The sequence below is a fragment of the Sorex fumeus genome, unplaced genomic scaffold (genome assembly GCF_029834395.1).
Source record: "Sorex fumeus unplaced genomic scaffold, SorFum_2.1 ptg000050l, whole genome shotgun sequence".
Lineage (NCBI taxonomy): Eukaryota > Metazoa > Chordata > Mammalia > Eulipotyphla > Soricidae > Sorex > Sorex fumeus.
In genome coordinates, this window is record NW_026606107.1 from 6192925 (window position 1) to 6265013 (window position 72089).

Here is a 72089-nt window from a genome sequence, read left to right on the forward strand (position 1 = left end):
TCTCTAAAGGGCAACTATGAGTAACTATGTAAAACACAATGGTTTAATAAAATTAAAACTTTTTAGAAATAAATTGGGGGAAAAGATGAACAGAAATCCCAGAAAAGACATGTAGAGGGCCAAAGACATATATGCAAAAATATTCTGCATCATTATCATTAAGGAAATGCAAATCAAAATAACAATGGAGTGTCATCTCATACAATTGAGGCTGGCACATATCAAAAAGAACAAAAACAACCAGTGTTGACATGGATATAGTGATGAATAAGGAGTATTCATCTACTACAGTGTTCCTTATTTGATAAGTCCAGCATTTTGGAAAGAAATATGAAAACTTCTAAAAAATAGTCATTGAGCTTCTACTGTGACCCAGAAATAAAATCCCTAAAAACTTCATTCAGCAAAGTCTTGTGTATTACTATGTGCATTGCTTTTCTATTCAGAATAGCCAAAAATCTGGAAACAACCTATGTCTAAGAAGAGATGACTGGATAAAACTTAAACTTACGGTATGTATCTAAAGTGGAACATGAAATCATACAATTTACTGCTGCTACATTAATGAATCTGGAGAGTATCATGATGAGTAAAGAAATTCAGAAAAATGTGTTTCAGACATAAAATGATCTAATAGGTAGAATATAAAGGAGCATATAATGTAATAACATCACAAGGAAAGAGAAACTGTAAATTGAGAACTGGTCTTCAGTACAAAGTTTATCCTGTTGTGTGTGGGGCAGAAAATTGGGATGGTTAGAATGGGGATGATCTGGGTCAGTGGTGGAGTGAAGAGGAAATTTGCTAAAGTGCGGAACTGAAAAGATTTATGCTAGAAACCCTAACCAATATTGAAAACTATGGCACCTAAATAAAAGACAATTTGAAAAGCAAAAAAGAAACACACATTACTCTAGAACTCTAGATAGGTGATAACTTCTGTGACAGTCACATATTGGCAGTACTAAAAGAACACACAGAAAAGTGAAAAAATGACATTTTACCTCTCTTCAATACATAATTAGCATATGCATATAAAATTCATTAATCTTCTGTTGGTAAAGGGCATTGTGTTTGGAAGCTGGCCTTTGCTTCTGTTTTCTTTTTCCTCAGATTTCTACCTAGATATCCTTTCTATCTATGACCTTTCCATTGGCACAATTTTGATTTGATTTTCTAACTAGCTCAGTTACCTCATGACTGGTCCCTGGAGCCACACAGTGCCTTCACTTTTCTGCTTTGAGTGCCAAAACCTTCATGCCTCGCTGAAAACCTCCTATCATTAAACACATGCTGCAGATATATGTTCAAATTAAATATGTACCGAAATATCCATTGAGAATCCTCTAAATTACTGAAGCAACAAACCTGCAAATTCAGTCAGCATCAGTAAATTATAATCTGCAGTATACTCTTCTGGATCATAAAAAGTAAAGCATATTTTATTTAAAGTGCTGACAATAACTCCTAAGCAATCAATACCTCTCTTGAAGAAGGAAAATTGTATGGAGACAACTGCTTCTATATATACATTGAAAAGGACAGATAAACCACATAAGTGAACCCTTCAGAAAAGTGCAGGTAAAAAGTGTCTTTAGAAACTAGCAGTCAAATTGGTTTTAACAGTCATTTCTTAAACTGTTTCATATTTAGTAAGCTGCTCTCATTTGACAGCATTTTGTCTTGTAATAACGAGAAATGTCTAAAAATCAAATTTCAACACTTCCCTTATAAAAGTGTGGCTTTCCCCAACTCCCATTTAGAAATACTGACCAAGTTATATATAACAAAAACAGCAGGAAGCTACTATAATCTGGAATACTACATGAACAATGATATATTACTGAAGTGGTACATCCTTTGCTTAGGAGGAAGTTTCTTTAAAAACAGAAATTAGGAAAGAATGCACAGCAGTAGGGTGTTTGCCTTACACGCAGCCAACATGGCCGACCCAAGTTCGATTCCTCTTCCCCTCTCGGAGAGCCCGGCAAGCTGCCGAGAGTATCTAACCCGCAGGGCAAAGCCTGGCAAGCTTCCTGTGATGTATTCGATATGCCAGACACAGTAACAACAAAGTCTCCAATGGAGACGTTACTGGGCCCGCTAGAGCAAATCGATGATCAAGGGAAGGCCTTTACTTTATTTACTTTACTTATGTAATATTATTTTTTGTAATGGAAATCTTATTCTCTGACAGCATATGCTAGAGTATTAGATCTCTACTACTTAGTCAATTTTTGTGTCTTAGAAAATACTCCAAATATAACACTTAAAGTTTTTAATGGGTAAGGAAAGACACACACATCAGCAAAAATTATATAAAGTGTTTCTTATTTAAAGAACAAAAAAATCATAAAGAATGAAATTTTTATAAGATCCTGGTTATATTTCATAAGCTATTAGCAAATTTTCTAATTGTAATCTCAGCATCTTTATTTTAGTTTAAATTGGTTTTTCCCCCAAAAGTTAACCTACTGTTAAGGTTTTCCTGTCACTACAACTTTGAATATTTGCAAACAGTTTTGATTTGGGAAATTTACTTTCCAACTTGAAATGCCTATGTAATTCTAAACAAGACACTTCCATTTATGACATTTGATGGATAGTGTTTCATATGTATATCCTTGAAGGAAGTTTGTCATCTTTCAGTTCTATGGCTGATAACAATCTGTGTTAGGGGCAGAGAGGAAAACAAGAATCAGTATGGTGTTATAAACAAGGAAATCTATTCAAGGAATTAACAAAAATAAATTTTAATTATGTTTCTATCTAAAATTGAAAAGCATGAATCAAGAAATGTCAAATAAGAAAAAGTGTGCCCCTAAATTGCTATTCACTAACTCAAACTGATACAATTTCTCATATTACTTTCTTATTCAGTAAAGGTAGCACTTGCACCAGTCAACTTGTGATACATCTTTTCTTTAATTAATTTATTTTTATTAAATCACCATGAAATATACCATTACAAAATGTTGATGATTGAGTTTCAGTCATACAATATTCCAACACCCATCCCTTCACCAACGCACATTTCCTGACACCAGTGAATACAATTTCCCTCCAGCTTTCAGCCCCCATCATGTCCCAGCAGACTCCAGACCTGAGGTCACAAACTACAGATGCTAGTAATATGGATTCACGGATGCAAGTGACTGAGGCGAGGTGTTATGAACCCTTGATAGGTGTTCTGAATCCTGTTTCGAATACTCCTTGGCTGCACTGTATCCCTATCTGATGTCCCAATGTCAGCAGGTGGTAGTCTAATAAATTTTAAGATTCATCTTCAGACAGGGCTGTTTCATTTTTGAGAAGGCAGAATTGAAGAGAAAGTAATTGTGTATAATAGGTTAGAAGACCACTCAAAGGGAGACAAAACAAATGGAGAAGGCAACTATGAAAGAATTTGAGTTTTGCAGATTTCAACTTTAAAATGAATACAGGAATTAGATGTTCACGCAATTAGAAAACAACTTTAATTTGAAACAATCTGTAGATCTTCAAAATATTTTTCCTAAAATTTTCACAAAGTTTCATTTTATTACAGAATTCAGTAAATTAATGTAATTTATGTAAATTATATCCTCACTTCAATGTTTTCTTCTTGTTAGTGTCTTCTTTTGTAATAGGTAATTTTTGTACTATCAAGTTTTCGTTCATTATTTGTTTCATGTAGTTCTGTTTTTAACAACATTTGAAGATGTGGGGTTTTATCAAAGTTGTTAGCTTGCTGGTTTGGATTTTGTTTTGTTATGACGATATAAATAGATACTCAATGGATTTTCCTTTAACTGTGTGCACACTTTGATCTGGAAAATCCGCAATCGATTGATTGCTCTATGTACAACATAACTTGTTCCTTTTTTCCAAAATCATATATTTACTAAATGATAGAAATAAAATAAGTTATTTGTTAATCATTCAAAATAGCTATAACAATATTAAATGATCCATGAGTTTTTCAAATCGTGCCATATATGATTAGAATGTAAAAATTTGTTATCATGGTACTGCTTCCTAACAATAATTCCACAATGCAGAAATACAAGTTGCATTTTCTGGAGAAATATAGAAATATGTCATGATTCTTTTGTTATAGAGGATAAGGTGTGGGCCATAACTTGAGTCTTAGTGTCCACAGAAAACTAATTCCTGAAAATAAATATGTTCATTTTAAAAAGAGTTTTAATGAGATGAAATGCCATAACATCAGGTTGCTCATTTTCTTTCCAAAATTTACTTAGGAGAAGGAAAATTATATTTTTTAAACACATGGTTGTCTTAACAACAAAAATAATAACATCCACATTATCAATGTGAAACATAATTATAGCATTATAATAAATGAGCACATGGTAATTATTTAGTGAAAATTGTATTTTTTGGTATGAAGGATAATAACTATTGATATATGAATTTTCAAATCTATAAATCCTTACAAATTTTCCTTAGAAAATAGGTTTAAGAAGAATAAGAATCCAAAAATTTACTTGAATGTTATTTTTTACTTTTCTCATATTTCAGTAAGCGAATTCAAAGTTGATTAGATATGTATTCTGTTTATATTATGTTATGTTAAGTTATTTGTTAATCATTCAAAATAGCTATAGCAATATTAAATGATCCATGAGTTTTTCAAATCGTGCCATATAGATATGTATTCTGTATATTTATAGATATATATCACTTACCAGAGATTTCTGAATATTAATAATGTGCCATCTTCAGTGTAAAAGGTTTTAATTTATGTTTTTTAAGTGTTAAACATGCTCTTTATTGTAAAATATCTTAAAGCATTAAAAGAGATAAAATTTTCATATATCAAAATATTTTAGAATATACACTATTATATACTCACTTAAAATATCAAATAGTCTTTATTAAGAGCTATAAAATAGAAAATTTTGTTGTAAAATAGAAGAGTTAGGAAAAGAATGCCATATTTGGTAAGGAACTCTTTGTAGGACTAAGTTTTAAATAAAAAGTTAAGTGTTAATTTGAATTGAGCACCAAATTGCAGATACTACTGTTGTACCATAATGTTTTGTACATTTGGTGGCTTGAATAAATGTACAAATAAATGTAATTTATTAACTACAAATACTATTAGTCAAACGTCTGGTTGGTCTTAAAATATACTGACTCTAGATTTCACAAGGTGAAAATCCAGGTACCTGTTAATTTCAACTTTACATGAAAGGTTCAATGAAGAATCATCTTTCAATTTAATTTTTGCCTGAATTCAACTCTTTGTATTTATATGAGGGGATTTTCTGTTGAATTGCTTCATATGCATTAGAAATTGGTCTTTCTACTAGTGGTAGCACTGTAGTACTGTCCTCCCATTGTTCGCGGATTTGCTCGAGCAGGCACCAGTAATGTTTCCATTGTGAGTCTTGCTGTTACTGTTTTTGGCATATCGAACACGCTACTGGGAGCTTGCCAGGCTCTGCTGTGTGGGTGGGATACTCTCATAGCTTGCCGGGCTCTCTGAAAGGGCTGGAGGAATCGAACCCGGGTCGGCCACATGCAAGGCAAGCAAATGCCCTACCCGATGTGTAATTTTGATTCATTCCAACTTTAAGCCAACAATGCGATACCAAATTCCTCTTGTGATTTGAGTTTCTACTTTCTCTTTCTTTGACCACACGGAGAAAGCTTACTATTTTTTAAAAGGCTTCTTTTATTTGGTGATACCCACCTAATTAATCTCTTATCTCAAAACACCAATTGACTTGGGGTTTGCCAAATCCAATAAAATGTATCTAGACCAAATAATAGACCAAATGTATCAGCCAAATAATTAGGGAAAAGAATTATTTGGTATCTATAATAAAATACTTCCTACTGTACTATGAGACATTAAAAAAGAGATAATTATTATAGAATATCTGGAGTTAATGGGCTCTAATTTATATTTGAAGAAAGTTACAATTTGGACACACGGGGAATTATTAGAAGTGTCATTACAAAGAGGATAAATAGCATAAACCAAATCAGAAAGATTCCTTCAGTTGAAAGATTTTATATACATATATATATACATATATATTATATACATATTTATAGGTAAAGGTAAAGGTAAAGGCCCTCCCGTTGATCATCGATTTGCTCAAGCGGGCCCAGTAACGTCTCCATTGGAGACTTTGTTGTTACTGTGTCTGGCATATCGAATACGTCACGGGGAGCTTGCCAGGCTCTGCTGTGCGGGTGAGATACTCTCGGTAGCTTGCCGGGCTCTCCAAGAGGGGCGGAGGAATCGAACTCGGGTCGGCCATGTTGGCTGCGTGCAAGGCAAACGCCCTACCCGCTGTGCCATCGCTCCAGCGATATATATATATATATATATATATACATACATATATGTATATATATGCATATATGTATATATACATATGTATATCTGGGCTGGAGCTATAGCACAGTGGTAGGGCATTCGCCTTACAAGTGGCCAACATGACCGACCCGAGTTTGATTCCTCTGCCCCTCTCGGAGAGCCCGGCAAGCTACCGAGAGTATCTCGCCCGCATAGCAGAGCCTGGCAAGCTCCCCGTGACGTATTCGGTATGCCAGACACAGTAACAACAAAGTCTCCAATGGAGACATTACTGGACCTGCTCGAGCAAATCGATGATCAACGGGAGGGCCTTTACCTTTATATCTGGTAGGTTCTAGTCATCATCATGTGATAGGGAACTTGAGGAAGTTACTTAGACTTGTTGATCTTAGTTTTATGAACAAGGGTAAGTATAGAATGTAGGTCACTAGATTATTGGAAGGAATTGGAATTTTTGTTAGCTAGGCAGACATACACATATAAATTATTTTTATGACTTCAGAAAATGAATAATCTCATCTACTATCATGTTGTAGTACATTGCTAATTCATATTTTGTTAACAAATTTATGGATATTTGTTGGAGATTTTATTAACAATAAAATGAATTATTCACTTTGTATTTTTAATTTTTAAGTTATGCTTACCTCACAAAATTCTATTTTATCTTTATAATCAGTAAAAACACTCGACTGAACAAAAGTATTTATAGAAGGAAAGAGACATAACCTCTACACCTGATCCCAATTCACACCGTCTGTGTATGAAATGGCTATTAATTGTACATATATGAATATCAGTGTTGAAATTTGTTACTAATTCTTATTAGCAAAAAAAACTATGATGTAGAAGCAAATTCCATCTAGAATATGTCTAAATAAATTAGGTCATTGTTGATATTACAATTTTACTTCTTATAATATTTTCTTGTATATTTTAATTTACTACTCATTTTAATTCAGTGTTGAACACCTATTTTGTGCCAGACAATTTTCTTTAGAATTACAAAAATTAATTAGCAATGTTTTATGATCTAAAATACCATATTAGTGGGGAAATACTTTTAAAAATAATATTTTATTCATTTCTACTTTTTTATTTTTAGACCGTACTGTCAGTGCTCATGGCTTACTTCTAGCTCTGTGCACAGGGATCACTCCTGGCATGGCTCTGGGTAGTGCATGTGGTGCTGGGGAATGAATTTGAGTTGGTTGCATGCAACGAAAGAGTCCTATCTGCTGTAATATCTCTCCAACCTTTTTTTTTCTTGTATTTAATACCTATAATAGTCAGAATCTAGGCTCATTTCTACATAGACTGGTTCTCTAAAACTAGCTAAAATTTAAATTTTTGGTTCCACACGTCTGCCCTTGTATAAGACATCAACATCGAGTTCTAAATTATCCTCCACAGCTGGGTTATTCATCATAAGCTTTAAGTTCAAAGTGTGTTTTCCTTTGGATTAGTATATTTTTAAAACATATTTTATGTTTTGTTTTGTGTGTTTAATGAATACAAGAGATTTTTCTTTTAATTCTCTTGAAAACCTTCAGAAAATATAGAAAATTTAGAGAGTATATTCAATTTTTATCCTAATTTAGAATCTGAGAAAAATGAGGTGTAGAGAAATTAACAACTGAATGAAAATTTATTAGAAACTAAGGGATAGAAGTGATATTTGAACCTGAACCCCAATGAACCCCTCATAATAATTCAAGCCCTAATGTAACACCAACCATCACCTCCTCCCAACCCTAAAGCTAACTATGACACTAATTCTAACCCTAACCCTACATGTTTGATTTCAAAGCCTTTAAAATAAATACTAGACCATTAAAAATAAATAAATAAATAAATAAGTAATCCTCAGTACTCTTGAACAATTAACTATAAATTGGGGTTTGAATTACCTATTCTGCATCCAATAATTCGCAGTAAGTTCTCAAAGAACACAGAAAATAACATTTACAAGTTTACTACAAAACACAAATGGAGAACCAAATGAGGATATGCATAGGGAAAGTTCCAGAATGGTGTTAAGCATAAACTGTTCTTACCCTCTTGAACTGGACTCTAACACACTTCCAGATTAAAATGTTCTAGTAATCCTACCACCTAGAAATCACAAAAGTTTTAGGAGATTTATAACAGAAACCATCAGAGACCGGTATACATATATTGTTCTATTAATTCACAGTGGATATTCACATATACAAGTGTACTCACATATATGTTGGCTCATGCATAAAATTGTCTCAAAAATATTTTTATATTTCATACATAATGCTAGTGCATGTCAATGAAATTTTATCCAGACCAAGCTTTGTGTGCACTTATTCACAGTTCTTATTTCCCAGACTGTATAGCTCACCACCATCATCAAGATGAACAAGTGTTAACTCTTACTAAGCTCACAATACAGTAAATATTTTGCAAAAAATACAGAAGCAACATAGCTGAATTAGGGTTCATCTGTAAAACTGTGTAAACACAAAAGGACAGCAGCAGTCTATCTCTCCCACCACCCACGTTCTGTAGTCTCAGGCCATTTCCCCACTCCAGGGTGGTCAATAGCAATGGGCAGGTGAAGAAAGGAAATGAGGGCCAGGCTGGTTGGTCTCAGTTGCAGTTTTTTCCAATCATCTCTCCATTCACTCCTGTCTCTCCTCTGCCTCTCCCAACCCACTCTTACAGTCTCATTATATCCCATAAAAGAAATTTATGTCATGGAGGGCCCAGGTTCTCTCAGACCTATCACCACTGGTTGTCTCAGTCTTCCCCTCCCCCCTTAGAGAACCCGGAAATCTCCTTATATAGATCATGGTACCTCTAAAGGGCGCAATACAGTGATGTGATCAAAAGAAGTTACAGAAGGAACACTGAGGCAGCAAAACATACATCGTTTCTTTACATCTGCAGGCTAGTAATTTTGACCTCTGGAAAGAAGACACAGAACCAAAACAGAAACCTTTCTTGGGCTACTAGCACTTGGACTTGCATCCCAAAGACTAGTCTTCTAGAGCTTGGAATCTACATCTCAACGATCAGATAGGAAGCCTTCAGATTAAGGGCCCTCAAACTGCATTTGGATATACATGTAGATAGAATGCCATTTGCATTCATGCTCCATTGCCAAGTTGTAGGAATTGAATGAGCCCTTATTTAGCCACATATCTTTTTTTTTTTCCCCCTTTATTTTATTTTAATTTTTTTTAAAGTTGTAGATTTACAATTTTTTGTGCTTTGGTTTCAATTATACAATGATCAGATACCCATCCCTCCACCAGTGCCCATTTTCCACCACCATGGATAATATCCCTCCCACCCCATCCCCCCATCCCCCCGTCTCTGTGGCAGGGCAATCCCCTGTGTCCTCTCTCTCCTTTTGGGTGTTGTGGTCTGCAAAAGAGGCATTGAGTGGCAAACATGTTCAGTCCATAGTCTACTTTCGACATGCATCTCCCCTCCTGGGAGGATCCTCCAAACATCCTTTATTTGGTGCTCCCTTCTCTATCTGAATAGCCCTTTCCTCTAGGATACCCGGCTGGCCTCTAAGTTATGGAGTAATCCTCCTGGTGCTGATCTCAGCTATTCTTGGGTATTAATCTCATACTTTGTTACTTTATATCCCCCAGATGAATGCAATCTTTCTATGTCTATCCCTCTCTTTCTGACTCATTTCGCTTAGCATGATACTTTCCATATTGTACCACTTGTATGTAAATTTCATGACTTCATCTTTTCTAAGAGCTACATAGTACTCCATTGTGTAGATGTACCAAAGTTTCTTTAACCAGTCATCTGTTCTTGGGCATTCAGATTTCTTCCAGTTTCTGGCTATTGTAAAGAGGGCTGCAATGAACAAACAAGTGCAGATGTCACTTCGACTATACATTTTTGCCTCTCTGGGATATATTCCCAGGAGTGGTATTGCTGGGTCAAACGGGAGCTCAATTTCTAATTTTTTGAGAATCGTCCATACTGTTTTCCAGAAGGGCTGAACCAGTGGACATTCCCACCAACAGTGAAGGAGTGTCCCTTTCTCGCCACATCCACGCCAGCATCGGTTGCTTTTGTTCTTTTGAATTTGGGCCAGTCTCTGAGGTGTGAGATGGTATCTCATTGTGGTTTTGATCTGCATCTCCCTGATGATTAATGATGTAGAGCATTTTCTCATGTGCTTTTTTGCCATTCGGATTTCTTCTTTGAGAAAGTTTCTGTTCATTTCATTGCCCCATTTTTGGATGGGGTTGGATGTTTTCTTCTTGTGGAGTTTAACCAGTATTTTGTATATCCTGGATATCAACCCCTTGTCAGATGTGTATTCGGTGAATATCCTTTCCCATTCTGTAGACTGTCTTTGTATTTTGGTCACTGTTTCTTTGGAGGTGCAGAAGCTTCTTAGTTTAAGATAGTCCCATTTATCTATCTCTGTTTTCACTTGCTCGGCCAGTGGCGTGGCATCTTTGAAGATACCATTAGCTTCAATGTCATGGAGGGTTTTGCCAACTTTACCTTCAATGTACCTTATGGTTTCTGGTCTGATGTTGAGGTCTTTAATCCATTTTGATCTTACTTTTGTACATGGTGTTAGGCAGAGTTCTGAGCCTATTTTTTTGCATGTAGCCGTCCAGTGATGCCAACACAATTTATTAAAGAGGCTTTCCTTACTCCACTTCACATTACTTGCACCTTTATCAAAGATTAGATGAGCATATGATTGAGGAGAGATGTCAGTGTATTCAACCCTGTTCCATTGGTCTGCAGTTCTGCCTTTGTTCCAGTACCATGCTGTTTTAATTATTACTGCTTTGTAGTACAGTTTGAAGTTCGGGAGGTTGATTCCTCCCATTTTCTTTTTCCCAAGAATTGCTTTAGCTATTCGTGGGGGCTTATTGTTCCATATAAATTTTAAGAGTGTTTGCTCCATTTCTTTGAAGAATGTCATCAATAGCAACACAATACTAGTGGGAGACTTCAACACTGCTTTGTCACCTCTTGATAGATCAACCAGACTCAAGCTTAGCAAGGACATACTTCATTTGAGGGAAACAATGGAAGAAAGGGACTTAGTAGATATATACAGGACACTTCATCCACAAAAAGCTGAATACACATTCTTCTCAAGCGTACATGGAACATTCTCCAAGATAGACCACATGCTGAGCCACAAAACATGCCTCCATAAAATTAAGAAGGTAGAGATTGTATCAACAATCTTCTCAGACCATAATGCGCTGAAATTAGAAGTAAATCACACACAAAAACAGAAAACTAAATCAAACACCTGGAAATTAAACAGTGCACTATTGAACAACGAGTGGATTAGACAGGAAATCAAAGAGGAAATCAAAAGATTCCTAGAAACGAATGAAAATGAGAACACGAGTTACCAAAACTTATGGGACACAGCAAAGGCTGTGTTAAGAGGAAAGTTTATAGCTCTACAAGCATTCCTCAGGAAGGAGGAGCGAGCACACATAAGTAACCTAACCTCACAGCTTAAGAGCTTGGAGAAGGACCAAGAAAAGGAGCACAACCCGAACAGGAGAAAGGAAATAATAAAACTCAGAGCAGAGATTAACGAGATGGAAACCCAAAAAACAATCCGAAAGATCAATGAAACCAAGAGCTGGTTCTTTGAGAAAATTAACAAGATCGATAAGCCTCTAGCAAAACTCACAAAGAAAGGGAGAGAGAAAACCCTAATAAACCGAATCAGAAATGAAAAGGGGGTCATTACAACAGAAACCACAGAAATTCAGAGGATCCTCAGGGAGTACTTTGAGAAGCTTTATGCCACGGAACATCAAAACCTCGAGGAAATGGATAAATTCCTAGACTCCTACAGACTCCCAAGGCTGAACCAAGAAGACCTGGAATACCTGAACAGACCTATCACCATCAAGGAAATTGAAATGGTAATAAAAAGTCTCCCCAAGCACAAAAGTCCTGGCCCGGATGGATTCACTAGTGAATTCTTCCAAATCTTTAAAGAGGACTTACTCCCAATACTCTTTAAACTTTTCCACGAAATTGAAATATCAAAAACACTTCCAAACAGTTTCTACGAAGCATATATCACACTGATACCAAAAGCAGACAGAGATACCACAAAGAAAGAGAATTACAGGCCGATATCCCTGATGAACACAGATGCAAAGATCCTCAACAAACTACTAGCAAATAGAATCCAACTACTCATCAAAAAGATCATACACCATGACCAAGTAGGATTCATCCCAGGGATGCAAGGATGGTTCAACATTCGGAAATCAATCAACATAATCCACCATATCAACAAAAGAAAAGATAAAAAGCATATGATCATATCAATAGATGCAGAGATAGCCACATATCTTAAGACAGTATTTTTTTTGTACATACCTTCGTTGGGAAATGTTTCTTGTATTCAGGGAACATTTCATCATTTAATACCATTAGAAATACCAATTATCACAGCTGAAACTAGAGATTTTGTTGGTTTGGTTTTGGTCCCATACCTGGCCCTGTTCAGGGGCCACTCCTGGCTCTGTGCTCAGGGGTCATTCTTTGAGTCTTTGCTCAATGATGGAACAACTATACAACTTCCAGGATTTGAAACTATGTTTCCCAGCCACAACTACGTGTTAGACAAGTTTGATAACCTCTCTGACCCCTAGAAAAGATTTTTTATTGGCTTTTTTTAGGTCACACGTGGGGATGCTCAGGACTGACTCCTGGCTCTGCACTCAGGCATTACTCCTTGCAGTGCTGGAGGGACCGTATAGGATGCCGGGATTCAAACCTGGGTCAGCTGCATGCAAGGCAAACACCCTTCCTGATGTACTATCACTTCGGCCCCTATAGAAGATATTTTAAATATGTTTTTTCTTTCAAATTGTCCTCTCTTAACTATCCTCAAAGCTGAATGTGCCAAAAGTAAAGGAAAACCTTGCAATACACAAAGTGGGTGGGCATTTAGACGGCAAATTATATCTTTGACATCATTTAGACAGCAAATTCTAGCTGAGAACTTAGATTGGCTATTTTTGTTTAATTATCTAATGTTTACCACCCACCTTTGCCATTCCAGAACCTCTCTGTGCATCTCAAATGTTTGAATGTCTTCTGAACAATTAAAAAATTTGTTCATGAAGAATTTTGCATACTTTCTCTGATGATATAGGTTATTCTCACCTTCCTTGAAAACTAAGTCAATGTTAGGAAGGAGTTCTTGACTTGAAATTGGATAATAAAGATTATCAAATGTCCTTTCTGCTAGTCTTCAGAGATCTCTGTGCCTGTATGTTTCCCATTATGTTTTGTGTATGGAACTTTTTAATTTTTTTTATTTATTAAATCACCGTGAGAACAGTCACAAAGCCTTTCAATTCAAGTCTCGGTTGGTCATATAATGATCAAACACCTGTCCCTTCACCAGTGCACATTTTCCACTACCAAGAACCCAAAGTATACCCCTCCTTCCCACTCCCCTCCACGTCCTGTGTGGCACATTTCCACTTTACTCTCTCTCTCTAATATTGAATGTTTATCACAAAAGACCCAAAATTGTTACTTGGAATTTGCCGGAAATAATAAAACCTAAGAAGAGAATTGTCTTGTCCTGAGGCAGCCCAAAGGCAACAGGGCACATCTCTTTAGTATGCAAATTCTGAGTTCTTTGGAGAAACTGAAGCACCACCCAGAGTGAAAATTCAAGGCCCCACCCAAGGAAAGGTGGACCCCTCAGAAAAGGGAAGAATCTATGAGATTCTCAAAAGACCATCAATAGTGCTAAGTATGAGTTTTTGAAAAAAACATCAATAGTGCAAGGCTTTCCAGTGTTAAAGCCCAGATTAATTTTAATGTATGCAAAACTACAGAAAAAGAACATTTGGAAAAATTTCATAAAAGTTTCTTCCAAAAGTCATTCAGTGCTTGCTCTTCAGTCTCATGTTCACTCATGTTATTCACAAACCTAAATAAACCTAAATAAAAGAAATTGACGGCAGTGGCGGGGGAGGTTTTGAAAGAGAGTTTTCAGAGTGAAACCTCAGTCTTCCTTCAACAAGTATTTATTGAATTATATTATGTGGAGAGAAGAAAAAACAAAAACAACTTCTCTAGTTTGGTAAATAACAGGTAATATTTAATCTACTAAACTCTGAAAATGTTGCATGGTTGTACTGAATTCACTCGGAAAATATTTTAAAATAACTGTTATGTGCAAGTTATTTCACCAGGAAGAGTATAGGATATATGCTGTGGATCAGACATTTGGGGATCTTTGAAAATAGATGAATTTAATATTATTTCAGATTAGTTTAAATGTCAATTTGGATAATGTTCTTATTTTATCTCAAAGGAGACAGGCTCCAACTCATGGCTGCAAGGAAAGTGCTTTGCTGTTGAGCAACATTCCTGTTCTTCTAATAATATTCTTTTAGTACAATTTTTTAAGTCAGCAAAATGAGTTAATTTTTTAAGACAAAAGATACAAAGAAATTGGGAACATTAGTGGAGGAGAATGGGCACTGGTGGAGGGGGGTGGATAAACGATTAGTGTATGACTGAAATATGAAAGTTTGTAACTATGTAACTGTACCTCATGGTGATTCACTAATAAATTAAAAAAAAAAGGATACAAAAAAAAAGATCAGGCCTGGCTAGCACCTGAGATCTGCATGTCAAAGACCAGCCAGGTTTGTGTGAGAAAAGGGAAATTGCCTCTTACAATATACTGAAATTATTTACTGAAGGCAGTTTGAAAGGGAAAAATGTTCAGCCTCATCCAAACTAGACAGGACACACAGGAAAGCCGCTTCTAGGACAGATTCTCTTTTAGCAGATAAACCCACTCTAGAACAGAATCCCCTGGGTGTGTTTCTCCTCTCCTTTTCCAACAAACATATAAGCATACATAATATAAATCATTTTGTATGGACACAGTAAGAAATACTTTAAGCTTATAGAATTGCTCTCCTAGGGCCATCTTGATCTCAGACTACAGTGCTTAGGCCAGATAGTCTTTCCTATCCCTAGCAGGGTCCTAGTCTCATAGTTACTTTTGCATCATGACAGCATTTATCTATGATCAAACTTCTAACTTATAGTTAAGAATTGTGGCACTTTGGCCTGGCCCATCTCGATGCCAGGGTAGCATGTAGCTTACCCACTTGCCCTGGTTCCATCCAGTCCCTCATTGGGACCCTGCTTTTTGGGGCGCTAGGAAGTGAGGGCAACTGAGGCTTAAGTTGAGAAAGCAGATGCCCAGAAATGAATAATATTCAAAGCCAATTAAATCCTAAGTTACAAAGTATAATATTAATTGTCTTCCTGTATCCATACAAAAAGGACATTGCATTAAAGTAAACTATTCAAAAGACATAAGGAGAGGATAAAGGCAATATTAACTTACAGTACAAGTTCAGTGTCCTAGAAGAATCTGACGTTACAAATTAACAGATTTTGATTAGGGGAAAAGCTGATTAACTGGTTGGGGAAGAGAGCATATAGAAGTGCTTACAGATAAACAAAGGAATGGGAATGACTCGAGAGCACTGTGATGAGTGCAACCTGATAAACCTAAGCTCCTTTTATCAAGGGAGTAAAGGACAAATCAATTGTTATCCTACATAAAACTATTAAAGTGCAAGACTCTCAATATGTGTATCTGAGTAACTAGGCGACATCAACATTAAAATTTCTACATTAAAAAGGAAAACCCAGAAAATTACAACAAATCGTTTATTGACATTATTATATATTAAACTGGATTATGTTTGCTAGTCCTCCTGTGGGTTTATATGGACCTTTCTCTGGTGACTTTTCAAAATATAAGAACCACTAAATAAGTATTCCTTTAAACCCTATTGCTTTTGTGTTTTTTTTTTTCTGATAGAACGTAGGAAGTAAGAAGGATACACAAGATTTGTACTGGAGGTAGGGATACTTCTTTGACAGATCTTACTATCACTATACTTTAGATATTTCTGAGGCCCTGGCACTTAATACATGTGCATACTTATTTTCATTGACTTATCAGTTGTATATCATTTGACTGAATCTAAGAGATTGTTTCACAATTATTTATGTGTGCAATTGTCACCTCTCTCATCATCTATATTTCCATAAAATGCCATTAACAACAGATTTCAGTTCATATCTCTCATACCTCTCTGATTTCCCTTGATGATCTATGTATTATTCATAAAGTCTTAGAGTTAATTCTGCTGTTACTTGCAATCATGCTTTTTTAATATTTCGTATCCCATATATCAGTAAAGCCATTTAATATTTGTCCTTCATTTTCTAACTTTTTACTTTAAGGAATATAATATTAATTTATTTTAACACAAAAGACCAATGGAATCATTTTAATGGGAGTGTAATATTCCACTGAGTATACAACCACAGTTTTTCCAGTCATTGTATTATAGGTATTTATGTCAACTCCCTGTTTTGGTGTTTTTAATAAAGCTGATATCAATATAAGGATGAGCATATCCTTTTAAATGAGTTTTACTTATATCCTTCGTGTAAAAAACTCAGAGAATTATTCCTGGATCAAATATAATGTCTAGTTTTAACTTAAAAGCAATTTGCATCCATTTTACACAGAGCCTACCTCAATTTGTATTATCTTCAACAGTGCTGAGGTCTCTAATTTTCTATATTCTCACTAAAAATTTCTATCTCGAAACTTTTAATATAGTCTATTCACATGGGTATAAGGTAATATCTCACTGTGATTTTGAGTGATGATTCCCAAATAATTAGTAATATTGAGCATTTTTATGTTCATGTTTCCCCTTTATCTTTTCATTGGGGAAGAAATATTTATGTCTTTTGCATATTTCTTCTGTTTGAATTCACACCTAGTGTGCTCAGAACTAACCCTTGGTAGTAATATTTGGGTTCACGTCTGGCAGGGCTCAGGGGACTATGTGGTGTACCATGAATCAAACCCTTCATTTGTTCATCTTTTACCCACTTTAAAATAAGGTTGTATACTTTTTTTAAATCTTATTTATTTATTTTTTATTAGTGAAACACCATGAGGTACAGTTGTAGACTTACAAACTTTCGTGCTTGGGTATCAGTTACACAATGATTGAGTACCCATCCCTCGACTAGTGCTCATTTTCCACCACCAAAGATCCTAGTAGCCCTCCCTCCACACCCCATTTCCCCCACCACACCCCACCTCTGTGGCCAGGAATTCACTTTTGCTCACTTTTCCCTTTAGGGTGTTGTAGTTTGCAATAGAGGTTTTGAGTGGGCATTGTGTTCAGTCTATAGTCTACTTTCAGCACGCCTCTTGCATCCTGAGCGAATTCTCCCAATACTCTTTACTTGGTGTTCCCTTCTCTGTCTAAGCTGCCTTTTACCCTAGCATGTGCGGCTGCCTTTACCCCTAGCATGTGCGGCTGGTCTTCAAGCCATGGAGTGAATCTCCTGGTACTTATTTCGACTATTCTTGGATGTCAGTCTCCTATTTTGTTACTTTACATTCCCCAGTGAATGCAATCTTTCTATGTCTGTCCCTCTCTTTCAGACTAAACTTTTCATGTAGTACCACTTGTATGTAAATTTCATGACTTCATCTTTTCTAACTGCTAACAAAGACATTCTACAGAATGGGCAAGGATATTTGCCCAATACCTATCTGACAAGGGGTTTATATCAAGGATAGACAAAGTACTGGTTGGACTCCACAAGAAGAAAACATCCAACCCCATCAAAAAATGGAACAGAGATGAACAGAAACTTTCTTAAAGAATAAATCCGAATGGCAAAAAGGCACATGAGAAAATTCTCTACATCACTAATCATCAGGGAGATGCAAATCAAAACAACAATGAGATATCTCACACCACAGAGACTGGCCCACATCCAGAAGAACAAAAGTAACCGGTGTTGTTGCGGATGTGGCGAGAAAGGGACTCTCCTTCACTGCTGGTGGGAATGCCGACTGGTACAGCCCTTTTGGAAAACAGTATGGACGATTCTCAAAAAATTAGAAATTTAGCTCCTTTTCCCCCCAGCAATACCACTTCTAGGAATATATCCCAGAGAAGCAAAAAAGTACAGTCGAGGGGCTGGAGTGATAGTACAGCAGGTAGGGTGTTTGCCTTGCATACAGCTCACCTGTGCTTGATTCACAGCATCCCAAATGGTCCCTTGAGGATCGCCAGGACTAATTCCTAAGTGCAGAGAAAGCAGTGACCCAAAGAAGAAAAAAGGAAAAAGTACAGTCGAAATGACATCTGCACTTCTATGTTCATTGCTGCACTGTTCACAATAGCCAAAATTTGTATACTTTTATGTTGTGAGATCGTGTGGATTCTTTGTGACATTAACCCCTTGCCATGAGTACAATCTTCTTCAATTGCTAGGTTGTATTTTAGATGATTTTATGGCATTTTCTTATGTGCAAAACATTATTTTTTAACCTTGTTGTAGTTCTACTGTTTTATGCTTTTTTTTAAATTTGCTTTCTATTCTCTGATTTTGAAGTTTTGAAGTTAATCATCTATGTGTTCTACAGATATATTAATTGCATAATTTTGGCTTTGGTGTTTCTACTCTTAATATATTTTAATTTTGTATATGGCTTTATTAGTTAACATTTGTAAAATGTCATATGTATCATTGTTTTTTAATTTCATATTCCAGTTTTCTAACACAATGTGGTAAAGAGGTTTTATTGCTTCCATTTTAATGACTTCACTCCATTGTCATAGTTTTGATATTTATATATGAATGAAACAATCTTTTCTCTTCCAGGGGATATTTTAACTCTGAATGAAAAGGCTTGAAAAATGAAAGGAAGGCACAAAGTCTATGGGAGGGGCTCTTCTAGACAGAATTCCCTAAAGCTTTTCTTTTACAGTCATTATACATACCAGAGTTCTCATTTTCCTTTCCATAACCATATCATTTTTTCAATACCCTTTTAATACTAGTTAAAATTATGTATGATTTTACACTTTAGTTATACTTTGCTGCAATTTTAATGTGAATTAAATGTTTCATTAATACTTTGAAAAATTAGCTGGGCTGGAACAATGGTACAGTGGGTAGCTTTGTCTAAAAAAGAGTATTTTGTCTTTGTAATTTGCCTTGCAAGTGGCCAACATGGTTTCAATCCCCAGCACCCTATATTGTTCCCTGAGCACTACCAGGAGCAATTCTTTAGTGCAGAGTCAGAAGTAAACCTTGAGCATCACATTGTGGATGCGATCAAAAAAGCAAAAATTAATAATAATAAAAATAAAAAGAAAGAAAAGAAAAAGAAAGAAATCAAGAAAGAGAAAAATTAACAAAAAGATGTGTTTTATTTTAGATCATATATTTCCTTAGTTGTTAACATCATTATAAACGAAGTTTCACATTGATTTTCTTTTTTTTTTCTACAAAAACAAAATTTTTTTATTTATTTTTTATTTATTTTTATGTAGGAGTACTGATATTTATTCAGCCACTGATTAGCTGATTGAATTGGGCATGAACTCTGCCTTATGTTTTTCATAATTTTATATATTTTTTTTTTATTTTTCTTCTTATAAGTTACTAAGCTTTCAGGTTTGTCTCAGTCATACAATGATCAAACACCTTTCCCTTCACCAGTACTCACTTTTCACTACCAAGAACCACAATATACCCCCCTCCCGTCCCTACCAATGCCTGTGAGGCAGATGATTTCTACTTAACTCTTCTTACATTGATTACATTCATAATTTCAACAAAAGATGCGCCATTATTGTTTAGAATCCCCCCCCCCCCCCCCCAACAATCAGAACTGCTGAAAAGGCATTGTAAAACACTTGTTTTCTATAGCTTGTTATGAGAATCATCATAATGTCACACAGCTGCGATTTTGGATTTCTGCAAAGAGCCAGATAATTACGAGATTGGTTTCTGTGCGTCTGGTGTTATGGCTGTGCCGGAGAGCCGTTCGTGGGTGGCAACTCGTGACCTCGATAGGGCGTGAAGGACGAGCCGGTACCATTCCCCTTCCCATGAGACTGCAGTTGCCCCGTCAACGCTGGCTCATACCTGGCTTTCCAATAAGCTCTGAGGCAGCAGCCACCTTACTGCCGGGAGGTGGTGGGGTGGAAGGGAGCAACACCCTTTCCCTCCTGGGGAGGCATGACGCCGTAGTTGAATGCATGGTCCGTTCGCTTTTCTGCCACAAGCTGCCGGGCTCTGGGTTAAGTCCTTTTGCCTCTGGAGCCATGGCCGTGCCAGAGAGCCGCTTGGGGTGGCAACTCGTGACCTCAGTAGGGCGTGAAGGACCCGCCAGTATCGTCCCCCTTCCCATAAGTCTGCAGTTGCCCTGTCACCGCCGGCCCATACCTGGCTTTCCAATAAGCTTTGAGCCAGCGGCCACCTTGTATTCGGTCCAGAGGCATTTCTGCCAAAAGGCACTGGATTTTGAGATTTGTTTCTGAGTCTCTGGGATCATGGCCATTAATCAGCTTGATCAGGAGCCAGAGAGTCTATTTGTAGGCGGAAACTCGGGGTCTTGTTGGGATGGGGAGGAAAGGGACAGTTCCACCCCCATCTAGTGAGGCCCCATGTTTCTGTCTCGTCACTGCAGGCCAAAACCTGACTGCCCTGTGGCCTCTGGAGGATGGCAGTCACCAGGCCACCAGGAGGAACAGGCCAAGGCACGAAATCTATTCTCACCTGGAGTGGCCCAGCACCAGTAACCTACTGCAGGAACAGGACGCATTTCTGTCAAAAGCCTTTGGTTTCCAAGATTCGCTTCTGAGTCTCTGGGATCATGGCCATTAAGCAGTTCGATCAGGAACCAGAGTGGTCATGCTCCAATTATATAGCTGAACCAGAGGTAGTTTGTGGGTGTGTCTCCCACATACCTAACTTTTGGCCGTTTACTTTCTTGGTAAACTTTGCCCCAAGATTTTGGGGGTCTGGTCAAAGGCACAGCAGCAATTTTGGGGTATCTGAAAGTCTGACGGTGCCATCAGGCTGCTGATGCACTCGCCTCAAGGTACAGATTGACCTGCTGGCAGCACCGTACCCCCATCACATAGATTTTAAGTTAAAACATAGTGCAGGGAAAATCTCTTTGACATTATACCGTACTATATATTCTTTTGTTCATGATGTTTTTGAGAACATAACTAAACTTAAATTATGTTTACAAAAGTAACTATATTCGTTATGTTTGCTTCCACTTGCATGATCAGTGCTGTTTCATCCTTAAAGATGTTTTTAGCTTCAATGTTGTGGAGATTTCTGCCTACATTTTCCTCTATGTTCCTTATAGATTGATATATGATATTGAAGTCTTTAATCCACTTTGATCTGACTTTGACAGAGGTCAGAGTTCATTTTTTTTTTTTTGCAGGTAGCTATCCAGTTTTCCCAGCACCACTTGTTGAAGAGGGTTTACTTGTTCCACTTCACATTTCTTGCTCCTTTGTCAAAAATTAGGTGGTCATATATTTGGGGGGTCTGTGATGGAATATTCAACTCTATTCCATTGGTCTGCAGGTCTGTTTCTAGCCCAGTACAATGCTGTCTTAATTACTACTGCTTTGTAGTACAGTTTGAAGTTGGGGAGGGTGATACCACCCATCTTCTGTTTCCCAATGATTGTTTTAGCTATTCATGGGGGGTTATTGTTCCATATGAATTTCAGGAGTGTTTTGTCTATTTCTTTGAAAAACGTCATGGGTATCCTGATAGGGACCACATTGAATTTGTATAGTGCTTTGGGCAGTATTGCCATTTTGATAATGTTAATTCTTCCTATACATGAGAAGGGGATGAGGGGATGTATCTCCATTTCCTAGTGTCCTCTTTTATTTCTTGAAGTAGTGTTTTGTAATTTTTCTCATATAAGTCTTCACCTCTTTGGTCAAGCTGATTCTGAGGTACTTGATTTTTCTGAGGTACGGTTGTGAACGGGATTGCTATTTTACTGTGTCTTTCTTCTCTTATGTTATTTGTATATAAGAACGCCATGGACTATTGGGTGTTGATTTTGTAGCCTGCCACTTTACTAAACTGACCTATTGATTCTAGGAGCTTTTCTGCAGAATCTTTAGGGTTTTCTAAGTATAGTATCATATCGTCTGCAAATAGTGATAGTTTGACCTCTTCATTTCCTATCTGTAGTCCCTTTATACCTTTCTTTTGCCTAACTGCAACGGCCAGGACTTGCAGTACTATATTGAATAGGAGTGGCAAAATTGGACAAACTTGTCATGTGCCCGATCTTAGAGAAAAGGTTTTTTGTCTTTCCCCATTGAGAATGATACTTGCTGTGGGCTTGCGGTAGATGGTTTTGACTATATTGAGGAAAGTTCCTTCAATGCCTATTTTGCTGAGAGTTTTCATCATAAATGGGCGCTGGATCTTTTCAAATGCTATCTCTTGCGTCTATTGATATGCTCATATGGTTTTTTACCTTTTGTTTTGTTAATATGATGGGTTATATTGATTAGTTTTTGACTGTTAAATCATCATTGCATCCCTGGAATGAATCCTACTTGATCATGGTGTATGATTTTTTTTTTTTGCTTTTTGGGTCACACACGGTGATGGACAGGGTCACTCCTGTCTCTGCAGTCAGGAATAAGCCCTGGCACTGCTCAGGGGACAATATGGGATGCTGGAAATCGAACCCAGGTCAGCCACATGCAAGGCAAAGGCCCTACCCGCTGTGTTATCACTACAGCCCCACATGGTGTATGATCTTTTTAATGAGTCATTAGACTCTATTTGCTAATAGTTTGTTGAGGATCTTTGCATCTGTGTTCATCAGGGATATCGGCCTGTAATTCTCTTTCTTTGTGGTATATCTGTCAGCTTTTGGTATCAGGGTGATATTTGCTTCATCGAAACTGTTCGGAAGTGTTTTTGATACTTTTGTGGAAAAGCTTAAAGAGGATTGGGAGTAAGTCCTCTTTAAAAATTTGGAAGAATTCACCCAAACATGAGAGCTTGTATCTATCTCACAGTGATTCAATAAAATTTAAAAAAGGAATTATAAAGCAACTTTATATTCATTCTTGCCAAACTAATTACAATAAAGGCAAATAAAATTTACAGCATGCGCCTTGAAATTTAAAGAAAATAGTATAATAAAATATAGTTATACTTTTATCTGTAACTGATTTTTACTAATGTTTTCTTTATAAGTCTCTAATATTTTCTCTTATTTCCAAAGAAATCATATGTGTTTGTTAAAATATCATTCTAAACGTATATCTCTTATGTGAATAATAATCTTACTTTTTGAAAATAGAAAAATGCACATTGACTGGTAACTAAAGTGAAAATAGGAATTGCAATGGTTTTGCTGTAGCATGCCCTTCATGTGGCTGACAAAGGTTCAATTTCCACCACACTATATGATTATCCCAAACTGTGCCAGGAGTGATCCTTGAGCTCAGATCTAGGAATATTCCTGAGCATAGCCAGGTGGTGCACAGAAACTATATATATATATATATATATATATATATATATATATATATATATATTTAATCTTTCTGTTTCAATGTTCATGTCCTTGGAAAAGCTACTTAATATATCGCAGTTTATTTAACCATGTTAACTTTTTTTTCCCCTTTATTTTATTTTATTTTATTTTTTACAGTTGTAGATTTACAATTTTTTGTGCTTTGGTTTCAATTATACAATGATCAGATACCCATCCCTCCACCAGTGCCCATTTTCCACCACCATGGATAATATCCCTCCCACCCCCATCCCCCATTCCCCCTGTCTCTGTGGCAGGGCAATCCCCTGTGTTCTCTCTCTCCTTTTGGGTGTTGTGGTCTGCAAAAGAGGCATTGAGTGGCAAACATGTTCAGTCCATAGTCTACTTTCGACATGCATCTCCCCTCCTGGGAGGATCCTCCAAACATCCTTTATTTGGTGCTCCCTTCTCTATCTGAACTGCCCTTTCCTCTAGGATACCCAGGCTGGCCTTTAAGTTATGGAGTAATCCTCCTGGTGCTGATCTCAGCTATTCTTGGGTATTAATCTCATATTTTGTTACTTTATATCCCCCAGATGAATGCAATCTTTCTATGTCTATCCCTCTCTTTCTGACTCATTTCGCTTAGCATGATACTTTCCATATTGTACCACTTGTATGTAAATTTCATGACTTCATCTTTTCTAAGAGCTACATAGTACTCCATTGTGTAGATGTACCAAAGTTTCTTTAACCAGTCATCTGTTCTTGGGCATTCAGGTTTCTTCCAGTTTCTGGCTATTGTAAAGAGTGCTGCAATGAGCAAACAAGTGCAGATGTCACTTCGACTATACATTTTTGCCTCTCTGGGATATATTCCCAGGAGTGGTATTGCTGGGTCAAGTGGGAGCTCAATTTCTAATTTTTTGAGAATCGTCCATACTGTTTTCCAGAAGGGCTGAACCAGTGGACATTCCCACCAACAGTGAAGGAGTGTCCCTTTCTCGCCACATCCACGCCAGCATCGGTTGCTTTTGTTCTTTTGAATGTGGGCCAGTCTCTTAGGGGTGAGATGGTATCGCATTATGGTTTTGATCTGCGTCTCCCTGATGATTAATGATGTAGAGCATTTTCTCATGTGCTTTTTTGCCATTCGGATTTCTTCTTTGAGAAAGTTTCTGTTCATTTCATTGCCCCATTTTTGGATGGGGTTGGATGTTTTCTTCTTGTGTTTAAAACCATGTTAACTTTTTTACTGTTTTATTTTAGGTAATTTTGTTTTATAAGATCATAATTATATATATGCATATATATAACACTTATAAAAACAAAAGAAAATTGAGATTATCAAGAATTGGGGAGTGGAAAGATATTGGAAAAATATATTGGACACAACCTAATTACCAATTCTTGATAATCTCAATTTCTTCAAAGAGACTGTTTTTTTTCCATTTTATTTTGACTATTTCATCATCTTTATATACCACATATGAGTGATATAACTCATTATTTATATTTATTAGTAATATATCAATATGTCATCCTATATTTTCATTCATGGTATAGTAAAATACAATATTTTATTTGTTTTACATTTCTATCATAGTCTGTTGTGTATATATGCCACAACAATTTACTTACTCATCTGTTTTTGTCAATTGAATTATTTCTGATTTTAGCTATTATGATGTCAAAAACATTTATATGCATATATTAATTAAAATTAGCATTCACATACAATTGGTGGATCATATGATAGTTTTACTTTCACAAGTGAAGGTATAGCCTGTGGTTTTCTGGTCTTATTTCTGTCTCTAAGCTCAGGAATAACTCGTGGTGGTGCTTAGGGGAACATATGTAGTGCCAAGGATTGAACCTGGGTCAGTCACCTGCAACATAATTAAGTGCCTTACACACTGTTCTATCTCACTACCCTCTTTACTTTGAATTTTTGGTAAGTCTATATCATGTTGTCCAGAAAGACTGAACTACTTTACATTCCCAACAACACCGAGAGAAGGTTTCATTTTGTTCACATATCTACCAGTACTTGTTTGGAGCCTTTTAAACATAAGCCCTTCTCACTGGTGTGAAGTGTTATATCCTTGTAATTTTGATTTGATTTTCACTTACATAAACATAAAGGATAATGAATATTTTTATTTTCAAATACTTATTGGCCTCCTTGGAGGTGTTTTTGTTCATCTCCCCCAAGTTTTGATTTTTTTTGCATTACTGGGATTAAACTCAAGGTGTCACATAGGCAAGGCATGGTCCTCCACTGAATGCTCTCCTCTGACATATTTTCTTAATATTGAATGTGCTTTAATACTGTTGAATTTTCCAAGTTATTTTTGTATCTTGGATATGTACATTTTATAATATATTTTGGATATATTTTCTCACACATATGGCATACAACTATTTTCTCACATTTAATAGTTTCTTTTTTAATAAGCAATATTTTCTTTCACAATCAAGAGGCCTTTAACTACGTGTATTTCCACGTGTTTACTTTTTTCTTGTTTTCTTTGCCAATAGAGTAGATTCATCTTGAGTTCCCAGGACAGAAAATCAGAAGGACCAGAAATTTTCATCAATTATGCATTATTGTTGAGGTAAGTATTAATGCAGTGAAGTTGGGTTCCTTGCTTGGTTTACATGGAAGTGTTTGTGGTACAGCTGCCTGTCCTCAGAGTAGGGGTGGGTAGCCTCACCCAACCCTTCCATACAGCCCAAAAACCAGGAGCTACATCAATACCCCACAGGAGCCACCAGGTAAGCAACAGCCTATTTTCACAACTTTAGCACTTATATCAGGAGAGATGCAAGCCAAGCCAAGCAACTGAAAATTGACCCGGTTCTTCAGATTCTGGAATTTTTTGAGTGTAATAACACATACATGACCACAGAACATCTCCAAATTTCACAATACTGACAGCCTAGTAGGAGTACAAGTTACGTGGGAAAGGAGCATAGACTCCAACTTAGCTCAATTAAAACAATAATACTGAAGCGTCAAGTAGCAGCACTGTCACTGTCACTGTCCTCCCATTGTTCAACGATTTGCTCAAGCGGGCACAGTAACATTGTGAGACTTGTTGTTACTGTGTTTGGCATAGGTTTAGTAATCCCTCAGACAATGAGTGGACTTTATTTCTCTTCTAGCTCATTGTTTGTATATATATATATATATATATATATATATATATATATATAAATTCAAACTGTATGTTGTATGTTGATTTCGTGTCCTGTAACTTGCTCTATGGATTAATAATTTTATTTTGAAAAGTGGTGAGTTTTTAGAATTATCTATGTCATATATATGACAAATATATGACTATATCCTTATTTAAAAAGGGAGCTCAGATACAGAAGGGAGCACCAAATAAAGGGTGTTGGGAGAATCCTCCCACGATGGGAAAAGCATGCTGAATGTAGACTATAGACCAAACATGATTGTCACCCATTGCCCCTTTTGCAAACCACAACACCCAATAAGAGAGAGAGAACAAAAGGGAATGCCCTGCCACAGAGGCAGGGTGGGATGGGGGGATGGGGTTGGGAGGGATACTGGGATCCGTGGTGGTGGGAAATGGGCACTGGTGGAGGGATGGGTATTTGATCATTATATATTTGAAACCCAAGCACAAAAATTTGTAAGTCTACAACTGTACCTCATGCTGTCTCACTAATAAAAATAAAAAAAATAAAAAAGTAAAAAAGTAAAAAAAATGATAGTTTTCCATTGAAAACAGCTTTCTCTTTCTAATTATTTGATTAGCAGTTCCATCAATATTTTTAATAATAGGGTGAGAGAGAATCCTCACCGGGGCCCCTTGGAAGGAACGGGTTGAGTTTCCCTCCCTGACCTGACCAGGGATCCGGTAGCCGAAGACCTCCAGAACCAGCCACGACCATGCTGAGACCACTCTCCACACGCATGAAGGTACCAGCAGAGGGCAGAGGAACAAAGGCTTGCAGGTCCCGGGGCTGAGATCTCCAAGCCTCCTCAGATCAGGGCTGAGCATCCTCCACCCAGATCCAGGGGTCGCAGGGGTCACACCCACCAACTGGCCCTCCGGCGCCATTTAATCCCATCAACGGCCAAGACCCAGAAACTATAAAACCCAGCTCCCGGAAGTGCACGGCCATGTTTGCGGCCACATGACATCTTATTATGACATCTTATTATCTCATTCCTACTTTGGACAAACTGGCAGGCTACCGAATGTAACCTGCCCACACGGCAGTCTGGCAAACTCCCCGTGGCCTACCCAATATGCGAAATACCAGTAACAATGATGGATCTCATTCTCCCAACTCTGAAAGAGCCTTGAATATGGCACTTTTTAAAAAATCTCAAGGCTAGGATGAAGTAGATGTTACTGGAGCCTGCTCGAGGCAATCGATGAATAACAGGATGGTTGTGATCATGATCGTGAGAGAGAGTAAACATTTTTGTATTGTGTCTGATCTAAGGAGAAATATATTCAATTTTTTATTGTTGATTATGATGTTGATAGTAAGTTAATGCTATTATGCATTTGGAATGCTTAGATGATTTATATCAACATTTATTAAGAATTTTTTGTTGTAAGTGATTTTAATTTTTCCCAGTTCTATTGATGTGGTAATATGATTTTTCTTTCTTTTTCATTATATAATATATTAAATTAATTCACATATATCAAACTATCAATTTGTTCATTAGAATGATGAAACTTGATTTTGTGCTGTCATTTTATGCTATTAGTGCACATAGTTCACTAAGATTTTCTTGAAGAAGTTTGAATCTTTCCTTCATCAGGAATATCAGTCTGAAATTTCTTCTTTTAGTGATATTTCAATCAGCATTTGCATTTGGGTAAACTAAATTTATAAAAATTATTTGGAAGACTTTCTCTTTTTAGTTTTCTGGAAGAGTTTGAGAGAATATGTAACTGGGACTCTAAAGTTTTTGAAGACCTTAGTAAGAAATCAATCAGACTTTGTATTTCAGAGCAGTTCATTATTATCTTTTTAAATCCCTTGCTAGTACTTGTTTCTGTTTTATATTTCCTCCAGGTTCAATATTAGGTTTTTTGATTCTAAAAATTATTCGATTTCTACTAGTTCTAAAAATTATTTGTATGAAATGTTTATAACAATCTCATGATACTTTGCATTCCAGTAATGTCTACTGTAACTTCCCATCTCTTTTCTTATCATATTTATTGTTTTTCTTATACCTTCACGGGTATTGATTAAGTCATTATTTTTTATTAAAGAACTGTGAGTTAGAAAGCTGTTGATACTTGAGTTTTGGGTATGTAATATTTCAACTCAGTCTTCCATATCTTATCAAAGAACTAACTCTAGTTTCAATGATATTTTTATTTATATTTTTATGCTGATATTTAATTACCACTCAAATTTAAATATATATTTATTAAGACACTATAAATTGAAATATTGTTAAATTGTAGGGTTTCACATGCATATAGTGTTCCAACACTATAACCTCCATCTAAGTGCCTGTTTCTGTTCAACATTATCTCACACTCCACCCCAAATCTCTCACCTTATTAGGCTAAGATCTGAATACCAATTCTTATTTACTCTTTGTTTCCTTTAGCTATTTTTTGTTTCTTTACAATGTTTTTTTGTGAACTCACATGTGAGAGATCATTCTTTATTATTTCCTCTCCTTCTGTGAGAGATCATTTTTTATTATTTCCTCTCCTTCTGACTAATTTTACCCAGTATCATGTTCTTGAGATCCATCCACGTAGCAGCAAATTGGATTATTTCATTTTTTCTTATATTTTAGACATATTTTCATTCTGTTTATACACCATAGTTTCTTTTTATTTTAATATTTATTCAATATTATGGCACCATTTTACATAGCAGTTCACAGTTTTGTTTCAGATGTATAAATTTTCAACACCAACCCAACCACCACTGCCCATTTCCCTTCACCTATGTTCTGAGGTTCCATCCCACATCCAGGCTGTATCCTTGAAAGGCACACTTATAATATAGATTGTTGTAATTCTAATTTCATGCTTATGGAATTGTTGGCTCTGTAGTTTAGATAGATAGATAGATAGATAGATAGATAGATAGATAGATATAGATACACCATTCTTCTATACCATCATTGTGCTTGAAGTCCCAAACCCCTAGCCTTGTACATGTTTTCCACCTATCTTATATTGCCCTCCGTATTTATTTCCTTCCCTACTCTTATAATTTCTATAGTGAATAGTCTAGGACAATCTGGTAATCTCCTTTTGATATCATGCGTTACATCCTCCTGTTATTCTTACATATATATCATAGATAAGTGCGATCATGCAGTACTTGAACTTCTTTGAACTCACTGCAATTAACACGATTAATATAGGTTCCATCGAAGTCCCAGCAAATTGCAAATTTTCATCAGTATTTGCTGCTACATATTACTCCATTATTTATATAAACCATAGTGTGGTTATATAGATAATTGCATATAAAATTATCTGTTGCTGGACATCTAGACCGATTCAAAGCCCTAGCTACTATGCTGAGTGTTACACCTATGTTCTTTGGATGATTTTTTTTCTGGAGGTGGATACCAAGGAGTCAATAGCAGGGTGTTACGGAGGCTCTCTTTTCACTTTTCTGATATATACTCTTTTCCATAGGGATTAAGCCAGGTAATGTTCCCAGCAGTAGTAGACAATATTTCCATTTATTTATTTATTTATTTATTTAGATTTGTACCATACATGAGGATGATATCATATGGTCATCATAAGTTTGAATTCTCTGAAAATAAGTAATAGTTAGCATTTTTTTCATGTATCTATTGACTGTCTTCTTCAGAGAGCTGTCTATTCATCTTCTATCTCCCATTTTTGATAGGGTTTGTGAATGTTTTTGCTGATATTTGTGATTTCTTCATATATGTATATCTATGTGCTATATATGCTAATACTACATATAGATTAATATTTTGAGGTGTTGAAGTGGAGATATATTTTCCCACTCAAATTTGTGTCCTTAGTTTTATATCATGTTTAATCCACTGACTTTATAATGAAGATTATTGATATAAATGGTGGTGCTGCTATTTGTCTCTGTGTGGAATTTAGCAGTTTTTTATTTGGATTTTTATTTTTATAGGTCAGTTGTTGTTGTCAAATTGGTTTAGTTGTAACAAATGTCACCATTCTTTTTTGTCTGAAAATGTTATTATCTCTATCTCAAAACAGATTTACAGGATAGTGGACTCTGTGTTAGATTTTTTTCATTAACCTGTTTAAATATGTCATTTGACTTTTATCTTGGTGTGTACATTTTCATATGAAAGGTCTGTTTTAACTCATGTCATTTCCCTTTTATTTGAGGTTTTCCTGCCCTCTTGCTGCTTTATGTAGTCTGTATATCTCTTATATTTAATGATTTTATTACTGTGTGTCGTAAGTGTTGTTTTGGTTGAGTCTATTTTGTTTGGCACTCTTTGGATCTCTTATATCTGTGCAGAGTCTTATGAAAGATTAAATAAATCACAAGCTATTTTCTTTCCACCTGTTTTTCTTTTCCTTTCTTTTTTTTTCTTTCCTAGTATTTAGAAAAAATAAAGATTATTCCTCTTGTTGTCTCCCAGGTATCTTACATTCATTTCAAATCTTTTAGTTTTCTCTTTTTTCCACTTTATTGTGTTTGGTGAGTTTTATTTTGTCGTTAAGATTACTTATATAGTTTCCCACGTTCTGAAATCTGTTGTTGTGGCTATTATTTAGCCCCTTAAATTCTATTTGTCTGGATTCTTTGACACTCTGAATCAGTAATTCTTAGTAATTTCTATTCCGGTAGTAATTTCTATTCCAGTGCTGTTTCGCTTCCTTTACCAGTGATTTCTTAATTTTGCTTGATATTGCTTTAAGTGTTGTATAATGTCTTCCTCATCCAGGCTTGAGGGTTTTGAGAAAATCAAGGGGTTGTTTGAACTTATTTACCTGTTGACCAATATAGCTGAATTTCTTGGTTTTTCCATTGTTCTTAGGGCTTTGTGGATGGTGGCAATGAAGCTTTAACTTTCTGATTATTAACCTCATGTGCTATTTTAGACTACCTTGTCAATGTTTATGGTCTGTCCCTTGGACTACATTCATTTCCATGTAAAGATATTTCAGTGAGACATACAAGCATAGGTCTTGTTCTTCCCTAAGAGTTGCCAGGACTTAAGACCCTGTGGTTTCTCACCATCCCTTAAGAGTGTGTCAGGTAGGTGAAGTATATTAGTCACAAGGGTACAACAGCATCTGCACTGTAATGGGTGTCCGTGTGATCTGACAAGTGGTCGATTGGGTTGGGGTAGGAAAAGAAGACTAGAGGGGTCTACACATTCTCCAGACACAGATGCTTTGTTTTTCCTATCTTCACTGATGAGGGCGAGGATGGATTCCTAGTCTGGTCAGGAAACCTGGTTTGGAGGAGTATATGTTGGTTTTTGCTGGCTGGGGAAGCCGTTCCTAAGGCCTGGTGGACCCAGGGCTGCTGGTATGTGTGTTGGGGCATGAGGCCACGTAGTACAGAAGGTCCCAAAACAGAGAGTCTCTCTCCTGGTAGTGCAGAAATGAGGGAAGGTGAATTCATGCTATAATTTCTTTGGCTGATCATCTGTTCTTGGACATGGGTTATTTCCAAACCTTGGTTGTTGTGAATAATGTTACAATTAGCATACGAGCACAAATGTAATTTTGAAATTGAGTTTTAGGGCTGATGCCAAAAAGTGATGTTGCAGGGAAATTTGGAATCCAAATCTAAGTTTTCTGAGAAGTTTCTATATCATTTTTCAAAGAGGTTGGTCCAGTTGATATTTCTTCCAGGAGAGGATAAGAGGTCCTTTTCAACCACATTTATGCAAACACTGGTTGTTGCTTGTTTCTGTGTTTTATTTTTTTAATTTGTGCAACAGGTATGAGGTAACATTTAATTTTTGATTTTGAAAATGATGATAAATGTGTATGGTAATTTTTATGCACCTATTGACTGTGTGTTTTCTTTGAGGAAGGGTTGTAAATTGTGTCCCCACTTTTACATAGGGTTTTATATTTTTGGTGTTAAGTTTCGTAGGGTTTTATAATTTTAATACTTCTATGTTACTTTTTTATCTGTTGTTTTTCTATTTTCTTAAGATTTGAGGCAATATTTTTATTGGACCCTTTGATTTTTTTTGGTGTAGCAAAGAAACTTCATCAATAATAATTTCATTCAATATTACACATATGTGTTGGTAGCTTACATCCTTATCACTATTGCTTTGAGACATTCTTATATATTGTTTTGTTTACTCCTTAACACAATAGTTATTAAATAGAAGGTTGTTTAAGATTTTCCCAGATATCTTCATATAGTTAATTTTCATAATTATGTCACTGCAATTTTAAAGCTACTTGATATAATTTCAATTATTATAACTTTACTGCAATTTGTTTCATATTCTATCATGTGATCTATGCTGGAGAATGTTTCATGTGTCTTTGAGAAGATATATTTTGCTTTTCCTTTTTCTGGTGGGGGTTGGTGCCTGGATAGCTGAAGGTGAGTGGAAAGTCATGTAAATGTAATGAACCAAGTTCTTCCACATACTCACTTAAGCCTGTAGCTTCCTTTGTGATTTCTTTTTAATTTTTTTTTAAAATTTCAATGAAGCGCCATGAGATACAGTTATGGACTTACAAACTTGCATGATTACATTTTGGTCATACAATATTCGAGTACCCATGCCCATTCTCCATCACCAACTGGTTCAGCCTTTTTGGAAAACAATATAGACATTTATCAAAAAACTAAAAACTGAGTTCCCATTTGACCCAGCAATACAACTTCTGGGACTATATCCCGGAGATGTGAAAAGTACAGTAGGAATGACATCTGCGCTTGTAGGTTTATTGTAGCATTATTTACAATAGCTAGAATCTGGGAAAAAACCCAAATCCCCAGAACAGATGAGTGGTTAAAGAAACTTTGGTATATCTACACAATGGAATACTATGCAGCTGTTAGAAAAGATAAAATCATGAAATTTTCATACAAGTGGACAAACATGGAGAATATCATGTTTAAGTGAAATGAGTCAGAAAGAGGGACAGACATAGAATGACTGCACTCATATATGGAATATAAAGTAACATAGTAGGAGACTAACATCTAAGAAGAGTAGAGATGGTAGATGCATCCTTGTTGATTTCTTGTCTCTATGTTGATTTATTGTCTTAAATGACCCATGTAGATGATGGAATGCTAATGTCCCCCACTACTTTGTTACTGTCAATGTCTCTCATCTGGCCTTAGTCATTGCTTTATAATATTTTAGAGTCTTTTGCTTGCTATATATGTTAATCAGTGCTATTATGCTTAGTATCTAAAGTCTGTTCCTTTCTATTATTACAATTTGAAGTTTGAAACATATTTTACAATAATTTTAAAGTAACTATTGGCAGAATTTTAAGCTATCATTGCTTCTATATTGCTTTACCAACATTTATCTTCATGCCCAAGTTTGTCATTACCATTCAACTGGTTCTTCTTCAAGTAATATGAAGCCGTGATTTGTTTATAGTGTAATAGCTTTTAAAATTTTTTGTTTTTAAAACTATTGAAGGAAAGTTGTATACAATAGTGTCAATATTTAAGTTTTATAAATAAAATATTTTACTTTATTTTTTTCTACATATGTCTTTCCCCTCACTTTACTTGTGGCTCTGCACTCAAGGATCACTCCTATGAGGCTTGGAGGTCTATATAAGGTGCTGGCGATCGAACTTGTATTCGGTCATGTCCCAGACAGAGCCTTATCTGCTGTATTATCCCTCTTTCCATGGAACTGCAATTTTACTCTTCCACACCCAAAACCAAAATGTTTATATGTCTCTACCAATGTCCCAAGTTTGTTTTGTCCCCTCCACCCCTTTCCACCTATCCAGTTAAACCCAACTTCCACTTGATAGGAAGGTAAGGTTTTGTTTCCTGGGCCATCTAACAACTCTATGTCTTTTGGTTTGTTAGTTTACTTCTTTCACCTTTACATATATTGGCTTAAATAATTGTAATGCCATTTTAATTTATGTGTTTTATGTGGTTTTGCTTTGTTTTTGTTTCTTTGTACTGCTGCGGTTCCACCTTTTACTTTACATCTACTTATTATTTAGTGATCTACTTTAATTTATTTCACTATGTCTTGTGGCTTTTATGAAGTCTGAATACGAATGTTCAAACTTTTATCCCACATTAATTCTAAAGCTAATAAGTCTCAAATAAATTCTAGGAGTTCCTATTATTACTCTCCTTCTTTCCCAAATTTTGGTTTTATATGTATCTTGTGTCTTCTAAGTAAGGATTCTTTTCACCTTTTGAAGGAGACAATTTAGTATTTCTCACAGATCCATTTTTGTACTCATGAATTCTTTTAGCTGTTGTTTGCTTCAAAATAAAGTTTCAATTCTTCCCATCTGAGTAATAAATTAGCTGCATAGAATACTTGCTATTCAATGCATTTTCTGTTCAGTAGTGTTTATATATATTACCAATGCCTTTTTTCCTCTAGAAAACCAGCTCCCGGAAGAGAACAGTGCAGTCTCCTGCCCCCGCACCTGGCTGCCCTTGCCAGAGCCCCTTGGAGGGTAGCGGGTCGAGCTTTCCTCCACGCCCCGACCAGAGCTCTGACAGCCAAAGACGTCCAGGACCAGCCACCACCATGCTGAGACCACTCTCCGCACACATGAAGGTACTGGCAGAGGGACAAAGTCACGCGGGTTCTGGGGCTGAGATCTCCAAGCCTATTCAGATTGGGGCTGGGCGTCCTCCACTCAGATCCTCCAAACTTCAGTAGGCGGGGGTCACACCCACCAACTGGCCCCCTGGCGCCGTGTAATCCCATCAACGGCCAAGACCCAGAGACTATAAAAACAAGCTCCCGGAAGAGAACAGTGCAGTCTCCTGCCCCCGCGCCTGGCTGCCCTCGCCGGAGCCCCTTGAAGGGAAGCGGGTTGAGCTTTCCTCCCCGCCCCGACCAGAGCTCTTATTATGACATATTATTATGACATCTTATTATCTCATTCCTACTTTGGACAAACTGGCAGGTTACCGAATGTAGCCTGCCCACACGGCAGAGTCTGGCAAACTCCCCGTGGCGTACCCAATATGCCAAATACCAGTAACAATGATGGGTCTCATTCTCCTAAAGAGCCTTGAATATAATATCAGGGCTAGGATGAAAGAGACGTTACTGGGGCCTGCTCGAGGCAATCGACGAATAACAGGATGATTTGTGATTTTTGTGATATTTTATGAGTGTTACAGAAGTCCATTATTTGTTTCATTGATATAACGTTCCAACACTCATCCCTTGAGCAATGTACATTTCCCACCACCACAGGGTTACTTACATAATAATTATTGCCTTTATTTTATTAGTTTAGATTTTTCTTTATATTTGGCCCTTACTATGTAAAGCTGAATGTTTCTTTTTATTCTTCCCTTTGGAATATTTTGCTTGTGAGTTTTTGAGATTCATGAATCTATATCTACATATCCCTTTCCAGATTTACTAAGAATTTTACTACTATTTTTAACCAATAAGTGTTACCCTTTATCTCTTTCCTCTACTTCTAGAACTCTTGTAATGTGAATATTGTTTCTTTGATGTGCCCATTAATCTCTTATTTTTCCTTATTTTTTGCTTTTTTTAATTCTGCTTTGTTAGTTTCCTGTACCCTACCTTGAAGCTCACTATTTTGATCTTTAATGTCTGTCATTTTTACAGCTGATCTCTATGTTATATTTTTAGTTTAGCCACATTGTTTGCGGGGGGCCCGCAAAACCACTCTCTGGCCCGCAGAAGTGGCCCTAGGATCCGTAGGTGCAAGGAGGGACCAACTGAATGAACACAAGACACAAGAGACATAATGCAGTTCAGAAACAGAGAGAAAAAGGGACAGACTTTATTGGGGGCAATCAGGGTATATATCCATTGTGAGGCAGCTACACAAAAGGTCGTGCCCATATATGGTTAGGAAGGTTTGTTTTCACATATCACGCATAAAATTTATGCATATCTTTTACCAGACATGAGGTAGTTACACAAAGGGCCATGTCCATATGATTTACCAGACATGAGGTAGATACACAAAAGGCCATGTCCATGTGATTTACAAGATTTATACGTATCACATACCAGACACGAGATAGTTACTTCTTGTTATTACTGACAGCCATGACAGATGTTCTTTCAGGATAACCATACCTCAAGATAACCATACATAGCACTGACTTTGCCTGTTGCGGAGTCACGTAGGTCAAGACGACCATATATAGCACAGGCTGTGCCTGCCACAGGGTCTTAGGTCAAGATGACCATACCTAGCACAGGCACTTAGGCCCTTGGTCAGTTAAAGGGCCAGATTCCCACATTAATTTTGGGCTGAAGCGATAGCACAGCAGGTAGGGCATTTGCCTTGCATGCAGCCAACATGGCCAACCCGAGTTCGATTCCTCTGCCCCTCTTGGAGAGCCCGGCAAGCTACCGAGAGTATCTCGGCAAGCTACCGAGAGTATCTCGCCCGCACAGCAAAGCCTGGCAAGCTACCTGTGGCGTATTCAATATGCCAAACACATTAACAAGTCTCACAATGCTACTGGGCCCGCTGGAGCAAATTGATGAACAATGAGAGGACAGTGACAGTGACATTATTCTTACACTTGGTGATTTTTATTTGAATTACAACACAATCACATACATTTTCTGTCCCTATGAAAGTTCTTTTTTATTATTTTCCTTATAGCAGTGACTAGAGTTTAATTGTTCTTGAAAGTCTTTATTAGAAAGTCTGTAAAGTTCTATGTGCTTGCTGCCCTTTCTTTGTTTCTATCTTTATAATTCCTTGTAAAACCTATAATTCTCCTTTTATTATACCCGGTGCTTTGTAAAATTAGTATTAGGTGTGTGGGTCAATGTTCAAGGCATCGTCTGTAGTCATCAAGTGTTCATAAGTTTCTGTGTTTGGTTTTGAGTTTGAGTGGATCTGAAATAAAAAGAACCTCAAAATCTATGCAGAAATCCAGTTGGGATTTTCAGTCATATGGGTCCTTAAGCAGTTAAACAATTGAGGTACAGTGGGTTTGAATTGTGATTCAGGACTCACAAATGCTGGTTGCTGGTATTTCCTCTCGTGCAAATGACTTGTATTTCTGCATAATGATTAATGAAGGCAATTAATGAATTTGCTCAGTAGCAACTATAGCACAGAGCAGATATTTGAGTCTTCTATGAAAAATATCTGCATTTTCCATGACCTAGCAGCAATTGTAGTTCCAGGATCCATCATGTCTAGGAAGCATCTTCTGATTAGAGATTGAAAGTGTTTGGCAAGCTTGGTAGAACCAAATTTGTGTTGGACTGTGCTGGTATCAATTTTTTTTAATGTATTACCATGAGGTACAGTTACAGACTTACAAACGTGCTTGCGTTTCAGTCATACAATGATCGAGTACCCATCTGTTCAACAATTCCCATTCTCCACCACCAATGTTCCCAGTATTCTTCCCACCACCCCACCCTATCCCCCTGTCCCAGCACCACCCATGCCTCTGTAGCAGGAGCATTTCCTTTTGCTCTGTCTCTCCTTTTGTGTGTTGTGGTTTGCAGTTCAGGTCTTAAGTGGCCATCATATTCGGTCTACAGTCTACTTTCAGCCTGCATTCCCCATCCCGAGTGAGCCCTCCTAGCACCATTTACTTGGTGGTCCCTTCTCTATCTGAGCTGCCTTTTACCCGAGCATGTGAGGCTGGCTTTCAAGCTGTGTAGCAATCCAATCCTCCTGGTCCTTTTCTCTACTACCGTTGGGTGTTAGTCTCCCATTCTGTTACTTTATATTCCACAACTGAGTGCAATCCTTCTATATCTGTCCCTCTCTTCCTGACTCTTTTCACTTAATGTGATACTCTTTTTTTATTATTAGTGAAACACCATGAGGTACAGTTGTAGACGTAAAGATTTTTGTGCTTGAGTTTCAGTTATACAATGATTGAGTACCCATCCCTCCACCAGTACCCATTCCCCACCTCCAATCCTCGCGGAATCCCTTCCACCACCCCTAACCCCCCATCCCACCCCACCCCTGTGGCAGGGCATTCCCTTTTGTTCTCTCTCTCCTTTTGGGTGCTGAGGTTTGCAAAAGAGGCATTGAGTGGCAATCATGTTCGGTCTATAGTCTACTTTCAGTATGCATCTCTCATCCTGGAGTGAACCTCTTGGTACTTATCTTGGCTATTCTTGGGTGTTAATCTCCCAAATTGTTACTTTATATTCCCTAGATGAATGCAATCTTTCTGTCTGTCCCTCTATTTCTGACTCATTTCACTTAGCATGATACTTTCCATTAACATGATACTCTTGACGTTGATCCACTTATATGCAAATTTCATGACTTTATCTTTTCTAAGAGCTGCATAGTATTCCACTGTGTAGATATACCAAAATTTCATTAATCAAATGTTTTTTATCACCTCTTTTTGGTACATCCATGTAAAATATTTGAGAAATACAGAATGAAAATCAGAGACATGTAATAATAATACCCAAGTGGTATATGATTGTCGAGTTTTAACAAACTTGTTAGGCTGCCTAGAGCACAAAATTTTGAGTTTTATGGGAAACCCTGCTGACAAATTCCAAGGGTTTTGATAGTTATGATGAGGAATTTAGCTTTCTGTGTGCCTGAGAATAGTATAAACATATAATAAAAATGAATTATTTAGCATATGAAGTACATAATTTATTCCTTGGGGCTGGAGCGATAGCACAGCGGGTAGGGCGTTCGCCTTACAAGCGGCCAACATGGCCGACCCGAGTTCGATTCCTCCGCCCCTCTCGGAGAGCCTGGCAAGCTACCGAGAGTATTCGATATGCCAGACACAGTAACAACAAAGTCTCCAATGGAGACGTTACTGGGCCCGCTCGAGCAAATCGACGATCAACGGGAGGGCCTTTACCTTTACCTTTACCTTTATTTTAAACTACTATGTCCATTTTAATATAGATTGGAATCTCTATAAGAAACTAGTGGCATATTCTTGAAAGAGGTTTTGCCTTATTACTTTGGAGAAAGACTGGAAATTAAGTCAATTTTGCCACATCCTTCTCTGTTTATACAATGTCTCTTTCTTTAGTGCCTTCATTTTATATTAAAAATATATTTGAAATCTTGATAACTTCGTCACTACATAAAACACTGAGAATGAAACAGAGAACAGTGCAGAACTGTCTTGACCAAGATAATGAAGATCATGTAATAAGGGAAATTCACTACAGTTTGAGACCACACAAGATATATATTTTTCAATTTTCTAGTGATTCTTCCTAATAGATGACCCAAATATGAACTCATGGTATTTAAGTCTTACAATCTATAACATATATATGTATGTTTTTATAGCAATACTAGCTCAAAGTATGCATCTGACTTCCTTACACTAGGCACACACCCCCACATTATAGCCTTTTTTCCTGGTACCTAGCACAGAAATTCAAAAATGTTTTATTTTTACTGGTTCCCTTATAATAAAAGAGTAACATCGTATTTTATACCAGCTAGTCCAAGAACATATAAGCCACAGATTCTATACAAAACTCAATGAATTTCATTGAGTTTTAATTACTTAATCACTTACTCATTTAATCACTTAACTTCCCATTAGTCGTCGATTTGCTCGAGTGGGAGCCAGTAACGTCTCCATTCGTCCCTGTCACGTGCCGGTGTAGCCCAATGGCATCTGTTCGCTCTGGGAACATGAAGAGCCTCAAACCGATCGTTCATGATCTTGATGAAGAAGTCTGACCATCTGGTAGGTGGGCGGCCACTCGGTCTTTTGACATCCCGTGGGATCCAGTCGGTGACAGCACTAGTCCAGCGGCCGTCTTTAAATCTCATTACGTGACCAGCCCATCTGAGTTTTGACACCTTGGCAAATGAGACAGCGTCCCTGATTCTTGATCGTCAACAGATGTTGGAACTCCGGATTCTTTCTCTCATTTGAGTGAAACATGATATTCCAAGCATAGTTCTTTCAATTCCTCTTTGGGAGACCCAAATAGCATTCTTATCCTGTTTATCTAGGGCCCAGGTCTCTGAGGCATATGTTAATGCAGGAAGAACAGTGGAATCAAAGAGATGTGCCCGGAGCCGGAGGTTCTTCATCTTCTTAGCTATTTCTTCAACGTTCTTGAAGGCGTTCCAAGCCGCTCTCTTCCTCCTGCGCAGCTCGGGTGCCAGGTCATTTGTCATGTTGACTTCTCGACATAGGTACACATAGCTGTTGCATTCAGAGATGGTCATTCCGTTGAGAGCGAATGGGGCAAGAGGAACGAGGCTGTTTCTCATAAACATTGTCTTCATAAGATTCAGCTGTAGTCCTACCTTTCCACACTCATGGTCAAAGTCGGCCAGCATTTGTGCCGCTTGGCTGATGTTTGGTGTTATTAAAACAATGTCATCAGCAAAGCGGAGGTGGTGTAGTTGCCGACCATCTATCTTCACTCCCATTCTTTCCCATTCCAGTCCTCGCATGATGTTCTCGAGGGTGGCACTGAAGAGTTTCGGTGAAATGGTATCACCCTACCAAACCCCTCTCTTGACATCAATGATTACTTCTTTGTAGAATGGTGAGATCCTGGTAGTGAATCCTCAGTACAGCTCACGGAGGATCTTGATGTATTGGGCTTGAATACCCTGATTGGCTAGGGCTTCAATGACCGCTTCCATCTCAACAGAATCAAAGGCCTTCTTTAAATCAATGAACATTAAACAGAGCAGCATCTTGAACTCCCGAGAAACCTCAATGAGCTTGGTTATCGTGTGGATATGGTCAATAGTGCTGAATCCTTTGCGGAACCCGGCTTGCTCGCATGGTTGTCCTTCATTTAGTGTTCTGCCAATCCTATTTAGGATGACTCGAGTGAACAACTTGTAGATGACAGACAATAGGCAGATCGGGCGATAGTTGCCAATGTCATGGATGTCTCCCTGCTTGAACAGTAGTACGGTCCTGCTGGTTTTCCATTGGGACGGAACCTTGCATTCAGACAGGTAGCGTGTGAAGAGCCGAGCCAGTGTATTGATGATACTGATGGCAGGTTCTTCAGGGGTTCAGGTCTGACCTTGTCTGGGCGGGGTGCTGTTCGTTTCTTTACTGACAAAATGGCGTGTTGGATTTCAGAAGGGAGAACGTTGGGAACGAAATATCCATCCTGTGGAATTTGGTATGTCAGCAAGTGATCATGGCTATCGAAGAGATTTGAGTAGAAGTCATGGATAATCTTCTCCATTGCCATTCTGGAGGATGTAATGGATCCATCAGGACATCGGAGGGCAGTCATCTTGGTCTTGTAGTTGGCGAAGGACACTATCTCCACTACCCAGTCGCCATCACACTTCAGGACGCTTTCTGTACCCGCGCAGCCACAAAGCGGCCGTGCGACTCATCATAAGACACTAAATACCCATCTTCCTGAATTGCCGTACCATATTTGATAGGGTTCAAACATGGTAACACCAACGAGGGCGATTAGAGGTCGCCTCAAAAGCCTCTATCCCTCTCGGAAGGACTGGCAAGCTGCCGAGAGTATTCTGCCCGCACGGAAGAGCCTGGCAAGTTATCCATTGTGTATTCGATATGCCAAAACCAGTAATTACAACTGGTCTCATTCACCTGACCCTGAAGGCTTCACCGACAAGGCAGCACTGAGAAGAATGAGAAAGGAGAGACCAATAAAATCTCTCGGCCAAACTAGGCTGCCACAATGAAGGAAGACAAAAATGATCGTCTGTACTTTCAATATACGTACGCTAGCATCAGATGCATCCATTGAGGACCTGATGGTACAAGAGCGAATGATCAAGTACGACATCATTGGTCTGACCGAGACAAGAAGGCACAAATCTCACCATGCCGTTTTTGACACTGGAAAAGAATTGTTCCTCCGAACATGCGATAAAAGAGGTGTCGGAGGCGTTGGTGTCCTTGTCAACACAAACTTGGCCATGAGCATTGATTCATTCGAATGCCTAACCACCCGAATCGGACATTTACATTTGAATAGATGTGGCTCACTGCCGGCAGTTTCTATATTCATTGTCTATGCACCAACATCTCATTATGATGAAAGAGAAATCGAGAAGTTCTACATGGAGCTGGAGAAGTTCTATAAAGAAGACCACACCTTCTATAAGATCATTGTGGGTGATTTTAATGCCAAGATCAGCTGAAGAACTTCACATCGGGACCCATGGCCTAGAATGGAACGAACAGGGTAATAGACTGTCTGAGTTCATCATGTTGACCAAGACCATTCATGGTAACTCACAGTTCCAGAAGGCAGAATCTAAACGTTGGACATGGGAGTCTCCCGGTGGACGATTCCACAACGAAATAGACCACATCATATTCAATCGACGGTTTTGCCTAACCAATGTCGCTGTTGTCCCAAAATTCCAAACGGGATTAGACCACCGTCTCCTTCGTGCAAAATTCTACTTCACAGAGCAGGGAGAAAGGGCTACAAAGTTTAGAAAGAGAACTCCCAGAACGACCACCAACTGGGAGCTCTTTGGCACTATTGCGGCAACATGGGAATATGCCATTGTGAACAACATTGACAAGGAATACGATCGACTGGTTCAGCACCTCCATGATTGTGCGAGGAACGCCAAGAGAGAGATAGCCACAAAAAATACGCCTGTCTTTGAAAACTCTTGAACTTATTTGCCAACGTGGTTTGACACATGCCTCAGGCAACCGCAAGCTAACATCCGAGCTCACAAAGCAGTGCAGAGATGTGATCAAGGAAGACATCAAAGAGAGAAGAGCAGTAGTGCTGGTAGATGCGGCAGAAGCTGGGAAAAGTATTCGTAACGCCCGCATGTCCTTCGCCAACTACAAGAATTTCAATAAGTATCCAAAAAGTAGGTTAGAGGAGCTTAAGAGTTGTACAATTTATTTTTTTAACTTTTTGGGTAACACCTGGCATTGTGCAGGGGTTATTCCTGGCTCTTACAGTCAGGAATTACTACTGGAGGTGCTCGGGGGATCATATGGGATGCTTGAAATCGAATCCCGGTCTGCTGCATGCAAGGCAAATGCCCTACCCTCTCTGCTATAGCTCCAGCCCCTAGTTGTACAATTTTTATATAAACTTGCTTTCTTATACTTGACATTTAAGTTTACTTGCATTCTGAGTCTCAGAGAAAGCATATGCATATGATAGCTTTTGTATAAATAGCTACTTCTTTAACAATTCTACACTGAATGTTTTGAATTACAGAGTATGTTGTGTGATTCCTATTAATATGGTTATGTATAGGAATTTGTTTTAAAATATTAATAACAATGTAGATTAATTAATACTTATAAATAATTGTAGAATATATGACAAATTTCAGGTCAAAGGACTTGAATTCTAGACTCATATCAGTTACTAACTACAAAATTGCTTAGTGTTTTAGTTGAAAACTTTTTTCAAAAACATATACTTTATTTTTGTTATTTTGAGCCATATCCATTGGTGCTTAGAATCAACACTGGGATGACTCAGGGGGATTTGCTCCAAGTGGTGTGAAGGGGTTTAATGCCTACCATATCTTTATCTCTTTCAGCCATTTCTCCAACCCAACCTCCAATTTTTTTCAAAGTTTTATGTTATTAAAGTACTGTGAGTTATGAAGTTATTCACAATTGAATTTTTGACATACAATGTTCCATCACTGATCTCACTACCAGTGGCAAATTCACTGCCACAGTGTTCTCAGATTCACTCTTCTGTCACCCCACCCCAGTCACAGCCTGCCATCTTGACAGGAAACTTTCATGTTTTATGTTCATTAATAAAGTTTGGGTTACATGATTTCAGTATTGTTGTCTCTATCACTTGGATATTTAGCTCTATCATTACTTAACACCACTGATGTACTTGGATTCCCTTTACCTCTGCCACCATTGCTTCTCATATATCTCTTGTCCCCCTTTCCCTTCATTCTATTGCTTTTCCTTCTTCCTATACTCAATGATGATCTCGGCATCCCTCCCTTTAAACTAATGCATTTCCTCATCCAGGTACTCTAAATATCACATATATAAGTAAAATAATCCTGTTTTTGTCCTCCTATTTCTGTATAATTTTATTTAATGTAATATTTCCAACCTGAATTCATGTTGCAGCAAAAAAAGATAAAAATTATATCCTATCAATCTATGGGATAAGCTTTTAACACACTTCAACATACATTTCACGATCACGATCATCCTGTTGTTCATCGATTGCCTCAAGCAGGAACCAGTAATGTCTCCTTCTTCCTAGCCCTTAGATTAAAAAAGAGCCATATTCAATGCTCTTTCAGGGTTAGGAGAAAGAGACCCATCATTGTTATTGGTATTTGGCATATTGGGTACGACACGGGAAGTTTGCCAGACTCTACCATGTGGGCAGGATACTTTCGGTAGCCTGCCAGGTTCTCCAGAGGAAAAATGAGATGATAAGAATGAGATAATAAGATGTTGCATGGCTACATTCGTGGCTGCTTCCAGGAGCTGGGTTTTATAGTCTCTGCACCTTTTCCGTTAATGGGACCAACCTGGCGCTGGCGGCACCTGGTGGGTGTGACACCTACCTACTGGAAGATGGGGGTTCTGGGTGGAGAAGGCCAAATCCCAACCCAAGCAGGCTTGGAGATCTCAGCCCTGGGACCCACATATAATTCCAGCTCCCAGAAGATAACAGTGCAGAGTCTCCTGCCCCCACGCCTGGCTGACCTCACCGGGGCCCCTTGGAGGGAGGCGGGTTAAGTTTCCCTCACCCCTCCAGCAGATTCCCAGCAGCTGAAGACATCCAAAACCAGCCACAGCCATGCTGAGGCCACTCTCCACACGTCCAGACAAGTCTCATGCATGAAGAAACTGGCAGAGGAACCCGGGCATGAGGGTCCCGGGGCTGAGATCTCCAACATACATTTATGATTTAAAAAAAATCCCTCAACAAAATAGGAGTGGAAAGGAACTTTTTTCAAGATAGTAATGGTTGTCTATAGCAAGTCCAAAGCAAATATCATTCTAATGGTGAAAAACTGAACGCATTTTCACTGAGATCAGGTATACAAAGCAAGGACATACACTAACTTCTCTCATATTCTACGTTTTAATAGAAGTCCTAGCATCAGCAGTCAGTCAAGAAAAGAAAATCAAAGTGGTTAAAATTGGAAAAGAAGTTAAATTATCTCTATTTGCAGGTGACATGATATAAATGGAAGACGTGAGTCCCTCCCTGTCCCTGCCCTCCCCCCACATCTCTCTAGAACCAATAAACCATTACAGGAATTGGCCAGGTACAAATTCAGTACACGAAATAATCGGTCTCATTCTTATATACAAATAATAAATCACTGGAGAAAGATATCGAATAATCTATACAATATAAATACTTCCCAAGACCAGAAAATGCCTAGAAATCAACATAAAAGGGGTGAAAGTTTTCATATATCATGAAAATTTCAAGACAATTAAGAAAGAAATAGATCTTAGAAAATGGAAAAATATCCCATGCTCTTGGATTGGAAGTAAATTTTCCAAATAATCATCTTACCTAAACCTCCATATAGATTCATTGTAATTCCTATCCAAATTCAGATAACATTCTTTAAGAATTTAAAGCCGTAGGGGATGGAGTGATAGTACAGTGTGTAGGGCATTTGCCTTGCACGTGGTCGACCTGGGTTTGATTCCCAGCATCCCATATGGTTCCCAGAGCACCGCCAGGAGTGATTCTTGAGTGCAAATTCAGGAATAACCCCTGTGCATCGCCACGTGTGACCCAAGGTAAAGATAAAGGTAAAGGCCCTCCCGTTGATCGTCGATTTGCTCGAGCGGGCCCAGTGACGTCTCCATTGGAGACTTTGTTTTTACTGTGTCTGGCATATGGAATACTCTCGGTAGCTTGCCGGGCTCTCCGAGAGGGGCAGAGGAATTGAACTCGGGTCGGCCATCTTGGCCACTTGTAAGGTGAACGCCCTACCACTGTGCTAGGCTGGAGCTGGGCTGGAGCGATAGCACAGTGGGTAGGGCGTCTGCCTTTCACGCAGCCAACATGGCCGACCCCGAGTTTAATTCCTCTGCCCCTCTCGGAGAGCCCAGCAAGCTACCGAGAGTATTCCATATGCCAGACACAGTAACAAAACCAGTTAAGTGTGACACAAAAATTAAGAAAAAAGAATTTACAACCATGCATAATAAAGCTTTTATGGAATCATAAAAACTCAAATAACAAAAACCATAACAAAATTTAAAATCCTGGAATAAACTAATTATCTAATTCTTTACAAAGAAATTACCTGTGATATTCATCTCACACAGTTATCATAAAACTAAAAATCTGTATTAACTAAAGGGAATGCCCTGCCACAGAGGCAGGGTAGGATGAGGGGAATGGGGGGTGGGAGGTATACTGGGACATGTGGTGGTGGAAAATGGGCACTGGTGGAGGGATGGGTACTTGATCATTGTATAACTGAAACCCAAGCACAAAAATTTGTAAGTCTACAACTGTACCTCATGATGTTTCACTGATAAAAAATTAAAAAAAGAAAATATGAGCACATTTAATTTCAGTACTAAATTTCGGCCACCACTCTCAGAGAGCCCGGCAAGTTACCAAGAGTATCTCGCTTGCATGGAGAAGCCTGGCAAGCTACCCGTGATATATTCTATATGACAAAAACAGTAACAATCTCACAATGGATATGTTACTGGTGCCTTCTCGAGCAAATTGATGAAAACGGGAGGACAGTGCTACTAAATGTCGGCACTATGTCCTTCAGCTTCCTTACTTGCAACACACTTTTTTTTCATCTTCCTTTTTTAAAAAAAATTTATTGAATCACCATGAGATAATTACAAGCTTTCATGTTTAGGTTACAATCACACAATGATCAAACACCCATCCCTCCACCAGTGCACATTCCCCACCATCAATATCCCCGGTAAAGCCCCCCTTTCCCACTCTCCCCCGTCTCCATGGCAGACATGATTCCCCATAATCTCTCTCTACTTTTGGGCATTATGGTTTGCAATACAGACACTGAGAGATTATCATGTTTGGTCCTTTATCCACTTTCTGCACATATCTCCCATTACCACTGAATGCTCTAGCCATCTTTTCCTTAGTTATCCCTTATCTATTCCAGCTGACTTCTCCCCTTTGATAATGAGGCAGGCTTCCAGCAGTGGAGCAATCTATCTGTCCCTTGTATCTACTACCCTTAGGTGTCATCCTCATGTTATGTTTTATGCTCCATAAATGAGTGCAGTCCTTCTTTGTCTGTCCCTCTCTTTCTGACTCACTACACTTTTGCTTTAAAAACTTGATAAGGGGACAGAGCAATAGCACAGTTGGTAAGTCACTTGCATTTGATGAGATTAAGCTAGGTTTGATCACCTGGATCCCATATAGTCCTTGAAACACACCAGAACATATTCCTGAGCACAGAGAAAAGAGTAAGTCCTGAACATTTCTGAGTGTTGCCCAAACATACAAAACATACACACACATATATATTACCTGTGATATTCATATATATATATATTCATATTCATATATATATGCCTGGAGAGATAATACAGCTTCTTGAGGGCATGTTCCCTGAACTTGACCAATGCAGGTTCAATCTCAAGCAGCGCATATGGACCCTGAACACTGCCAGGATTGACACCTGAGTACAGAATTGGGAATAAGCCCTGAACATCACCATCTGTTTTATTCCCCCCAAACAAATAAAATCATATAAATAAATTATATAATTTATTATGCAATCCCTTGGGAAAACCTTGTTATCACTTTACATTCTCTCACATTTTCTTTTCAATTTAACCATTGCATTTAAAAATTTTATACTTAAAAATAGGCAACATGACTTATGGTACTGTTAATGACCTTCTCCACCTCGGTTAACCCACTTTTAATATACCCACCATAGCAAATTCAGTTAGGTACAAAAGCGCTCAAGTTCTGTTGACATTGAAAATTCATTGTTAACTGCTTAGATTTCTTTATATCCCAAACATGACTGATAAAATTCTGAATCAATCCTTCCTTTTCAGACTAACATCACTCAGCATAATACTTTCCAGATTCATTTACATAGTAGCAAATTATATTTAATCCTTAGAGGTGAGAAGAATATATATATATATATACATATATATTTCGATGTATCATAGTTTCTTTATCCAGTCATCTCTTCTTAGAAACTGAAGTTATTTCCAGACATTGGCTATTGTTGTGTTTAGTGCTTCAATGAATATAGAAGTGCAAACCTCTATTTTAAATATATTTTCAAGGTGTCACCATAAGATATACAGTTACAAGTTTGTTCATGGTTGAGTTTCAGTGATGCAATGTTCCAACACCCATCCCTTCAGCAGTGCACAATTGGCACCACCAATTTACTCAGTTTCCCTCCTTCCTTATCACCCGCTCTAACACACTCCTGAAGCCTTCCTATGGTAGATACTATTCTTCTCTCTCTCTTGTTTTATTTATAGGCACTGTGGTTTTCAATAGTGTTACTGAAAGGGTATCACACATATCACTTTAACTCCTTTCAGAACTTAGTTTCTGTCCAAAGTGATCAGAGTAATCATTTCAAACTATCATTGTCATAATGATACCTTCTCTGTCCTAATTTCATTCCCTCTCCTCCTTTGTGGAAAGCTTATTACTATAGATCAGTACTGTCTTGAGATATTATTTACATACTATATATACATATATATAGATCTGCATATATATGTGTGTGTGCATATATATGTGTATGTGCAGCAAATGAGTGCGATAATTCTATGTTTGTCCTTCTCCCTCTGAATGATTTCATTCTGCGTGATACTCTTCATGCCATTATTTTCCTAACAGCTGAGTAATCTTTCATTATGTAGATACAGCATAGTTTCTTTTTCCACTCTTCAATTCTGAAGCACTTATTTCCAGAGTCTGGCTATAGTGAATAATGCTTCAATTAACAAGGAGTGCGGATGGCTTTCAACGTTGTGTCTTTGGGCCATTTGGGTATTTTCCAGGAAGCTATATTGCTGGTTAGTATGGAACCTCAATTTTTACTCTTTTGAGGGATGTCCTCAGTGTTTTACAGAAAGACTGGAACAATCATATTACCATCAGCAGTGAATGAGAGTTCTTTTCTCTGCATCCATCACATCCCTGGTTGTTCTTTTTGATGCGTGCCAGTATATGTGACATGATATTATTTATTCTTGTTGGTTTGGTTTGCACATCCCTGATAAGTGCCATTGAGAACTTTTTCATGTGTCTTTTGGGCATTTTTATTACATTGAGGAAGTTTCTGTTCCTATTTTCTATCTATTTCTTGATAAGGTTCTATGTTTATTTTTTTGAAAGTTCTACCAGTGCCTTATTTAACTTGGATAATAACCCCTTATCAGATGATTGTTGAGTAAATAGCTTCTCTTTTTCCATGAGCAATCTTTTTATTTTACTCATCATTTCCTTTGAAGATCAGAAACGTCTTAGTTTAATGTAGTCCCACTTGTTTCTCCTTATTTCCACTATCTTGTTATTGGTGTTTCATTCTTGAAGATTCCTTTAGCTTTAATACCATGGAGTATTCTGGTTATGTTTCCTCTCTGCGTATTATCGATTCCAGTCTGGTATCCAGGTATTTAATAAGTTTTGATTTGATTTTTATGTATGGTGTTAGAAAAAGGGCTGAATATTTTTTGTATGTTGATTGCCATTTTTTTCTGACACCACTTGTTGCACAGGTTTTCCTTGTTCCATTTCATATTTTTTGCTACTTTATGAAACATTAACCGATCATGTACCTGAAGGTCGATCTCAGGATAGTCAAATCCACTGATCTGAGGTTCTGTCTTCATCCAAACACAATGCCATTTTAATTACTACTGCTTTGTCATACAGTTTGCCATTGGGGAAAGCGATGTCTCCATACTTCTTTTTCGGAATGGGGAGAGTATTGTTTCATATGAACTTCAGGAGTATTTAATTTATTTCTTTAAAATATTCCACAGGCATCCTTATAGGGATTGCATTTAAACTATGCAATGCTTTGGGGACTACTGCCATTTTGGTGATATTAATCTTTCCAATCCTTGAGAAGGGATGTATTTCCATTTCTCATAATCTGTTTACTTAACAATGTGTTTTGCAATCTTTTTGTGTCAGTCACTCACCTCTTTAGTTAAGCTTACTCTGAGGTACATAATTTTCTGAAACAAAATTGTGAACAGGACTGCTTTTAAATATCTACTTAGTCTTGCCCCTTCTAATAACTATAGTACTGGAAGTAATTGTCACAGCAATCAGGCAATAAACAATACCAAGAACATCCAGATAGAAAAGGAAGAAATCAAGCTCAATTTGCAGATGACATGATATTATATTTTTATGTAGGAGTACTGCTATTAATTCAGCCACTGATTAGGCTGATTGAATTTTGCATGAACTCCACCATGATATTATATTTTTAAAATATTAAACTCTACAGAAAAGGTCCTAGAGACAATAGATTTTTATAGTAAAATGGCAGGCGACAAATTAATATGCAAAACTTTGTTGATTTCCTATCAAGAAACAACGAAACAGAGGAAATAGATATTTAAAATAGAAATATCTTTGGAGAATATAGTTTGGGGTCTCTTAGGTACATGTCAAGAAGTGGAATTTCTGGGTCATAATGAAAGTTCAATTATTAGTCTTTTGAAAAGTGTCTATTTTTTGCCCTAAAAATTTATACCAGGAGGGATTGCACCAGTTGCAGAAGAAAGCTCTGTTTCCCCCAAATCCACTCTAATACTGGGTCTTTATATTATTTATGTGTGCCAGTATCGCCTTCAGACTGATTAAAAATTTTCCTTTAAAATTGAACTGCAAAAAAAAAAAAAGCGTGAACTGCAGCATGGGCCATCCTGCCTGATGCTCCCCCTGGACCAGCTGCTGCCCCTCGCCTGGCTCCCTCGCGCCTTGCCGGGGGGCATCAAAGTTCTACATCCAGGAGCCGCCAAACAAACTCCACGGGCTCAAAGTGGGACTGACCTCACGCACCACCACCGTCCTGTGGGGCCTCCTCATCACACAGCATAAGGAAGATGTTGTAGAGAATAAAAGAAGAAATGGATTAGAATAAACTTTTGAAATAGTTTGCTCTCAGTAGAGTTAACAGCAAGTCCTCTGCACCCACCAATTTATTGATTGTAAATATGAAAGAAAAAGTTTTAAGTTATATGCCAAGTCAGCATTTATTTTACATCAAAGTGAAAAAGTAAAAATTTTTTGTAGTGACCACCTGGACAAATGAGCCTCTTCATAGTTCAGAGTAAAGCTGGATCCTATTAAAAAAGTGAGATGAGGAGAGGAGGAGGAGGAGGAGAAGGAGGAGGAGAGGGAGGGGTAGAAGGAGGATGAAAAGGAGAAGGAGGAGGAGGAGGAGGAGGAGGAGGAGGAGAAGAAGAAGAAGAAGAAGAAGAAGAAGAAGAAGAAGAAGAAGAAGAAGAAGAGGAAGAGGAAGAGGAAGAGGAAGAGGAAGAGGAAGAGGAAGAGGAAGAGGAAGAGGAAGAAGAAGAAGAAGAAGAAGAAGAAGAAGAAGAAGAAGAAGAAGAAGAAGAAGAAGAAGAAGAAGAAGAACAACAACAACAACAACAACAACAACAACAACAACAACAACGAAAGTGCCTGAGGATCAGATTGACAAAATAAGTAAAAAACTTGTGGTATGGATCTTATGTTTGTAGTGCTATTGAGTTTGTGCTTTGGATAAATTGCTATAATACTCTCCCACTTCCTGGTATAAACACAGAACTTCATATGTGCTATCCAAAGTGGCAGGTGGGGTGTGGTGCAGGAAGGAGCATGGGAACTATTGTAGAGGGAAGTTGACACTGCTGGTGGGATTGGTGTTGGAATAATCAATAGAATTTCTAATACCAAACAATCAGTAATTTTATGAATCATGTTTTTAATTAAATAAATATTAAAACTTAAAAAAAGAATTGCTAGATTTTTATTAACGACTACTTAAATTTTCAAAGATGAATGAAAATTGAGTTACATTTCTTGTTTATTAATTGGAAGAAATAATGCTAAAACTACATTCCTAAAAATGTACTAGACATATTCAATGTAGTCCCTATAATATTAACCATAAAATGTTTTAAAGACATAAACTAAAAGTACTTGATTTTTTTTTTTGGAGTAAGTTAAGCATTCAAATAGCCATTGAAATCCTAGAGGTTCAGAGAAACTTGAGGCTTCTTTGTCCAAAAATTAAAATTAAATTCGTGGGGCTGGAGAGATAGCACAGCGGGTAGGGGGTTTGCCTTGGATGCGGCAAACCCGGGTTCGATTTCCTGCATTTCATATGGTGCCCTGAGCACCACCAGGAGTAACTACTGAGTGCAGAGCCAGGAGGAAATCCTGTGCATCGCCAGATGTGACCCAAAAAAGCAAAAAAAAAATTAATTAAATTCTAAAACTATAGTAATTAATATAGTGTGTTGCAGATAAAAATGCTATGACAGATGGACTATAATTAATAGCCCAGAGACAGGTTCTTAGGCATATGTCAGAATACATACATACTTATATATGCACAAAAAACACACATATGTTCATCCTTCTTCTTCTTCTTCTTCTTCTTCTTCTTCTTCTTCTTCTTCTTCTTCTTCTTCATCTTCATCTTCATCTTCTTCCCCATTATTCTTCTACTCCTCATCCTCCTTCTTCTCCTTCTCCTTCTACTTCTACTTCTAATTCTTCTCCTTCTCCTCCTTGTCCTCGTTCACTTTCTCATTCTTCTTCTACTCATCCTGCTCATTCTCCTCTTCCTTCCTCCTCATCCTCCTCCTTCTGCTTCATTCTCCTTCTCGATCCCCCTTCATTCTCCTTCTGGCTCTGGAATCTGGATCTGGATCCCCTTTCTCCTTCTCCTTCTGGAGTCTGGATTCTGATCCCAATTCCCCAGCCCACATTTACAGCACAGTTAAATACCAAAGCTTGAGGTGTTGGGGCTTACACAAAGGTCTGGTCACAATCAATAGGGATAAAGTTCTTTCCCTCAGTAGGTACTTCTTCTAGGACAGATACCCTCTCAGCAGGACGACCCACCCTAGAGCATAATCCCATGGCTGTTTTTCTCCTCTCCTTGTCCAACAAACATATAAGCATACATAATATATATCGTTTCGTATGGATACAATAAGAAACACCTTAAACTTATAGAATTGCTCTCCTAGGGACATCTCGATTTCAGACTACAGTGCTTAGGTCAGATAGTCTTTCCAATACCTAGCACGGTCCTTGTCTCATTGTTACTTTTGGAGCATGACAGCATTTGTCTATGATCAAACTCTTATAGTTAAGAATTGTGGCACTTTGGCCTGGCCCATTTCAATGCCAAGGTAGCTCACAGATTGCCCTGGGTCCATCAGTCCCTAGTTGGGACCCTGCTTTTGAGGTGTTAGGAACTAAGGGCAACTGAAGCTTAAGTCGAGAAAGCAGATGTCCGGGCGTGAACAATATGCAAAGCCAATTAAATCCTAAGTTACAAAAGCATAATATTAACTGTCTTCCTGTATCTATACAAAAAAGACATTGCTTTAAAATAAACTATGCATAAGACATAAGGAGAGGAGAAAGAAAATATTTCACTCCTATATATAAAATCATAGATTTCTGAGGAATCTGACCTTACAAGTAAACAGGGTCTGATTGGGGAAAAAACTGATTAACTGGTTGGGGAGGAGAGCATAGGGAAGAGTTTACAGATAAACATATTGGAATGGAAGTGCCTTAGGACCACTGTAATAAACCTGAGTTCCTTGTGGCAAGGGAGGAAGGACAAACCAATATCATCCTACAGGACTACATTAGATTAAAGAATTTCCATATGGTAAAAGGAACATGTACTAAAACTAAAAAGCTGCTAACAGACTGAGAGCTCTGACTATCACTTTGCACCACATCAGATAAGTGGTTTATATACAGGATATATAAAGCACTCACAAAGATCAACAACAAAGACAAAAAATCCAAAAAACCTATTAAAAAGTAAGAGGAAATAAAGAGCCACTTCTTCGAGGATTCCAAGTCAATATACACATTAAAATGCTCATTATCACTTATTTTTAGGGAAAATCAAATTGAGATGGCAATGAAATATCCTTGAGGATGGTAAACATATCCAAAAATACTGGGAGAAATCTAGGTGTGTGGAAATGTAGTAAAAAGGAATGTCTCATTCACTATTGGTCAGATTATTGTCGGGTTCAACACCTATCAAAAGCAATATGGTGATTTCTCAGGGAGGTAACAATTTAGCTTTCATCTGACTAGCAATTGTACTTTTGGATGTCTACCACAGAACACAGAAATACTCATTCCAAAGGACATATATATACCATTATTCATTCCAGTATTTAATGCTATAGCTAAAATGTGGGATAACCATATGTGTCAAATGATAGATGAGTGCAAAAGCAGTGTTACGAGGAAAATTTATAGATCTGCAAGAATTCATCAGGAAAGAATAAACGGCCCACAAAAATAACTTCATAGCTTAAAATCTTGGAAAATGGCCAACAAAAGAAGCCTGAATCAGGCAAGAGGAAGGAAAGAATAGAAATTAGAGCAGAAAATAATGAGCTGGAATCCTATCCAAAAATCAGAAAAAACAATGAAATAAAACAATATAAATAAACCACTAAGAATACTCACAGAGAAATAGAGACAACCTTAATAAACTGAATCAAATTAAATGGGGGCATCACAACAGTCACTGTCACTGTCACTGTCCTCCCGTTGTTCATCGATTACTCAAGCAGGCCCAGTAACATCTCCACTGTGACAATTGTTACTGTGTTTGGCATATCCAGTATGTCACGATTAGCTAGCCAGGCTTTGCCATATGGTCAAGATACTCTTGGTAGCTTGCCGGGCTCTCAGAGAGGGTCAGAGAAATCGAACTTGGGTCAGCCATGTTGGCTGCTAGTAAGGCAAATGCCCTACACTGTCCTATCTCTCCAGCCCATCACAACAGTAATCACAGAAATTCAAAAGATCATCAGATTTGGGTCGGAGCGATAGCACAGTGGGTAAGGTGTTTGCCTTGCACACGACCGACCTCAGTTCGATCCCCGGCATCCCATATGGTCCCCCAAGCACCGCCAGGAGTAATTCCTGAGTGAAAAGCCAGGAGTAACCCCTGAACATTGCTGGGTGTGACCCAAAAAGAAAAAATAAAATAAAATTTGTTTTAAAAAAAAAGATCATCAGATTAATCTGAGAATTGTTATGCCACAAAACAAGAGTACCTTGAAAAAATGAATAAAATCCTGATTTCTACAACCTCCTAAGTCTGAGTCTCCCCAAAAACAAAAGCCTAGACCCAGATGGATTGCCTAGTGAATTCTTCCAAACCTTTAAAGAGGACCTGCTGCCAATCCTTTAAAAGTTATTCCAGGAAGTTGAAGAAACAGAAATACTCCCAGTTTCTGCGAGACAAATATTACTCACATACCCAAAGCAGAGAGAAAAACCACAAAAAAAGAGAATTATAGGCCAATAGCCCTGATGAACATGGATGTAGATATTCTCAACATAACATGGGAAAATACAATATGACTACTCATAGATACGATCATACACCATGACTAAGAAAAATTCATTCCTGGGATGCAAGTATGGTTTAGTATTCGGAAGTCAAATGTTTAATACACCACATTAGTAAATGAGAAGATAAAACTTCATGATCATATAAATAGATACAGAAAAAACATTTGATAAGATGGAGAAGATTCCATGATAAAAACTCAAAACAAAATAGGAGTTGAAGGAACTTTTCCTCAAATAGTCAAAGCCATATACCACAAGCCCACAGCAAACATTATACTCAATAAGGAAAAACTAAAATCCTTCTTTTAAAGAACAGTCACAAGATATGTTTGACCACTATCACCACCTCTATTCAATATGTATTTGAAGTACTTGCCACAGCAATTAAGTAAGAAAAAAGATAGTGGGGACATCTAGATCATTAAGGAAAAGAAAAGATGAAATGGTCACTCTTTGCAGATGACAAGATACTGTCTTAGAAAATCCTAAACACTCTACATAAAATATTCCTAGAAACAATAGCGCTGTATAGTAAAGTGACAATTTACAAAATAAACACCCCAAAAGTTCATGGCTATTTGGTTTACAAATAATGATAAAGAAGAAAGATATATTTTTAAATAGCAATCTCTTGACAATTATGCCTCAGAAAGTTAAGTATTTCAAATCAGCTTAACCAAAGAGGTGATAACCCATACATATAAAACAAAACAAAACACGATTTCAAGGAGTAGAAAAGAGCACAAAGAAATGGAGACACATCCCTTGCTCACTTATTGGGATGAATAACATTGTCAAAATGGCAGTACTCCCAAAAGCATTAAACAAATTTAACGTGATCCCTATAATGATACCCATGACATTTTACAAAGGAATAGATTAAAAACTGACTGAAATTCATATGCAACCAAAACCAAAACTCACGAATAATTAAAGCAATTCTTGGGGAAAATATGTGAGGTATCACATTATCAACTTCAAACTGTAATGCAAAGTAGTAATTAAGATAACAGGGTATTGGAAAAAGGCAGACTTGCCGACCAATGGAGTAGAGTTGAATATCCTGAACTACAAATATATCATCACTTAATTTTTATATACTAGCAGGAAATATAAAGTGAAGGAAGGAAATCCTCTTCAACAAGTCGTGCTGGGAAAACTGAAAAGTAATATGTAAAAAAAAAAAACCTCAAACCGCTTTCTAATTTTATATACAAAAGTCACATAAATGGATTAAATACCTTAATATCAGACATGAATTCATAAGGTACATGGAGGAAAATATATACACAATACTGCATGACACTGTATAAAAATGTCTTTGAAGATGAAACACTGGTGACCAAGCAAATTGAAGCAACGATAAACAAATGGGATTCCATTAAACTGAGAGGCTCTGTATGTCAAAAGACACTATAACCAAGATGCCAAGGAAGCCCACGGAATGGAAAAATATTTACCCAAAATCTATCAGATAAGAGGAAAAAACCAATATACACAAGGCACTGTTAGAACTTTACAGGGAAAAACATCCACTCCCATCAAAAACTTGGAAAAAGAACAAAAACTTCCTCAAAGAAGAAATACAAATAGCCAGAGGACACATGAACAAGTGTTCTAAATCATTAGTCACTATAAGAAGATCCAAATAAAATTAACTCAATGTCATCTCAACTCTTTCACTGTCATCATATCCACCAAAAAGACTGGAACATATCCAAAACAAACAAGAACAACCTGTTGCTGGTGGAGAAGTCAGAAGAAAGGGACACTTATTTATTCTTGGTTTGAAAACAATAGAGGCATTTCTCAAAAACCTAGATTTTGTAGTTTCATATGACCCAGAAATAACATTTTTATAAATATAACTTGAGGTCACAAAAGTACACAGCAATTGGGGGTATGGTGCCACCAGCAAGTAAATCTGTACCTGTGAGGTGAGTGCATCAGCAGCCTGAAGGCACCGTCAGACTTTCAGATACCCCAAAATTACTGCTGTGCCTTTGGGCAGATCTCAAAAACTAAGGGCAATTTTTACCAAGAAAGTAAAGGGCTAAAAATTAGGTATGTGGGAGACACACTCACAGCAAATGCCATCTGAATTTCTATGTTTATTGCCACACTATTCACAATAGCCGAATTCTAGAAACAAACTGAGTGGCCTAGAACAGACGACTGGTTAATGAAACCACAGAACATCTACACAATGGAATACTATGCAGCTGTTAGAAAAATTAACTCATGAAGTTCACTTGTCAATAGATGGACATGGAAAGTATCATGCTAAGTTAAATGTGTCAGAGGAGGAGGAACAGATATAGAATAATTGCCCTCACTTAGGGGATTTTAAAAATCATAGCATGAGACTAATACCCAAGGACAGTATAAATAAGGACCAGGAAGATTGGTCCTCGTTTGGAAGTCAGCCAGAAGTGGTGGGGGAGAAGGCAGTAAGGATAGAAAAGGGAAAACTATGACAAATATAGTTGGAAATGATCACTCAAGATAAGAACTGCATGCTCAAAAGAGGCAAAGGAACAAACATGATAATGCTTCAGTATCTGTATTGCAAACCATAATGTACTAAAGGAGAGAGAGAGAGAGAGAGAGAGAGAGAGAAGAAGCATGCCTTCTATATAGAGTTAGCCTGAGGTGTGTGTTGGGGAGAGTTAGGGTGGTGGGAAAGAAATTGGGGACATTGGTGATGGGGATTGTACTCTGGTTGAATGACGGGTGTTGGAACATTGATGACTGAAACCCAACCAAGAAAAGCTTTGTATCTTTGTATCTCAAAGTAATTTCAATGAAAAAATTTAATGCAATGAAGATATATCAGAATACTTGAGATACAACAAAGGTAATTCTAAGGGCAAGTAAACAGATATGAAGTTTTCGAACAGAAACAAGAAAAAATTTAAAACAAAATAAATTGTCCTAACAACTTGAGATAATATTTTATGAACGACAAATTACAAGGTAAGAAAAAATAAATAATAAAATTAAAACCAGAAATAAATTACATATAAATCATGAAGACAATAAAAAAAGATAAATAAACAGTTGGCTTTTTGGAAAATACAAGCAACACTGAGATACATTAGACTCATAAGAATGAAGATCCCGGAAGTCACTCCCTCAACGCACCCCCAGTGCCATCTTGCCACACACAGCAGCCAAGAAACCTGGCCAGCAGGGTCCACAACACCTGGAGAATTCTCTGGGCCCCATACCAAGCCGATATCACTGGGAGGTTCCAGATGAGGTAGGTGCTCTCTCCTAGCCTTCTCCAGATGGAATCCCAGTGACAATGAGCTTCTACGAGCATGGCTCCAGTATGCGAGCACCAGAACTATTCTTCCGAACCATGCAGCACCTAAGTCTTTGCATATCAGGACTTTTCATGATATGCAAAGTGAGCAATGGAAAGTAAATGATCTAGTGTCTGTCCCTGGAAGGCAGGCTTAAACGGTTGTAGGAAAATTTGAGCTAAATTATAATGCCCAACCAAAAAGCATCTGGACTGTGCACTAAACTACGGTGCTATGCTGCCCTGGAAGGGGAAGGGTGTTTGTCCCTCCGCCTGTCCCCCTTGCAGCAGCGGCATAGTGTCCTTCATCTTTTAGAGCCTAATGGACAGCCAAGTATGAGACTGCATTGATTAGGTACATGGGGCCTCATGGGATGGGGAGTGGAACCCGCCCTGTTCCCCACCCTGACAAAGCCCTGGGTTGCCAGCCACAAACACCTCTTCTGGCTCCTGAACGACCATGATCCCAGAGGCACACAAACCAGTCTCAGAACACAGGGGCTTTTGGCAGTAATCGCTCTAGACTTATTACTAAAATATCAGAAATCCAAAATCATGTTGCCACAATAGCAACCACGCAACATCATGTGTTCTTCATAATCACCAAGAGAAAACAAATTATCTAATGATGTCATTTTGGCAGGTCTGAATGTTGGGAAAAAATCCAAATAATAGTATTAGGTCTTTTGTCTTAATATTGAATGTGATCAACGTAGAGAAAGAGTAAAGTGAATATCTGCTACACAGGCCAGTGGGGGGGAGGGTTAGAGGGAGGGTATACTGGGGTTCTTGGTGGTGAAAAATGTACACTGGTGAAGGGACAGGTGTTTGATCATTGTATGACTGACCGAGACTTAAACTGAAAGTCTTTCTGAGTGTTCTCATGGTGATTCAATAAATAAAATTTAAAAAAAAGAATAAAGAGAGGGTAAAATCAGATTAAAATGGGTCAGAGATGAAAGGAGGATAAATTACACTAGACACCCTTATATAAAAGAAAAAACGTCATAAGAAGTTACTTTAAACCACTTAAAACAGGGCAGAGTATAATAGTACAGTAGGTAGGCTGCTTGTCTTGCACACTGTTGAACCAGCTTTGATCTTCAACCCCCCATATTATCTCCCAAGCTTTCCCACAGTAATCCCTGAGTGCAAAGCCACCATTTGGGTGTGGTCCTCCAATCAAACAAATACAATATATTCAGAGAAACATTTTGATAAGATTCAATTTTCATTAATGATACTTAAATATAGAAATGACCATTTACAAAAAATGCACAAAAACAGCATAGTCAACAGCAGAAAACTAAAAGTCTTACCACTGAGATCTGGCACAAAGCAAGGATGTCCACTTCCATCACTATTGTTGAATATTTTCTTGTAGAACGTCACTGCAGCAACCAAGCTAAGGAAAAAGAATACAAAAGGAACCAAGTTGGAAAATAAAAAGTCAAACTATCACTAATTGCAGATGTAATGATTTTACAAATAGAAGACTCTAAAGACTCCACTAAAAACCTCTTAGGAGCAATAAACCCACACAAAAAGGCACTAAGCTACCAAATATAAACATTAAAATCAGTTGAACTTTATATATACAGATAATATATCAGAAGATAAATAAAAATAATCACACTTAAATTAGAGTATAAAGCCATCAAATGCTTAGAATTCACAAAGGATATAGAATGCATACATCAAAATCTTAGTTGCTACTGAAAGAAATATAAGAGGACTCCAGAAAATGCAAAACATTCTATTCATGTACTAAATTAATATTACGAAAATGACCATACCTCAAAAGCATTATATAACTTCAATGCAATTCCCATGTAAATGACATTCTTCCACGATATATAACAAGTTCTACTAAAAGCTCATGCAATAAAAATATCTCAAATATCAAAATATATTCTGAAAAATAAGGTGGTGGAAATTGTCTTTCCAGGCTATAAATTGTATCATAAAGATGCACTGATCAAAACTGTGATGTATTGCATTAAAGAAGACTCTCGGGGACTGGAGTGATAGCACAGCGGGTAGGGCATTTGCCTAGCATGCAACTGACCCAAGTTTGATTCCCAGCATCCCATATGGTCCCCTGAACACCGCCATGGGTAATTTCTGAGTACAAAGCCAGGAGTGACCCCTGTGAATCGCCGGGTATGACCCCCCCCCAAAAAAAAGAAGACTCTCAGACCAATGTAAGAGATTTGAACACCCATAGACAAACTTTCAGTTATATGGAAAGTCTTTTTTTCCCAAAAAGTTCCAAAGTGAGAGATGGATCAAGGAAAATGTTCCAGAAATGATGCTGAGAAAGCTGGATAACCAAATCTTTTCCCTCCAAATTAAATGGAATCCATCTTAAAATATACACAACTTAAATAAAACTGAAGCAAAGACCTCTATATTAGAAAACAATTCATTAACTACATTGAGAAAACCATAGGCAGAAATCTCCAGGATATGAATTTAAGAAGTATTTTTAATTGTTTTATTTCATTGGCAAAGATACAAAACATAAAAATAGATAAATAGGCCAACATCACAATAATTTTTAATAATAAGAGGAATTTATTGAATTAAAAATACCTATTAAATGAGAAAAACAATTTGCAAACCACTAGTATATCAAAGGATTATATTTAAGATGAATCAGTCATTCAGAAGACGCAATAACAAAATATTAAATGTACCCATGCCAAAATTCAGAGAGGAAATGAAGATATGTCTCCTGAGGGGAACCTATGAACCAGCACTGAGCATATAAATATGTATTTGTTGTCACTTACTAACAAGGAGATGCGAATAAAAACTTCAAAGAGATATCACACACTGGTGAGAATAGAGTACATCAAAATTACTGGAAATAACCAGGATTGACTCAGATGCCATGAAAGGAAACTCTGTTTCATTGTTGATGAAAATGTCATTTGGTTCAGCCTTTGTAAAAGTATATGACAATTTATCAAAAATGTAAAAACAGTTTCTATATAGCACAGTGATTCCATTTTGTGAATGTCTCTCTAGAACAAAAAAGAATTGACTTGGAAATTCAACTTTGTTTTCTGTAGCACTTAGTATAATAGCTAGGATATGGAAACAACCCAAATGATCAAAGACAAATGAATGGTCAAAGCTGAAGCACTGGGGTATGGTGCCGCCAGCAGGTCAATCTGTACCTGTGAGGCGAGTGCATCAGCAGCCTGAAGGCACCATCAGACTTTCAGATACCCCAAAATTGCTGCTGTTCCTTTGGCCAGACCCCAAAAACTTGGGGCAAAGTTTACCAAGAAAGTAAACAGCCAAAAGTTAGGTATATGGGAGACACACTCACAAACCACCTCCAGATCAGCTATATAATTGGAGGCATGGCCTCTCTGGTTCCTAATCGAACTGCTTAATGGCCATGATACCAAAGATTCAGAAACGAATCTCAGTACCCAAAGGCTTTGGCAGAAATGTGTCCTGTTCCTGCAGTAGGCTACTGGGACTGGGCCACTCCAGATGGGAACAGTTTTCATGTCTTGCCTGTTTTACCTAGTGGCCCGGTGACCGCCATACTCCAGAGGCCACTGGATAGTCAGGTTTGGGCCTGCAGTGACGAGACAAGTGGATCCTCACCAGATGGGGGTGGACCTGGCCCTTTCCTCCCCATCCCAGCAAGACCCCCGAGTCGCTGCCTATAAATGGCCTCTCTGGCTTCTGATCTGGCTGATTAACGGCCATGATCCCAGAGACTCAGAAACAAATCTTGAAACCCAGCGGCTTTTGCAGAAATGCCTCTGGACCGCATACAAGGTGGCCACCACCTCAGAACTTATTGGAAAGCCAGGTATGAGCCGACATGAGGGGGCGGCTGCAATCTCATGGGAAGGGGGGCAGTACCAGCTCGTCTGTCATGCCCTACTGAGGTCACGAGTTGCCCCCCACAAGCAGCTCTCTGGCACGGCCATGGCTCCAGAGGCAAAAGGACTTAATCCAGAACCCAGCAGCTTGTGGCAGAAAAGTGAATGGACCATGCGTTAAACTGCGGCACTATGCCTCCCCAGGAGAAAAAGGGTGTTGCTCCCTTCCACCTTTCTCCCCCCCTCCCTGGCAGCAAGGTGGCTGCCACCTCAGAGCTTATTGGAAAGCCAGGTATGAGCCAGTGGTGATGGGGTAACTGCAGTCTCCTGGGCAGGGGGGCAGTACCGGCTCGTCCTTCAAGCCCTACCGAGGTCACAAGTTGCCCCCCCCACGAGCGGCTCTCCCACACGGTCACGGCTCCAGGTGCAAAAGGACTTAATCCAGAGCCCGGCAGCTTTCGGCAGAAAAGTGAATGGACCATGCGATCAACTATGGCACCATGCCTCCCCAGAAGGGAAAGGGTGTTGCTCCCTTCCGCCTTCCTGCCTCCCTCCCAACGGCAAGGTGGCCTCCACCTCAGAGCTTATAGGAAAGCCAGGTATGAGCCGGTGGTGACGGGGCAACTTCAGTCTCCTGGGAAGGGGGTGGTACTGGCTCATCCTTCACGCCCTACTGAGGTCACAAGTTGCCCCCACAAGCGGCTCTCTGGCACACACATAATACCAGATTTACAGAAACCAATCTCGTAATTATCTGGGTCTTTGCAGAAATACAAAATCCCGCGTGACATTATATGATTCTCATAACCAGCTATAGAAAACAAAGTATTTCACAATGACTTTCAGCAATTCTGATTGTTGGGGGGGGGATTCTAAACAATAATCGTGCATCTTTTGTCGAAATAATGAATGTAATCAATGTATAGAAGAGTTAAGTGGAAATCATCTGCGTCACAGGCATTGAGAGGAGTGGGAGGGGAGTATATTGGGGTTCTTGGTGGTGCAAAATGAGTTAGGTGAATGGAGACGTGTTTGATCATTGTATGACGGAGACTTAAACCTGAAAGCTTAGTAACTTTTTCCACAGTGATTCAATAAATTAATATAAGAAGAAAAACAAATAAATAAATAAAACTATGAAAAAAGAAGCTGAAGATATATAATATGCTTATATATGCTTCTTGGGCTGGAGCGATAGCATAGCAGGTAGGGCTTTTGCCTTACAAGCGGCCAACATGGCCGACCCGAGTTCGATTCCTCCGCCCCCTCAGAGAGCCCAGCAAGCTACTGAGAGTATCTCGCCCGCACGGCAGAGCCTGGCAAGCTACCCGTGACGTATTCAATATGCCAAACACAGTAACAACAAGTCTCATGATGGAGATGTTACTGGGCCCACTCGAGCAAATCGATGAACAACAGGAGGACTGTGATGTACTGTGATATATGCTTATATAATATACAATGAAATGCCATGTATTTCTGAAATGAAATACTGCAATTCACTTCAACTTCAGTACAAGTGGCTAGTATCATATTAATTAAACTTAGTCAGAAGGAGAGCAAATATTATATGATCTCACTTGCCTCTGTTATTAAAAAAGCAAATCAGGACTATCGAATGATGACAAAATTTTGACCTTCTATTACAAAGCAGATATTAGCAAGTGAGGCAGAGAGAACGGAGTATTATGAAGAGAAATTACATAAGATCATTTGTGCGAGTTTTGGGCACTTTGGTGATAATAAAGTGCGATAATTATATGTCAAAGCCACAAATATTATCACAAATATGAATTTATTATCTTTCTGATAAAAGTAACAAAAATGTAAATGTTTATGCCCAAATATAAAGTTATATATTTTATTGTACAAGTCCGGAATTAAAGTCTTTCTTCAAGGTAAAAATTATAACCCCAATTTACATTCTGCACAATTGGAATTTTGAAAAATTTGAAAATATATATATAGCAATTAGTTGCATCACAATATTGAAAATAAGGTCATAAATGTTGTGCAGTGGTAGGCAGATCGTACCTCTGTGGGAGATCTTGGGTTTTATTACCAATGACTAAAAACAATAACGATAATAATAAATAAAAGGTTTTCATTTTTATCTGTCTTATAAATTCCCAGTAAACTTTTAAAAAGCAAATGGCTAATGTAAAAGCATAATATATTTTCTATTTGTATATATACTTTCAAATAATTACTTTAATTTTGGTATTGAGTTTAAGTTTCTAAATATATTGGTTCTATTATAAGTTTTAAAAATCATAAGTTGCTTTATATGAGTTTATACAGCTTGAATTCTATTGAACTCTATTTTTGACATTACGTCTTATTTAATATCCATAAAAATGTAAGACACCTACATTTTCTGAAAAAGTTAATGTTCATTTCAACAGAAAACAATTTTAATTGTCATTTATATTTTACGCTAATTATATAAAAATGCAATATTCATTTCAATAGACTAATTTTAATTGTAATTTGTATAATTTTTCTATGTGTTATGAACTTATGAAAGAATAAATTATCATCAGAGCTACAACTTTCCATTAATTTTGTACTCTATTCCATACTGTATACTGTCTCTATACATTTACTTCGGTTCAATTTGACATGGAAGTGCAGTTATGATTATTAAATTATAGGAAATACATTTATTATTTATTTATAGGGTTTATTATTTAATTATATAAAATCATGTTGATACTAATAGTTAAATATAAATATGCTTTCGTATTATCTCTATAGACACAAAGGCACCGATATTTAATAATTTGAGTATACTAATAACTCCTGATAAAATTAAAATTAAGATAAAAAATTTTCTGTATTTTAGGTCTCATATAAATTGTTTTTATTAATATCTGTATTAAGTTGTGCTTAGCAAATTAAAATGAAAGAAATTTAACAGTCACAAAACTACTGAAAAATGGAGATTGGCATTTGAGTAGTGGGAACAGAAATTTTTATGGATATTCATGATGAAAATAGAGTTATATAAAAATAACCAAATGCTTTAAAAGTTTGAGTGCCCTTTTGTAACAATTTATGCTAGTGAAATATTGTATGTGCATTAAGTTATTATCGCAAGAATACTTTCACTGTATCACTGTATCACTGTCTTCCTGTTGTTCATCGATTGCCTTGAGCAGGCCCCAGTAACGTGTCCTTTGTCCTAGCCCTGAGATTTTAAAAAGTGCATATTCGAGGCTTTTTCAGGATCAGGAGAATGAGACCCATCATTGTTACAGGTTTTTGGCATATTGAATACGCCACGGGGAGTTTGCCAGACTCTGCTGCGTGGGCAGGATACTTTTGGCAGCCTGCCAGGTTCTCCAGAATAAGAACTAGATGATAAGATCTTGGGAGCAGGGTTTTATAGTCTCTGGGTCTTGGCCGTTGGTGGGATTACACAGCGATGGGGGCAGTTGGTGGGTGTAATGCCTACATACTGGAATACGGGGTATCTGGGTGAAGGAGGCCCCAGTCCCAATCCAAGCAGGCTTGCAGATCTACGCTCCAGGTCTGGCACACCTGATTTCCTCTGCTGGTTCCTTTGTGCATGAGGCTTGTCCAAAGAATACTTTCAGTATTGTTTATAACATTTTTTAAAAAAGTAAGTTTCCTAATATAGATTTCATTAAATAGTGAGCATCAATGCAAGAGGAAGTTTAAATGAAATGAGTCTTAAAAGACTATTTAATGATGTAGAAAATCTGCATGACAAAAACTAAATGAAATATAGTATTCTGAAGTGTGGCCTGCTCTTAAAAAATGTGAACAATATACACAGTTTTATATGCACGCAAAATATTTAGCAGTAATGTACCTAAATATAATGTTTACCATTACTTGATCACTTGTTAACTTGACATCCCATTACTCATCAATTTGCTTGAGCAGGCACCAGTCTCCATTTGTCCCTGTCATGTGCTAGTGTAGCCCAGTGGCATCTGCTCACTCCAGGAGCACAAAGTGCCTCAAACCGTTCCTTCAGGGTCTTGACAAAGAAGTCCGGCCATCTCGTAGGTGATCTTTTGATATCCTGTGGAATCCAGTTGGTAACGGCTCTAGGCCAGCAATCATCTCCAAATCGCATTACAAGTCCAGCCCATGTGATTTTCAATACCTTGGCAAATGAGACAGCGTCCCTGATTCTTGATCAATGATGGAGGTCAGAATTCAAGATTCCTTCTCTAACTTGAGTGAAGTGTGATACCCCAGGCATAGCAATTCTAATTCCTATTTGGGAGACCTGAATAGTGTTCTCATCCTGTTTTCGTAGGGCCCAAGTCTCTGAGGCGTATGTTAATGCAAGAAAAATAGTGGAGTCAAAGAGATGTGCCCAGAGCTGGAGGTTCTTTGTCCTCTCAACTATTTCTTCGACACTCTTGAAGGTGTTACACACCACTCTCTTCCTCCTGAGCAGGTCATATGCCAGGTCATTCATCATGTCAGCTTCTCGACCTAGGTACACATAACTGCTGCATTCGGAGATGTTCATTCTGTTGAGAGCAAATGGAACGTCAGGAATGAGTCCATTTCTAATGAACATTGTCTTCGTTAGATTCAGCTGCAGTTCGACCTTTCCACACTCATGGTTGAAGTCAGCCAGCATTCGTGCCACTTGGCTAATATTTGGTGTTATTGGAACGATGTTGTAAGTGAAGCAGAGGTGGTATAGTTGCCAACCGTCTATCTTCACTCCCATTTCTTCCCATTCCAGTTGTTGCATGACATTCTAGAGAGTGGTACTGAAGATTTTCGGTGAAATGGTATCTCCTGCCGAACCCCTCTCTTTACATCGTTGATCAGTTCCTTGTAGAATGGTGAGATCCCTGTTAGTGAACCCATAATACAGCTCACGAGGATCCACCCTGCCTGGGCCAGATAAAAACCTCATTGGCCACCCTCCACTACCTCCACTACTCAGCCGCTGCCACACTCTAGGCCACTTTCCAGACTGCTCCGGCTGAGCCTCACACATGAGTGAAGCCACACAGAACCAGGTAAAGCAGAAGTCTGTGACCTTGGACTCCAGGCTAAATGGGATCTGGAAACAGAGATCCTCTGCCTGCTCCTATCAATCTCCAGCTACCCAGGGATCACACCCAGAAGACCCACCCTGCTGGAGCCAGATAAATACCTCATCTGCTGACCTCCACTACCTCCACTACAAAGCTGCCTCCATGCTCCAGGCTGCTTTTCGGACTGCACGGCCACTCACAACACATCATAAGACACTTAATACCTATTTTTCATTATTATCACACTATATTTGATGGGCTTCAAATATGGTTTGAATCATGGGAACGCCTGCAAGGGTGATTACAGGCCACCCTAAAAGCCTCTATTCTTCTCGGAGAGCCCAGCAAGCTACCGAGAGTATCCCGCCCGCACGGTAGATCCTGGAAAGCTACGCGTGGTGTATTCAATATGCCAAAAACAGTTAATACAATGGATCTCATTCACCTGCCCCTGAAAGAGTCACCAATATGGCAGCATTAAGAAGGATGAGCAAGGAGAGGCTGATAAAATCTCAAGGCTGAACTAGGCTGTCAAAACTAAGAAAAACTAAAAGTACTGTCTGTACTTTAAATGCATGTACGCTGGCATCAGAAGCATCCATCGAGGACCTGATGGTGCAAGCACAGAAGATCAGGTACAACATCAGTGGTCTTACTCAGAAGGCATCGATCACCTCACATCATTTTCGACTCTGGAGAAGAACTATTACTCAGAACGTGAGACAAAAGAGGTGTCAGTAATGTCGGTGCCCTTGTCAACACGACTTGGCCATGAACATTGATTCATTTGAATGTGTAACAACCCGAATTGGTCAATTACACTTGAATAGATGTGGCTCACCGTGGCACTTTCTGTCTTCGTTTTCTACACACCAACATCCAATTACGATGAAGAAGAAATTGAGAAGTTCTCCATGGAACTGGAGAAGTTCTATATTTACCATGGGATAATAAAATTATGGGCTGGAGTGATAGCACAGTGGGTAGGGTGTTTGCCTTGCACGCAGTCAACCAGGGTTCAATTCCTCCGCCCCTCTCAGAGAACACGGCAAGCTAGTGAGAGTATCCTGCCCGCACGGCAGAGCCTGGCAAGCTCCCTGTGGCATATTCAATATGCCAAAAACAGTAACAATAAGTCTCACAATGGAGACGTTTCTGGTGCCCACTCGAGCAAATCAATGAACAGTGCTACAGTGCTAAGAAAACCATATAAAATTTAAATTATTAAACTTCAGTTGTATTTTCAATGATTTCTAAAAAAAAAAAAGTATTGTCAGGACCTTCCCTTCTCCTGTGCCATTATGCAACCAAACTTCTAAACCGTATGGATCCTGTCCTGACTAACACTGAATTAAAAAATATCTCCTTTAGATCTATCTTTTCAGTATGCTTTCCCTAGTACCTTTTTGTCACTAAGCCCTAACTCCAGAGTATCAGTAGTACCTCTTAGATGTCCTGGAAATATGTATTAACTAATGTGGCTGCACAATACTCCCTTCCTCAAAAACTCACATTGGTCTCTGATAGTAAATTCACAGAATATGCATTGGGATTCACTGCTGAAAGAACATTATTACTTATATGACCATGACGGTAGCACTGCACTGTCTGTAGCACTGTCCTCCCATTGTTCTTCAATTTGCTGGAGCAGGCCCAGTAACATCTCCATTGTGAGACTTGTTGTTACTGTGTTTGGTATAATGAAGACGTTGTGGGTAGCTTGCCAGGCTTTACCGTGCTGGTAAGATACTTCCGGTAGCTGCTGGGCTCTCTCAGAGGGGTGGAAGGATCAAACCTGGGTAGGCTGGGCCAGCAGGGTGCAAGGCAAACGCCCCACCACTGTGCTATCGCTCCACCCAACCATGACAGTAATTCCATTAATATATACCCTGGAAAAAATTTACAAGTTAGTAGTAGTAGTAAAAAAACCATAGGATGATAAATTACAGCCAGAGGGAGGAAGGGCCAATGGCTTTAATAGCTTTCTTGGAATATTCATGCGAGACTCCAAGCATTAAATAACAACAAAGTTATCTATGATAGCTCCAGCTGGAAGGAGAAAAGTGTTATGGAATCATAACACTCATAATTCCATGAGATATTTCTCTGGTACTGGGGCATAGGTGGTAAATCAGAAAGATTCATGCCCAGACTTTAAGAAATTGGGAAGCACCTTAGAAGCCTACTAAGATCATTGAGTGAAGACAGTAGCCCAGAAACACTCCCAGTATTAACCAGCTCATAAACTCTCATATAAAAGAAATGTGGAAGATGTTTAATGAGATCAAAAAGACAATGGTGCAGGTAGAAATAAAGTACTAGAAACTATGAGAGCAGATATGAGAAAACTACAATCAGAGGAGAATTAAACAGTCTCATCGATGAAATTTAAAAAGTAAAATAAAATTTTGTAGAAGACCTGGGAATCAGAGTAATAGCAGCTGAAGATAAAATTAGTGATCCCCAAGGTGAGATCAAAAGATACCCAAGATATTTCTAGTCACATCATAATCATTATAATAAGAACCTAAAGAAAGAGAAAAATATTGAAATCAGCCATACCAAACAAGGAAATTACATACAAAGGAGCTTCTTTAAGACTCACAGCAGACTAATCAAGTAATACCAGGGAAAAAATGGTATTATATTGATAAATAAAACTCAATGACATGAATACCTCTCCAAGAATACTCTACACAATCTGATATCATTTAGATTTGAATGATTGATAGAGCACTTCATAAATCATCAACAGTTTTGGAAGTTCATATGCTCAAAACCAACTTGGCAAGAATAAAGAACTGAATGGGCTTTTTTTTTAGAAAATACAAAACATAAAAATATTCATAACTTCTACAGAATGGTATGAAACAACTTCTATGGGTTTATGACATTTATTTCAAAAGCCTAAACGCACAAAGCATGTGACACATTGCAGTTTGGATCAGAGAACCTAAAACCGTCATTATGCTGTCTACAAGAGACATATTAAAACAGTCAGGACAAACACGGGCTTAAGTTTAAAAGTTGGATACATTGTTACAATAAAATAATCTTATTTAAAAGACTGTGATAGCATATAGACTTAAAATTTAAAAACACAAAGTCATGACAGGTATGGTGATTTTCTTAATGATCAATTTATAATGAAGAGTTCACACATACATGAACCAATTAGTGACCATAGAAATGTTTAAAAAAACAGGTTGAACACTTGAAGAATGACACTGAAGACTTCAAAACAATTTTATCACCTCTGAACAGAACAAATTAATTAAAACTCTACAAAGAAACAATGATTTCCAGGGAAGAAATGGAAGAGATGAACTTGGCAGACTTTTATAGGTAACTATATTTCCCAAAATTAAATACACATTTTTC